Source organism: Taurulus bubalis (assembly GCF_910589615.1).
Source record: "Taurulus bubalis genome assembly, chromosome: 15".
Lineage (NCBI taxonomy): Eukaryota > Metazoa > Chordata > Actinopteri > Perciformes > Cottidae > Taurulus > Taurulus bubalis.
The window spans coordinates 12,845,898-12,917,986 of record NC_136603.1 but is presented as its reverse complement, the minus strand read 5'-3'; the positions used below and the strand labels follow the sequence as shown (position 1 = coordinate 12,917,986).

General features: G+C 40.1%; 2 protein-coding genes across 2 annotated transcripts; both read right to left on the bottom strand.

Moving 5' to 3' along the window:
• Positions 1-11,765: 11,765 nt before the first annotated feature.
• sp5a (Sp5 transcription factor a) lies at positions 11,766-13,231 on the bottom strand (the record flags this gene model as incomplete). Its single annotated transcript, XM_079230721.1, has 2 exons — positions 11,766-12,845; positions 13,181-13,231. 2 exons carry the CDS (start codon positions 13,229-13,231, stop codon positions 11,766-11,768), a joined length of 1,131 nt encoding a protein of 376 aa, XP_079086847.1.
• Positions 13,232-16,695: 3,464 nt separating this feature from the next.
• Positions 16,696-71,344, bottom strand: myo3b (myosin IIIB). The gene is made up of 36 exons (XM_079231144.1): positions 71,162-71,344; positions 69,874-69,894; positions 69,088-69,222; positions 68,445-68,549; positions 68,080-68,179; positions 67,360-67,436; positions 66,593-66,738; positions 60,570-60,635; positions 58,251-58,406; positions 56,041-56,125; positions 55,831-55,947; positions 54,664-54,768; positions 54,359-54,442; positions 54,036-54,238; positions 53,861-53,959; positions 53,642-53,756; positions 53,425-53,551; positions 52,709-52,919; positions 51,770-51,917; positions 50,335-50,488; positions 50,034-50,122; positions 49,736-49,865; positions 43,104-43,183; positions 42,317-42,337; positions 41,150-41,227; positions 40,365-40,570; positions 38,208-38,319; positions 37,878-38,040; positions 37,348-37,428; positions 35,891-35,978; positions 34,474-34,519; positions 33,458-33,572; positions 23,711-23,811; positions 23,287-23,333; positions 22,814-22,971; positions 16,696-16,788 (listed from the first exon to the last, which is right to left on the bottom strand). Exons 1-35 carry the CDS (start codon positions 71,306-71,308, stop codon positions 22,860-22,862), a joined length of 3,870 nt encoding a protein of 1,289 aa, XP_079087270.1. The 5' UTR covers positions 71,309-71,344; the 3' UTR covers positions 16,696-16,788; positions 22,814-22,859.
• Positions 71,345-72,089: the final 745 nt, after the last annotated feature.

The window sequence follows — 72,089 nt, the reverse complement described above, 5'->3', positions numbered from 1 at the left end:
TCACTTAACTATATTATTTTTCTGGGGAGTAAACCGTATTAAACACCTGTTAGAGCATCTCCAATGACAATTAAGAAGTTCGTTTAGTTTGGACTTGTTAGAAAAGACAAATGAATAAAGCCACATACCGTGATGATGTGGTCCAGGTGAACAGGTGCAGTCCCCCCCAAAAAGTGAATTTCCTCTGTCCTGGAGGAGAGACTATACTGCTGTTACTCTTTGAAACACTCCGATAAGAAGGAAGAGAGCAAACAGAGCCGAGCTTCAGTTCCCTGTTGGACCCCGCACAAGGTGACCTTGCTTTTGTTTGCCGGTCGGTTTGATTTGCTGACATTTAAAGCAAAGCCTTGTCTGTTTATTGTCGTTGCGCACGAATGAGTCACTGCAAGCACCTCCACCGGTGCTGCATATTTGTGGATCGGATTCGTCTGCAGGCAAGTCTGCAGGTTTGACACTGAACGGCCCCTTAAGTGTGACTTTCTTTGGAAGTGTTGCTTGTCTTCGGATCTACAGTTCTGGTTTGAATCCTGGTCACGGACGTGGACTTGAAGTTTGATGATATGAGCAACACAGTACGTGAGGAGGGATCAGGATCGAAGAGGGGAGGGGGAAAGGGAGAGGGTCGCGGGGATTTGTTCTTTGTGGAAAAAAACAAGAGGACAACCGTAAAGACATAATCACGTGCCTCAATACGCATTTAACTGCTTTTATTTATTTATTCCCCGCACCCCAATAATATGAACGAATTCCATCTCGACATTATGAACTGAGATCGAACCCAAAAAAATAAAAAAAAACGTTTGAAAATTAACGCGTTGTCATTACATCTAGAATATGCACCTGCCATAAACATCTTCCTTTACCACTTCTTTTTTTTTGTGCAAGACAGGAAGGTTTTTGAACGGTGAAGATGTAACTATACGACATGACACGCTGAAAGGACGAAAAACCCCACATCCACAAGGTGGCAGTGAGAAACCAAGAATGACTCCTACAGGGGCAGAGACACAAATGGGCCACTCCAGATATACATCATGAAGCTAATTATAAACCGACCCATTAATCTGGAACACGTCACCATCATACACGCTGGGACACGTGTGGACATACAAGAGACAAGCCAATCACAAGCAATCATCCATCTGTTGTGAGATCTGTTATCTTGTATCATGAATCTGATTAAAGGTCATTTTGTCATTGTGATTGTTGAAAGGAAATGCATACACAGCTGTGCATTATGTATAGGACAGTATTAAGTGTGTTCAGCACTGGAAAGCTTCTCAGTCTGCTCCCATGCTTCTGAAGGGGCAACATTCAGTTTGGGCCCATTTGACTTCCTGCTTTCTTCTTCAGAATTGCTGCGTGTCTGTTAGGATTTGGTGATTAAACTAAACATAAATCAATTTGGCAATATACACAATATGAAATGCATTACAATGCATACAAATACAGATTTTGAGCAGGCTGGAACAAGAAGAAATGCAGGATCTGCCTGAAAGATTAGTTTTACATCTCTTAAATCGATCATATAGAAATACTCACATGTGCTTTGAAACAGTTATGAGCTGCAACTGTTCCTCCTGTTTAAAAAGATCCTTCTATCCCTTTTTGTTAGGCTACGATCAGCAGCTCAGCACAGAGATATTGTCTGTAGAAACACAAATAGGGAATGTCATAATCAAAATACTGTAAGTTTAAAAGATACTTGATTTCACATGACACAATTACAATGCATGCAATTATTGTATTTAAATAGAAAAAAGGGAACCTAACCTTAAAGGCCATTATCATTACAGTTTTAGCAAATTTGCATTTAATGAAATAACCACAAATTAACTGAGACAGTGAACCTGCTTTTTTTGGACCCAGTTTCATAGCCCAGCTCTAAATACAATTAATGCTCTTTACAACAAATTAATTTTTCCTTTTCACAAATCTATTGTGTACCTGTCTCCAGACAATATATTTCATGAAGCCTTTATAAAGAGGCCACCCTGCAGTGGTAATGACTCACAAGGTTTTTTTGGTCTTTTTGTTTTTTAGCTGCAAGGGAGTGGTGTAAAAAACAACAACCAAAGATGTAAAACCCAGAAGGAAAAGGGGTGGGGTTGTTTTTCACTAGCTGTATGAAACTGTCCACGAGATGGAGCATAATCCAAATGTAGAGAGTGAGAATGAGAGTGGAGAGGAGGGGTGTCAGTGAGAAAAGACTATTCCTGTATTTGTTTGTCATTAGTTTCCCTGCTATCTGTGAGCAGAATCTGACTTAAACAAGTATAGATGTCTGAATTGTGGCTGAACATAAACCAGTAAAAATAAATAAAATCTCCTTGGAAAGACACACTTTGCCTGGTCCTGTTCTTGTTTCTTTCTGAGCCTGCAGCTGTCTATGAATTTCCCTCAACTGTCACATGGTCTCTCCCTCGTCTTGGAAACTTCACCTCTTTTCAGTCCACTCTTCTATTCAATAAGCACCCATGCACCCATTTTACTTTTTGGGTTTGCCCTGAATACATAGATAACTAAAACACTCAAATAAAGTTCCACTATAAAATGGTAACCTGTCTGTGTCAGAGTTTGTTTTTAGGTCTATGACTATGCCATGAAAATACAGGACATTTTGTAAAAATAGAGTGCCCTGAAGTTTTCTTTAGTATTTATTGTCTCCATTTATCCTTATCCAAAGAAAAGAAAAAGAAAAAACTTGAACAAACTCATAAAACTATAAGTTTGATAAAAGTTTTATTTCATCAATCAGTCTGAAGACAACTATTCTAAAACTCAGCCTCAAGCCAACAGACCCCTGCTGAGAGAAGACACATGCTGGTGACGTTCAACTCTTAACCCAGAGCTCAGCACTGTGGATCAAGGATGAAATTGTCTAACGCTGCACTGAGTGAAAAGCCATGTTTGATCTTGTTGAAGCAGGTGAAGCTGTGATTCCATCAGCAGTCAACATGTTGGACAGTTTCAGGGCTGTAACCAGAATGTTAGAAGTCCATTACATTACAAAAAAGCACATTTACTCAAGTACTTGTACTCACATGAGTTTTTTCTACTACATTTCAGGGACACATATTACACTTTTTTACTCCACAATTATTTGTTATAATTCCATAAATTTAGCATAAAAATTATTTAATAATCTTCTAAAATACAACCCATTCTTTGATATTTTACTCCTTTACAAAAAACTTTTCCAGGACATTTTCAGTGATGAGCGTCGTACACTAATATATTTCTCTGTGTGGGAGTCTGATTTAAACAACGTCCTGTAAAGGACTTCTATGAAATCATCCCTTGCGTGCTTAGAAATGATGACAAATTATATCAAAGTTAGAGTTGAGTTTACTAGGATTGTTTACCGCCACCTACTTATCAGTTAATCACACCATACTTTAGCCCTGCTAGTAATATCAAGAGGAGTCTTCAACAAGGCTCATCCCATCCACTGTGTGGTACAAAAGTTTAACCTGAATTTGAAAATTGCAACTATTTGTCTGTGTGGTAACCCTGCACATCTAGTTGAGGCTCCTTGTTATGTTTCAGATGTCTCATAGTTTGAAAAAAATATTCCCCCTTGTTGTGTCGTAGAAGTAAACTCTCCTATATTTTACCAAAGGGTTTAAAATATAGAAATATTAATCAGAATTGATGTACAATAATCTAGTTTTTTCTTTGTTCCAGCATCATTAATTATCTCATGACCTCTCAGATTTATTTTATTGTTCCTTGGAGGCGACTCGACCCCTAGTTTGGGACCAAATGGACTAAACCATCCAACTGCATTTGAAGACATTTTAAAATGTATTGTCTAAGTGTACTTGTAATACAAAAAAAACAAATAAATCTACCATCTCTGTAAATGAACTAATAGTAAATTAAGACTTAAAACATGATTTACTTAGTGTACTCAAATCACATTTGAAATAACAATTACATTCTGCACATGTAACATATTTCAAAGTATAGCAGATTATACAACATTTATTTGTTGAGCGCTATCTAAGTACTGAAAATAGTCCTATTTGAGTCCAGTCCACTTAGTTAGCACTAAACCTACTTAAAGTTGAGCATTTGTGTTGCTCTAGTACAACTTAAGTATAATATGATCAACAATAATTGTTCCAGTTTAACACCCTTTCATAATACTAATTGTTAATCACATTAATGTGATTAAAGTAATGTGATTTGGAGTCATTTTTTCCCCTGAATAGTGTCCTCAACCCTAACTGTGCTTTGACCATCTTTCACTAACTTTACAGACAGGCGGTCTTTTATAAACTCATGCAATTGTTAGGAAACTGAAAATAGAAACACAAACAAAGTCTTTCCCAATGAGGTTACATTTAAAAAAGGTGGTAAGAAAACATTGAACAGATGAGCTTATTTCTATACAAACTCAGAAAATGTACATATTTTACACAAAAAACCTTAAGAAAAATAGGTATGATGAAGATAAACCGATACATACAGAGGATGGGGCCACAGGACTGAGGATGCACGCAGGAACCGATAGATTGTTGTGGCTGAAAAGCAGTTTGATTCTGGACACTTACTTCCTGTACAAGTCACATGACAGTGTCACATGGCAGTGGTGAGAGAAAGCTGTAACCTGACTGATCTGAAAAGAAGTTTTGTAGAAAAAGTATTATTAGAATGTTTTATTTTTTAGGGGACACAGCAATGTAATGTGAATGTGATGCCAGTGGTGGAATATAACTTAATACAATTACTAAAGTATGGTACTTAAGTATAATTTGCTTATTTATATGTCCCGTCACTTTATACTTCAAATATTGTGCTTTTGAACTCACAATATTTATATGACAGATATTGTTTGTTTTGTAAGACTCAAAATATTGAAATAACGTGTTTATTAGTGAGCTTTAGATTGACTTGTAAGTGGGTTTTCTCACTTGAGCCGGAGCCAGTGAGGCTCGAGAGAGGGACATGGATATATAAGAGGTTATTGTAATACATGAATGCATGTCCATGTTCTTTTAAGACAGGGATGTTACCACTTCATTTGACCAAGGTTTAAGCTCAAAGAGATCAAGGACAGACAGTAAACAAGGGATCCTGATTGCTCGAGATAAAGACACTCGTCTGCAGGGAGTAGCTACTTGTTCTGCGTTGTATTGTTGGGCATATTGTGAAGCGATGTAAGTGCTTATCTGCATCTAAAAATATTTATGTATTCAATAAAGAGATGGAAACCAGCTATGAAAAAAATAACACATTTTAATTACATTTTGATCACTTACAGCTTCCATTCAAGAGTCCCCATTTAAAATCAGAACTGGCATGAAATGTTCTCTCACAACAATGTCTAGGTATAACATGTCAAAGTTAGAATCTAATTTAACAATTCTTCATGGTTTAAATACCCAATACCCCCTTTCTCCTTAAAATCCAATTAAAATATGCAAGTACAATCCTTTAATTTTCTCATAAAAATGTAAATGACTCAAAATTGCTACTTACAATCAGAGGAATTATTTAACAATGGAAAATAAATCTTCATGTCTCCATGGAATTATAAAACAATGACATCTCTAAAGTAAAGTAACACGTGTAGCCTAAATTAAATGAACCAAGACACCACTGTTTTTTTTTTTACTGGTTCATTCTCCTGCTGTTGTGCTTTGCAGATGGGATTCAGCATGAGGTCATCTTGCTACAAAACAAGGTTTATTGCCTCTGACAGAAGGAGTCTGTTGTGTTGTCCGAACCATTGGTTGCAGTTTAAACTGGTCTCCTGTGAGACATGAAAACCTCCCATCACCTTCTCACAGCGAGAGACTATTAAAGCTCCCGTGTGAACTCACAGAAGAGCTGAGTTTGAATCTCTCACATGAATTCCCCTTTAAAGAGTGGGTTGTCTGACAGAAGCTACCTGATAACTCCTCAGTCCAGGGCACAGATGGAAATTATGAATCACTTCTCTGAACCAAATTGTTTCGTTCACTCAGATTCTTCGTTACTGACTATCTATTTTGTTTTTCAAAGCCCAAACATTTAGTAATCAATCATACATATAACTTAAAGGTAAACATATGTTGTTTTGGGGCACTTGCTGCGGAAACAATGTGTATTAATGGCATCACATCATTACTAGCCGTGACAATGTGTGGCTGGTGTTGTTTTCACCTGGTTAGTCTCTGTGAGTCATCATGGCCCATTGTTGTCCTGGAGACGTCTCATGTAGCGACTACTTTACAAGGTGTTTGTTTTTCTGTCTGTTGACAGGTTTGTTAACGTGATAGTGTCACAGCCATGGAAGACGCAGTGGCACAACTTTACAGATGTGTAGTTGAGATCAAAATGAAGGCCACGTTTGAAGTGTGGGGTCGGGGGAAGTGGGGTGTGTGCCGTGGGGTTTTTTCCCCAGAATTTCACAAAGCTTTCATTGAGGAGGTAACGTACTACATCACAGCTCTCAGTTACCAGTGAGTGGAGCTCTCCTGCTAAAAGCTACCGATTCAGTACCAGTGGTGATTTGTTGTAGTCAGACCAGCTTCAAGATTCTGTGTTCAAGATGTGTTCGTCCATGTTCTGAACATCTCTTGTCCCACCTGTTAGAGAGACAGTTCCCCGATTAAAAGGTTCCTTTTTTGGCTCAAAGGGAAAACAATATTTCTAGCAAACATGCAGGTTTATTTAAGGCTGCTTTTTTTAAGGCTATTTATTTAACTGCATCAGGTTTGTTACAAGTAATAATACAAAATCAATCAAGTGGTGCGCCGGAAACTGAGCTACTACGTATACTTTTGGCATAGTTTAGAAGCAAATTTAGATGAATATAAAGTTTACTCCATGATTGAACTGTAACTGATGTTACATTGTATTCTTCAGTAAGTCTGTCCATCATGTATGAATGTGTGCCGAGGTTTTATTATTGACCATGGGAAATAAAATATCAACTAAGTGTTTGGTTCTGTTTCTGTTATGACTTTAGACTCTCGCCAAAACTAATACCATCTGCCTTTTGTCAGTCAATTTCTGAAAGGAAAAGCTTATTCTAAATATTTGATTATTTTATATTTCTATTCACAATGAACAGATATTAACTTGTGCAATATTTCTGTTTCAATTGGCCATTTGGTTAATTGGTTGACTCACCTTTATGCCATATATCACACACATTTCCTGAAAAGCCAAAATATTGTCTTGTAACTGAATCTTTAATGTTTCATGACTCTTGACTTTTATCTTATTTCTGTGCACCAATCAGAGCCTTTGCACTGTTCACATCTTAACAAGCATACATAAGGTTTGTTTTGAATGTTTGTTTCTGAACTTTAACATTAATTATTGCCAATTTAGTGATGCACATTCAAATACTAAAGATGTAATACTGAAATACTTCAGTGGCTTTCAGTGGCTTTAAACTGAGGCATTTACAGTCCAGCTTTACTCACAGATTTAATCATTATTTATCCAAACGTCCAGACAAACCTTTTCCACTTGCCATACTTAAAGTAACATCAGCAGCAAATTCTTTCAGCAGTACATAACCATCTTCCACAGAGAGAAGAAGCACAGCTGTTGACATCAGGGATTTGATTCATGCCACTGCTTGGCAGTCATTTTATTTTGAACAGCCACTGCAGAGCCAATGACACAGTGAAGTGGGATCACGTCTGATGAAAGAGTTTGTCCCTCTGCTGACTGAACCTGATCCCCAAAGCTCACCTGACTGCAACCAATTGTTCAATTTTACATTTGAGGCTGTAAGTCATCTGTATGATTCCTAAAAATGTCCGTTAACATCCAAAAATGAAAGTGAAATAATGCAGCAATCCTGAAAGTTCAAATACATTGGCAAAAAAAGTACTGACACAAGGTTCACTTATTGGATACCGGATGCTTTAAGTCGCATCCAATGGCCTTCATCACCAGATGGTGTTTGTGAAGGGGAGAGAGAGAAAACATTTATAAATAAACACATACTCAATCAATAGATATAATGAGTAAACATTTTACATGATAAACATTATCATGTAATTTGTATAGATATAAATACATATATTTTATGACTGTTATATAATATTCTCTATATGGTCTATTGAATATCTGTTTAGAAATGGTTGCTTTAGAGATTGACCCAGTTTGAGTTAATAGCACAGATTCTAAACCACATTTTAGTTTACATTACCAAACTGGATATGACCAGTGTTGGACACAACACGCTCATACTTTACCCGAAAACCATCATTAATGAATTGTACAAAATGATATGCATGTGACATTTAAAAATGCGAAGGATACACATATACTAACGGATAGTGATATATAAGTCTAAAACGAGCTGGACTAGACCATAATGGTTCACAACCATACCACATGTTCTATTTCAACATAGTTGTCATGTAATTGTTTATATATGTGTGTATATGTATGCATGTATGCATGTATGTATGTATGTATGTTTTTATATGATTTATTTGCTTCTCCATATGTGCGTTAATTACTGTCTATTTCTCTGATATATGTTGTTTTTAACCTTTAATTAAAACCATACCATGTTTTAGTTTGGGTAAATAACCCAACAGAAATATTAAGTATAACACTATTACTATTACCATTGTCAGCCCATGGTACTGGCCATTGAGTTGGCGCTATGGATACTATTAGTGTGTAAAAACAAGTTAAATATGCCTCACAGGAATTATAGTTGAGGACATTTTAAAGTATATAACACTTTAAAATGCATCTGCTTACATCTAAAATGTAGTTTATACACATGTAACCCTGAAGGGAATGACAAACATATTGAGATAATTAGGAATGATCCTTTAAGCTACAATTATTATATAATATTAATGACGCTTTTCTTTCTGTTTGACGGTAGACATGAAATAATTTAAAATCATACATGGACAGGCATTTGTAATGTGATTATTTGAAGTTATCAAATCTTTTTCATTTAAAGAAAATAAACCTATAAGCCACGACATACGGTGTCCTTTCTATTCCTAATTAAGCATTATAGCCTCCTACGGTGCTAAAGTATAGTGACTGCATCTTGGACAATGAAGCCAAATCAGAGATGAACAATGCTTTTGTGTGGAGCCAGTCGGCTGCATTCAACGTATCCATCCACAGCCATCATTTTATAATAGGATCATACAAATTGCAGATAAAGACTTTACAGTTCAAATGGTCACATCTCATCATACTACTGTAGGGGTTCCTTCATATCCTCCTCTTTTTGTGATGAATGCTAATATTCGTGAAGATTATCCGTTCTTGGGATTTGGTCAAACTGGATCCAACGCTCACTTTTGCATCTACAAGGATGTACATACAAAATAGTATAGTATACAGTTCAGCATGATATAACAAATTGTGCCCCAAAACTATAGTTGATAAATAATTGCAGCGCACAACATTTGATTTGTTTTGAAGGCCCAATGACTCATTTTTGACCATATAAATTACGAGTGCATTAATTATATTTTATATAATTAACTTATAGATAAAATAAACTCTACATTGTCTTTATAATTGAATTATCATTAAAAAGTTAGGTCTGACAAACATTAACACCTGCAAACCTAACTTGCATTTGATTGTTGTCTAGTATTACTCCTCGTATTAATTATGTTTGAAATAGTTATATATTAGTTGTATTTTTCTGAATACTAATGGACCGATATGGTAGTCGCTTATATTTGTCACAATAATGTTCTTCTCTGATGAATCACTGAGGCTACTTACGATAGGGGGCGCTGTTGAGGCAGATAACCGACAGTTCAAACTATCAAAGAATGGCAGCGGTTGTTCTCTTCATTGTGACATGTTCCCTGATCCCTCAGAGGACAGACAGGAACCCAACAGAGTCCCTGCTGACAGGCAGCAACACTACTCTCTAAGAACTGCGTTCCTGAATTGGATGTTTGTATCATTGATCAGATCTATTAGTTACTGAAAAGTTGCCCACTTTTCTGTGCCGATTAGTTATATGGAAGAGGTTGCCTCAATGTTTGAAAATCAAGTTATTTTGTCCCCTGCAGGTTACTTTAAATCCAAAGTCGCCATGAGAACATCTGGGTGGAGGAAGACACAATACAATAATGATCTTCAAGTAGTAGTTAGTTTACTTCACTTTAAGACACTTAATATGTATAGTCAGTGTGCAACCTGCCCTATAAATGCAATTATTTCTCCACTCTTTTGGACAAAAAAAAAAAGACTGAGTTCTTTGCCAATTAGTTTGGTCAAAAAACTGGAGTGATATTAACTGTCCGTTAAGGCTTGGAGTGACTCAGTCAGACAGGAGAGATATTAAACATGCTGCACATTCTGTGTGTAACATGAATCCAGTGATTTTCCAGCTAAAAGTGTTTCTCTGCTAATGGGTCTCACCTCAGCCTACGATGTCACTGCAAAGTCCTCAGAGGTAAAAGTAAAATGCAAAAATAGAGGCACAGAACAAATACCACATCTATTAGAGTGCATTAAGACGTTAGAGCTGTCCCACAGTTGAGTTTAATGGTAGAACAATTAACATCAACTGTGAAGAAAAGATGCGATATTCTCCGAAGAGCTTAATGTAAAATTGTATTTATTTTGAGGGTTGTTTGCATTTTTATCTCTGTAAAGTATTTTTTTTTGTTTGTTGAGTTTGGGGTTTAATTAATTTATGTTCCAAGATATTAGCATCTGCATGCACCTTTAAAGCGCTCAGGTTACGGTTGATGGATTTCTTTCACGCTTTATGTCAGTTTTTACTCAGTTGGCGGCCAAATTTCAAGGCTTGCATGCTATATTTCACGGTTTAACATTGTTCTGTACATTTTTAAACAGCTATGTACATTTCTCATGATTTTCGTGAAGATGTTCAAATACAGTCAAGACTCACTGTATCGTGTTGCTTCTGTTAAATGTTGAACAACAACAACAACAACAGCAGCAGAAGGTCAAAGTTTGGATTTTTAAAAAAATCATTTATTTTCAGACTAGACAATAAGTATTGTTTTATCTTGGTTGAATTACTCCATTTTTTTTCTATTACCAACAGCTGGAAACTAAATATTAGCACATTTTTCCTCAGAAGTCCTCAAATCACTTAAGTGTTACTAAACAAAATAGTTGGAAATGAATAGCTGGGTTTTACAATTCACAAGGCACACTAATCCAGGTAATACTGAATCCATTTCTTTACACATAAAACCTGATTGTCTCATCGCCCCACATCAGGGATATCAAATGACTTATTCGAGTTTAGAGTTGAGGAAAACGTTATAATCTTTATTCTCACACAGTATTTGGGTCATATCAACAATAGCAGATCTTTTCAAGAGCATGCTTAAAACACCCCATATGGAGCAAAAAACCGACACTTTCATTCAACAAAAGCTATTAAATATAATTTACAGCGGAGTGAGATCTTCCACCGAAGACAATGATCACAACACAAGTTGAAAACTTGTCTTCCTTGACATGATATAGACAGTGAATTCAAACTCATGAGCTATAACTTCTCCATGGTCCCAAATTAACTTATGAAACTATATATATATATATATATATATATATATATATATATATATATATATATATATATATATATATATATATATACAAAAATGGGCTACACAGACCAGCAATGATAGAGACTATTCTCAGGATGTAAGAAACCAACAAATTAAAGAAAAATACCCTATAAAAACGCAGCTCACTGAGTACTTAAACTAACGTGGGACTGACTGTATTGCACTCGTGATTTCTGCTGTTTAACCAGACTACACGGTGTGTTACAACATACTCCTCGTGTCCTCCCGTTTCACGTGCTGCTCGAGTGTCTTGTCGTGGCACTTGTTTTTTTTGTTCTGGTGAGTTTTGACATGTTTCGCCAAGTGGTCACTCCTCATGAACCTCTTGCAGCAGTCCGGGCAAACAAAGCGCTTCTCCCCCGTGTGAGTCCTCAGGTGTCTCTGCAGCTCGTCCGACCTGGTGAAACTCTTGCCACAGAACAGCCAGTTGCACACAAACGGCCGCTCCCCAGAGTGCCACCGCAGGTGCGCTTTGAGGTGAGAAGTTTTCCCGTAAACTTTCCCGCAGCCCGGTATGTGACAAATGTGTTGTTTCTTCTTCCCGGGCTCGTCGCTGGACGTGGAGGACTGGCAGTTCGGGCACCTGCACCTCCTGCACCGCCGCGCGGTAGCGAGAGGAGACTTCGTGTGCAGCAGAGCCGCGATTTGCGTCTGATATTGCGCAAAGTCCGTATGTCCCAGCACTAAGCCCCTCTGCAGCTGGAAGCGATGGGGACCGAGGGAGGACGAGTGAGTGACGTGGTTCGCCTGCTGGAGGCTCCACCACGGGATATCCTCTCCAGGGTTTGGGGACAACTGTCTCTGCTGCTGGTGCACAAGGCCGGAGGGTCCCGTGACAAAAGTTGGCATTGCGGGCGGGATGGGAGTTGGGGCCGCGTAACTGACGGCGGGGACGTAGGTGGGTGGACAGGAGGACTGCAGAGACTGCATGGAGCATGGCAGCATCTTCACGGGGGAGAAGTCATAGGGGTACGAGGGGTCCGCCGGAGGGGTGAGGGGCAGCTCGTGGTGCGAGCTGAAGGAGCTCTGGATGTGCGCAGTCAGCTGCGGCTTGGAGGATAGTCCGAAAGTTGAGTTGCAGCCCAGGCTGCTCTGAGGTAGTCCCTCGTTAGTCCACGGGTGAAATAAACGCGAAGGGGAGCCAAGAGTTGGGTCGTAAGGGACCTGGAGGAAATCTGTGTGGTTTGATCCGTGGTGGTGCCCGATTCGGTTACAAGTGGCAGCCAGGAGAGCCAGCGGAGAGTGCTTGCAGTTCTCTGGAGAGGAGTTTGGGGTGCGATCCTGGATAACCGAGACACACATTTTCTATATTACAATCATTATTCAAAACACTTCACGAAGTAACAGAAACAACACACACACATAAGCTACGTTTTGATATTCAACTAAGAGATGAAATGATGTGTCTACATCTGCACTACATCGATCCTGAATGTCGCCTGAATCGTGACGATGTGACTCAAAAGTTGTATTTATGTTGCAGAAGAAGTCATCCAGAGGCGAACAATAAGCGCGAGGAATAAAATTATACGACACGATACAATTAAAAAAGACGTAAATGAGTAAGTTTACGAGTTACCAAAGTCGTCAAAGTAAACAGAAACTTGCGCACAAACCTGGAGAAAAGCCTGGAGTGTTTCATTCCGCAGTACAGCCACTGCTGCCATGGTAAACGTCCTCCTCCCGCGATGAAAACAAATACAAATAAAATCGCTAATTTAGGTAAATGTGTGCATTCGCAGTGAAATATGTCGCGTCGAGCAGGTCTCCACTCTCCAGTGCTTCCTCTCTCCGAGATATCCTTGGTCTATCTGAAGAGTGAGGGATCACTTCTTAGAATTTGATAAGGACTTTGGTGGGCCGCCAGCCAGTCAGAAATAAGATTTATTACTTTGAAGTTTGCCGCTGCCCAATCATCAAAGAATAGCGGCTCTTTGAGAGGGGAAAGCAAATCCTTTGAATCCACAAAGCTCCTATGGTGTGTTTGTTGGTCTGGATAAAGGAGCTGATTATTAGGGGGGATGGGAAGGGAGGAGATAAAGGCGGGACAATTAATGAAGTAATCACTATGTGGGAAATGTATATACACAAATAATTGGATTTTCTTGATCAAAGACCCCCATGCCGCCTGGAGACCCCGGTATTGGATGCTGTAGTCATCTGATCCTCTTTTTGTAATTAAGGATTTGTAGCAGAACCCTATGTGACAATGTGACATTGTTATCTCTGGAGATCTCTAAGAGCGTTGCCTGACTGTTTGATGGAGGAAAGAGACCAAATCAAGTGACTCAACACAAAGTTCTCATCTCTCAAGAATCTGCGTCTCTTTTACATTTATAATTTGAATTACATTTTCTTTGTTGTTCCTTTGAACTACAACACAGCATTAAACACTTAATTATACCCTCTCTGAATTATTTAAAAACTTAATTCTCCTTCACTCATTTTAATCATGTGTTCTATCAGAACCTTATTCCTAATTTAGTTTCTCTCTCTCTCTCTCTCTCTCTCTCTCTCTCTCTCTTTGTTGAGCATCCAAATGTAAGCTGAGAGCCTTAGGGTAAATTCCCATCAGCTAATTCAAATTATAACATGTTACTTAACATGAGACAAAAGGGAAACCTCTGTTTTAAATCAGGTGACAAAAGCAGCACTTGAAATGGGGATGTCTCAATTATGTTTCCTTATATACTCGTCGTTTCGTTGGGTCGGGGGAGGAAGTTCAACAGAGGGTCTCGTGCACTGAAGCATCCAATCGAAACAGATGTATTCAAAATGTATATATGGGAACTTTAACACAAAGGCTAAACTGGAATACAATATCATATTTTGTCCTGTTATTGTTTTACGGAACATTTCATGTTGGCAAAAGTATGCAGTTTTCTTAAGATAATATTCAAACTTTTGTGGCAGAGCAGTTGAAATGGAAGTTGTAGTTTTCTATATCAACTCTCTGATCTTTATCTGGCTTCCCTGAAGAAACAATCACTGTCCTCTCAACTAGTTTGGAGCGGCAGATTTTGAATTAGATCTGTTCCTTTGAAGGGATTAATGTTCCCAGTCCTCTCCCACGGCTTTACACACAGTCATGAGGGAAAGGGGGAGTCCTGCTGTGCTGCACTGGAGCCATGTTAAACTACACAACCGGCTACAGGAGTGGTGTACTCACACTGTTGACTGATTAAAAATAAGAAATAGTGGAGATTAACCTTGTTTACATCAAGTTATGGCAGCAGTGGGTGAAGTTTATTGTGCTTAACATATACAAATATGCAGGAAACAGAAAGGTCACTACACTTTGAATCCTGAGCCACGTTGTATTAAATCTGCTTTTTACCAGAGCGTGTGAATACTTTTATAAGATACACCTGACAATTCATCTTATAGGTCACATTCTAAATGTTGAATGGAAGTTTTTTCATGATCATGAAATATGTGTACCACCTTTCAATAAGGCACCCTTTATACACAGTTTATAACTTAATGCTTTACTCATGGTTAATACATAATTTACTAATGCTTTACAAATCAGTTTGAAGCAACTAAGAAGAACAACTTTGAGGTTGCCAAGTTGTGAAAAAAACATTTTGCTGATGTTTATCCTCCTCCAGCACGAAAAAAAAGATGAGCCTGTATTAATATTATAACTACATTATTACCAAACAAAGGATAAGCAACCGCCAGTGGGATCTTCACAACTTGGCAACCCAACACTTGATCATATTAAGGGATCCTGAATGATCTATAAAGCAATCGTAGGTTATTTATTAAGTATTTATATAGCCATTGCTTGGCAATTCTACTATTCACTTTGTGCATTTTAGTATTTAAGGATTTGACCAAAAATTATAATTATAAAACGACCAAATGGTTTTTGAACAAGTTGTAGGTTGCCAGGTTGTGGAAATTCCTCTGACTGGAGTTCATCCAATGAGTTAGTAATACATACTCCTAAGGTTTTTGACATCGTGGAGCTCAGAACAGGTGAAGAGAGGTCTATAAAATGACTGAATGCTGAATGCTGTGTACTCAGTTAACCAGCTTTTTAAGTTTGTATTTTTTGCAAAAAAGTGCTGTCAGTTGTTTTTTACTTCCAGGTTTAAATGTCAGATAAATGTCAAATTTTGTAATCTGCTCTCTAATGTCAAACCAAACAACTGTTAAAGTAAAGGGGAAATCCACCTAAAACACAAGTAAGATTTACTATGATCCTGAACAGCAGCACTCATGTGAGGACATTGAAATAGCAGATATTAATTCAGATTTAGATTTAGGGTGGATTTTCACTTAAATCAGCTTTACATGTGAGCTGTCATGCTCTGCAAAGGCACATTTCAGACATATGTGACAACTGCATGAATTTTGTAAACCATCAGAATTACCAAATTATTGATATCTTCCTTTGAGATACTCGGTTCAGCCCTAAATGCAAGTTCTTACATTTTAATGCATCTCAATAGGACTTCAGCTGAGGGATGGATTTGGCTGAGCAGGACTTTGATATAGTTTGTAAGAAATTCATGACTGTGTGCTTGACACAATGTCCAGTCCCTGAGGTAATTTACTTGCTCCAAACCGTACCGTCTCATGGCCATGCCTCACGTTTTACAGGGTCACCTCAGCAGTGGTTTGGCTAAAAGAAATTTCTCCTGCGGTATTTGATGGAAAAATTAAGTTGGAGGAACCCCCACAGAAATAGTTTCTGCCTCAAAGGTTTGAACATGGTATCAGTCTGTACCATCCGTGTATTTCATACAGTACACTAAAGCATAAAGCAGAGAGTCGATCAACAGAAATACAGTTAAGAGGAGATGTGTATGAGGCTGCTTTTAGGGATTAGCAGAATATTAAAAAAACAAGATACAGCCTTGCAGTGGTTACAGGAAACAAAGCTCACACAGTTGTGGCATCTATAGAGCAGCACGGTGAAGCAGGTATTTTTCTACATCTATGAAAGCCAGAGAAAGCCATATGTCAGTTTCTGGTGGCTCATATTTATATTTGGATCAGAAATCTGAATTTGCTGCAAAACAAAATGAAACATTTACTAAAAGGTCAACAGGTGAAGAAGAAAAATACACAATGCTCAAAAGTCAGCGGTTTAAACACATTTATTTGACTCATAGAAAATGTCAGTTTATTAGAAATAAATATACATTTACAATAGATATCAAATGTGCTGCTGAGTTTTGTTTAGATCCGGTTCGAAGTTGACGAAGGCAATCTGCAGAAGAGAGAGAAAAACTGCATTGTCAATCCTGAATATGCAGAACACTCTAAACACTTTTTCACTATCGTTCAATTGAAATCATTTTATTTGAGTGATATACCACTTGATATAATTGTATTGACCGCAAATGGATCTGAGAAAACAGAGCTGCTTGTGATCTCGACACTTTGAACATTTTGACCGGCCTGACAGTGAGAACGGTGGACTTGACAGAGTCAGGGGGCAACGCCACAATACAAGCCCTTTTTAAAACTTTCCATATTCTCTGGACAGATGGAGAGCAAACAGGTTCCACATCTGTCTCATACAAGAGACATCAGAAAAGATGGGGATGGGATGGGGGGAGACATGTGTGAGAGTGTGAGAGTGAGAGTGAGTTTGAGTGTGTGGGAGAGAGAGGGAGAAATGCTCGAGGCTACTGGGTACTTGAGCCGCTATAATGGTGTCTCGTATGAGAAAACATCTGTGAATTTCCTCAGTGATCTACAACAATGTATAACTCAGAGCAGTCACTCAGCAGACCTTTGAAGTTGCTGTCTGACAGAAAGCTGCCATTGTTCGCAGCCCCCAACACACAGAAACTCCAACTTTGGTCTCACTAATTTTCCCTGCAATGCGATACAACTCCCCCCCCCTCTCTCTCTTTCTCTCTTCCGAGCCTATGAAGCTGGGGATTTCTGCATATTCAAGAGCAAAGAGCAAAGCCTTGGCAATGTGCAGGATTGGCCTGGGGTCACGAAAGGCGGGACAGGTCATTTTACCTTCTCTCAGCCCACCCTGGATGCGCTAATCCCGCCCTAAAGAGGGAAACTCTCCCCCTCTATGATGATGTTCAAGGTTACAGCCTGCAGTGCTCTCCCAGGAATTATTACAATAAGAAGACCCCCAATATATTGAGTTGGCATGAACCAAATGATCCTCAGATATTTAGAGGTTGTCAGCATTAAAGAACAAGTAGTTCCAGGTTTTATGTTTTATTATATATTCTTTCACTTTTGCAGTAAGTATTGTTCAGATTTGTAACATTAATATTGATTATTTAGCCCACTACAACATGTAATGTTAACAGAAAGTGTTAATTTAAGTAATGCAAGATTTTACTTGACATAAAATTGCCTATAAGATCAACCCATTACATCTGTCGGTAAAGGACCCTGTTCCTCTACAAGTGCATGGTTGCTCATGTCAATCCACTCATTTAGCCTAAAAATATCAATACAAATAAAGTTGAAAAAAGGGAAAGGTCATTGAGCAGGTGACCTTAGGAGCATGGCGGTCTCCATGGACAACTACACAAATAAGAAACTTTTTTATTACAGTTGTACTGGACATTACTTTATTCTGACCTCAATAAAAAGGTTGGTTGGTGATATGTCCGTGCTCCTGGCAGTGGTAAAAAGACAAGCTTTTTGTAACGCCTCCCAAACTGAAACAAGGCCGTGGTAATTCTCACACTGTTACCCATCCAGCGTTTATTCAATGGCAGCTGGTCCCACCATCTGGGAAAGCACCACCGGGGCAAAACATAACAGGTTACACCTTTGGCCATGCCAAGTCTGCTCGTGCCCCACTCCTTCTACAAACTGAGAGAGGCTAATCACAATTTCACGCTCTGATTTGTCGAATCCCATTCCAGCACCGGAGGCACCGAGAAAACTTTAATGTCAGTATCTTCTATGTCGAAGAGGATAACAGCTTTTCACTTCTGTTTTTATTGTTCTACGTGAACATTCTTCTAGTTTTATATTTGCTTTTACACAAGGAAGCAACTGAATGGTTACATTTCTTTTATGCAAATGTAAAGGAAGCTCTTTCTGACCAAAACATTTGGTCACCACAAAGATTAGCAGCCGGGAACAAACTCTTATCTCCTCATGCATGCAGTTTATACTCATGCAAATGTTAACAACAAAACAGTGCATAAAGTGCCCTCAACAAACTGCAGGTGTGAGGAAGCTGAAACAAAAGCCACTGTAACCCTAATGGCATCCCTTGTCATTAAGAGACCTTTGATGTATGCAGCCTACTCAACAGACTCTTTTATCTCCTCCTTCCTCTATGCCGCTCTCTCTGTCTCTACCCGGCTCAACCAGTTTCTTTATTAATGCCGTCTTTAGGGAATGTTCTTTTGCTCAGAGCCCTCAACACACATCTGACATCTGGTTGACGCTCATGTATGTCGCTTTCTTTGGCACCAATCATTAGCCGGTAAAGAGCTTCACAATGCTAGGTTTGTAGCTATAGATGTATGTGTGTCCCCTGTCGTTGAAGTTGGTGGGAACAAAAACTATGATGTGGCATTCAATCTTTACTTAAAGAAACTGTGGTATGCAATTATACTTTAGTGTGATATATTCTACTGACACATCTGGATATATCAAAAGCACGTAAACTGCATTAAAACAGTATTTGAAAAGGCTGCACATGAAATACTGGTATTCAAACTCTCCCTTTGAACTCAACGGATATAGAAACAGGACAATGTTGGCCTAATCGTGCTCTCTCTTTGAAGTGAGACATCACTATTAGGTGAAGAGGTAAGTATGCTTCTTTAGAAAATAAAAGCTTTTCATCATTTGTTAAGGCTGCGGCTCGAGCGATTTTCATAAAGGTGGTTTAAAACTTTGGATAACAGTGTTTGGGGCTACCATGGATGTTGCTTTAATGAAAGTGCGGTGCATGAAGCAAATAGCTAAAATGGCAAGAATAACACCAGCAGTAACGTTAGCCACATTAAAGGAGTCCTCTCTCGCACACCAGATGTTGTCAGATTTAATGAGGAAAAACAAGAGGGAGCTGGATTTACGCAGACATATTAAAGAAAACACAGGTGTCAGGCCTCCGACACTGACTCGACACAGCGTCTGTCCCGCCTGCAGACCAACTAGAAGACCAGGAGTCCAAGCAAACGCAGAAGCTTCAGTTCATAAGGTCAGAACATCTTTCGCGAGAGTGAGGACAGTATTTCATAACATTTGCCTTTTGCAACACATAATCAGCTAACCAAGGTAATTACGCACACACCTCCGCTCACCTCCTCTCATATGCTAAAGAAGGCAATCAGCCAGGGAGTTAATTTGGCAGAGAAAAACAGGGGAAGAAACACCCACTCTCCAACCATTTGTCACCACAGTCCAACCTTGTTATTCAAGCTAGTGAGCCTATTTGAAATTCCTCTCCGTGGCAAAACAGGGCCAAAATAATCAAGGGAGCATGATCACACTTAATTGATTCAGTGTACTTTTAAGATGCACTACAGGGTGCTGGGGTGACCTATTTCAGACTGCTCTTCAGAGGAACCAACTATCCCAGCAAGGGAGTAATGCACAACGAGGATTTTAATTATTGCAGGATCCTTGGCTACAACCGGAGGTGAAACGCTTCTGAAAGAACTGTGACACCACATTATACCACTGCCAGTGGTCTGGGGTATTATTCTTAGATTTTCTTTTAGTTATAAATGACAATGATTTGAAGAGACTATGCATTTTTGATTGATGCAGCTTAATTAGGTGATTGTAAAAACAGCTGATTTCGTCTTTATCTTTTTTGAGGGACAGTGGTCCACAGATCTCAAACAACCACAGGATTCATTGATATGAAAAAATGACAAACACAATTTTTAGATAATGCAATGACGGATTGTAACAAGGTATATTTACTCAAGTGTTGTACCTAAGTCAATTTTTTTGAATATTTCTATTTTATACAACATGATACTTGAGTAATACTCAATTAACTGCTACATAAAGTGCTGTTTACACATGAATGCATCAGTTATAATACACCAATAATGTATAATAATATAACGATAGCAGGAGTAATTTTCTGCATAAATATGTGTATATTTTTCTTGTACATGTTAGACCATCATTGTAACATGAATGCAAGACTTGTACTTGTAATACATTAACATTGTAAATGATTATCATTGTTGAACTTTTAAATAAAGTATCCATACTTCCTCAGAGTCTGACCCTCGCAGTACTGAGCAGTGAGATTTGATGAACACTTTGGGACTCTTTAAACCAACCAGAATTCGCATGAACCTGGACCTAAGTGAGCCGCTATCTCTGTCTCGCTATCTAGGCAGAGCTCTAATGTTTTCCCCGCTGAGTGTAAGGAGGATGAGATCCTCAGTCATACCACCCTACTCTTCCTATTAAGATCAAAATCTCCTCTCAGGCCCTCGGGTGTCAACAAAGGGAGATGCAGTAAATGATATGCAAATTGAAAAGAAAAAAAAAAGCTCTACAAATCAACTCGCCAGCCCTGTATTTCCGACACTTCACATCTTAAAAGAAAATTCCTGTATTTAGGGTGAAATTCAAAGTGAGGTCTAGCTCTGCCTCTGTGAGGCTATATGTGGTGATTCCAGCACCCAGACAGCACAAAGCCCCTCTAACTACAGGCAGCTCGCTCTGGGAGAACTCAGAGGGAGAGTTTGGGGTTTCAGAAGGATTTGTTTCTGGATCCGTTTTAGACAATAGACATGATGCGCAGAAATAGGTAGATTTTATCAAGTCAGGTTAACAACACTGAATTTGAAAGGAGGCGCGTTGCCTCCAATATGAAGTGCTCCTTAGAGTAAATGTGGAACAATGCTGAAACAATAATAGATGGTAAACTAAAATAACTGATGATCCATATAATTAAAGGTTATTGTTGCCATTTATTGAGATAATACAAAAGCATGAAACATCTAGTGATTTGTTCTCTTTTGCTTAGCTTATATAATTATAAATGTAATCAAACTATAAAGCTAGGAATCATTGTATGTACGTTTGTGTGTCTGTCTGTGTCGCATATCTTGGGAACTGTTCAGCCGATCTACTTCACACTCGGCAGGTGTATTGATTGGGACTCAAAGACATGTAGTGTCGAAGTTGCCGCAATTTGGACACACAACAAATTCACTTCCAATGAGCAATGGCCGGTTTTTAACAACTGTGAGCTGCACAATGCTGCAAGATTTATTTTTTCCTCGGATAGCAAAGGCATGACTCAAGCTACTCTGACTCTGATTGTCTTCCCCTGATATTCTTTCACTCCGCCTAACCTATCTCACTCTTCATGCCTATACAACCCAACCAACGACTTAGCTAATCAGAGGCAGAGTATGGCAGGTTATGACTTCGCCATCAGGAGACATTTTTACATACTGGCAACAGAGCAACCCGCCAGTTCCTAACAGCCACACCCGAACAGGCACGGGATTTTTTTTTGACTGATGGTCCTATACGGTCAAAAGAAACCATTTGTAGACATTTCTTTTGTTTCTGGTATTTGTCATTATTTTCAACATTTAAGAGAGAAGAATCAAACAATAAATACAGTCAGCAGATACATGAATAATAAGAGTCGGTTAAATTTTGTCTTGCAACCCTGGCATAGAGATAAAACATTTGACATTAAAACTGCAAGTGGATACTCAGCATTTAAGTGTTTCTTTGTGACTTTGCAAAATGCTTTTCATTATAAACCTCCCCTCCCAGTGCACCACGTGATGATGTATTCTTTGTGTTACGTGTATTGTCATTCCTTCATTTACTGATGCAACATCTGTACCATTTCACAGCAGTTTGTAAACTGAATGATAATTTCTCATGAAGGGCATAAGGCCTCTGACAAAAAAATGACAAACACCATAATATTATTACACATTTTTACCACATTGAGAGGCGCAACAGCAGCAAGTCAAGCACAGGACTAGAACCAAGTTTGGTGTCTTTTTCCCCTTTTCTTGCAGATTTGAACATCTCTAACTAAAGTCAGGCATTATGGCTATATAACTATGGTGGCTTACTAAACAGAAAATAGCTCAATGCTGTTGTAATCATTTCATGATGAAGTCGTTCCTGTAAAGACTTTACGACCATTTTGGTTTACCAGCTGAGGGCATCTCCTGTACAGGTCGCTTATTCTGGCCGGCTGCTACTTGCTCCACATAGCACAGCACTTCTAACACTACGGATGTTCTTTGGAGTGTCTGTCTACATGTCTGGTGCGTCTGTCTTACCGGTTGACATGGTTGTAAGGCTCAGCTCTGACTGACGAGAAGCCCACTAGAAAGGGTGGGAGAGGGGGCGGTTGGTCGCGTACTCTTCCTCAGGGATCGACTCCACAGTTGACAGTAATTTGTAGTACTCATCTTCTCCATCCAGCAGTTTGATTTGACTGTGATGGGAAAGAACACGAGAAAGTAGAGAAAAGTAACTGTGATGTGAAACTGCAAGTATACTAAGCTGAACCTGGATGTAATTTATAGTACAAATATAAGTTAGACCTTCAACAATTAAAATTAGCATGCTGACAAAGCCTTAATATGTAACCCCCTCTCCAATGACGCAGAGCAACTGCTCATAAAAAAAAACCTGTTATTTTTGGCTCTCCATTTACATTATAAGAAAACAACTCCATTTCTGGATTCTCCTATTCCACAAAGGGCCTGCTCTGTTTAGAGTTGCTGTAAGTAGGAAAGCAGTTATTTACCCAAGTTTTCTCGGCTTCCTCTTGCTCCCCTGGTAATCCAGAGTTCTCTGAGGAAAGGGCCAAGAGCACACAGTCAAAAGATGAGCAGAGAGTCATTAATTTTTAATTCAAAGTGATTTTGTGTTGAATGCGAGCAGATGCTGATAATATCAGAAGTCACAGCATAATTTTTTCTGATCAAAGGGCTCAAGTGAGTCTGATGAAGCATGCATCTTGCTCAGCTTTGATAAACCACATCAATTATTCACCGTGAAGGCAGACATCCTGACATGAAAGCAACAGATAAAGAGCATAAGCACATGTTCAAGACAAGAGGCAGAGAAGCGTGGGGGTGGGGCTCCAGGGTCTGGCACAGGTAGGTTTAATTGTATTATCATGTGGAACCAAAGTCAGACAAAGGGCTTTATCGGCACTTTGAACTCACATTTAGCTGGTTGTAGTACAGGCTGTCTTCAGGGCTGTTGAGCAGCTTGGGCTGCTGGCCCCGCCGGCGAGGAGTTCTTTGCTGCAGCTTCATCACTGGACCTGCAACAGAGGAAAAATGAGGGCAGTGATCCAACCAAGCAAAACAACAACAAGCACCGACATGATACTGATGGTGATGACAGCAGCAGTAAACAGTTTCTGCCCTCCACTCTGTAAATCTGCACCCGTGTGTGACAAAGTAGCAGAATCGATTTTAAATTTACATTGGTTGAGGTTGAAGATTATGTAATTCCATCGATGGGCTGACTCAATAAGAGCTTAACATTACATAAATCCACACATATAAACATCTGATTATATGTTTCCTCACAGGTGCTAGAGTTCAATTTGCTGTATAGCTACAATGAAGGAGGCAGAGGGGAGACTGTGGTGCGAGGTACTCAAGAATTTTCACTTTCCATGTGACCAAAACCCACAAAAAAAGAGAAACGTAGTAGTTGAACGTGTTTACACTGAGCTCAGATGAGATCTTAGCATTCCTTCACACTGAAACCAGGAGGCAACCTACAGGTCTGACAAGCCAATGTGGAAGTGCTTTAAACTAAAGCATTTGTTCAATAGGCAACTTCTCTGGTTGCAAAAAGAAGTCTGTTTGTATAGAAGTCTGTGAGAAAATGACCCTACTTTTCACTTGATTTAACATTGTAATAATGAGTCAATTGCTAGTTTCTTCAACACAGCTTTTCTTCAATACAGCATGATTTCCATTTAGTAAAGTATGGTTCCATTTAGATGGTATCCTTCAGAGCGTGGCTACCTTGTGATTGACAGGTCACTACCACGACGATGTCTGATGTGGGAGTTGTCTTCAGTTGTTGTTATTAGTTCATGAAAGTTAATGCTCACATTTTGGTTTTCTACAAATGTCTCATTCAGCATTCAGAGAGCTCCACCCTCTTGTGTCACTTCTAGTCGCAAAGAAATCAAGATGATGACGGACAAAAACCAAGACGACTACTAATGTACTAGTAGGTAGTTAATATAAACATAACAGCTGTGACCATCTCGAAAGTTGCTTTAATCACAGTCCCGGAAAATTAACACTGTGACTACAGAGTAGTTGACTGAAAAAGTGCGGCAACGTTAAAGTGCTGATAATCCTATTTATTTACAGTATTTCAGTCAATATGTATTAGTTATAATGAGTTATAATAATATTGCGTATATGTGTAAACAATTTTTTTTCAGAGATAATTAAGTGTTTTAGTCACACTTAATAATAGGTGGGACTATTTAATACATTTAGTTTGAGTAGAGGATTTCTTTTCAATGCATTGAACATTTGTCTCAGTGAGGAGTGAAACATTGATTTATCAAGTATTTGAAGGAGTTCGTTAGTGCTGCATCAGCCGGGAGGCTTTAATTAGAAAGGTTGTAGGGAGTTTTTGAGATTGTCTGTTTTGTCTTTTAAAAGTTGCAATTTTTCTGCTGAAGTTTTCTGTAATACATGAACTAAAGAAGAAGTTAGTTAGTAATTCATGAGAGAAATAGAAGCAGTGCACAGCAGTAAAGTGCAGCCAGGTCTGGTCAAACACAGACATGTAAAATAATCCAATGTGCTGGTATCTGGCTTTTGTTATTTTTGGACAGAGCCCGGCTAGCTATTTCCTCCTGTTTCCAGTCTTTATGCTAAGCTATGCTAATGGCTGTAGGTTCATACTTAGTGTATACAAATGAGTGGTATCAATTTTCTTTTCTAACTGTCCGCAAAACAAGTGAATATGAGTATTCACCAATATGTTGAACTATTCCTTTAAAGGCATCAACGTGACGTTATTTCACGAAGGCCTTGTGGGGTCAAGCATCAATTTGGTTTTAATTGTTGAGGTTAAAGGAGGTCTAAGGAGTTTGCTGCCGCACCAACACAATTCAAGTGTTGTGGTGATTTGGATGAAAGTTAAAGTGAAGAATCAGCCATTAGCAGTTCAAACAATCCTACACTGACTCAGCAGATCTACAATAATCTAGATGTAGATGTTCACCCTCCTACTTCCTCCTGAGACCAATGACACAATTGCGAGCTGTGGCTTTTTTGTTAATAGTCAGAGAAAGAAGTCATTTATGATTTCCATTCAGGGAACTCTCTGCTGCTTCCATTCAAGCAGATGACCAAATCTTTGCCAGCGTAGCTTTGTTTTCCCTGATTGTTCAAAACAGTGCACTGAATAATTAATTATTCATTGCACCACAGAAAGGATATTGACATACTAAAGATAACGAGCTACGTGATTATTCAAACATAACACAATTATGAAGGCTTATTACATTCTCCTACTACAGCACTCCCAGGGTTTCAACATTTATAGGTTACAAAAGTGTGTTTTAAAGCCGAGACACCTTTACAAGGAAGCATCTATATTTAATGTCAGATAACGTTTCATCTTCTTTGCCTACGTTTCGGGTGAGACAGGACATTTCTTCATCATCTCTTGCTACCTCGGCTTCTCTACCTTGACTAAAGCTGCATTTGCTTTTTCCATCTTAACACTACTTTGTACTCACTTTGAACAGACCTCATCACATCTCAATCCTATACATCAAAGAGGAAGCTCCCCTTCCACCCCCCATATTTCCTCAGCTTTCTTGATGTTATTCAAACCGGTGCAGGTTTACTAAAGTCACACTTTGTAAATGCCCAGAAAGTTCCTGTCAGTTCTGAGATATTAGCTAACTTTTACCGTGAATCTTATCTATCCGTGCCTCAGAGGTGCGAACCGTCCACTGTGTGAGTCCGTGTCACCCCCTGAGTATTAGAAGATATTTGGATAAATCTCATGTGCTGAAGAAAAATAGTTGTGAAAAAAAGGCTGTGCGTATATCTTCTAAACAAGAAGTGTAATTTGGCTGGATCAAAAGCACTTAGGTTCAAATATTACATTGAGATAAATTGTACAACGTAGCTGCTTTGCTTTGTGAGACCTAAAAGAGCCACATGACATGTTGTGATTAAACTAACATAAAATGTTTGCACCTTACATTTAATTTAAGCAACGTCTGTATGTAGGACAATGTTCTGCTAATGATGCAGTAATGGATTTGATAAGCAAATGTTTTATTCCCCTGAAATTTCATCAAAGCACTCAATCACAAATAATTAATCCTAATGTCCTTGAACAAAGTTTCGAAATTTAATCAGATTGGAAACTAGTCTCCATAGTCCATGCTATCAACAAAGATATGATTTGTTTATCTTAAAAAACAGCAAAAAAAGGTGACGCACACTCTGCATTCAGTGTACACAGGCCAGTATCTCAGTCCCTGTTGGCTGAAGACTCTCCGCTGTACCAACTGTGTCTTAAAAGATCTCACCAGTTATCGAACATGAATTATGTTAGCTGGCCAAAAATAAGTTATTTCTGCTTCCAGATAAACATGCTCTCTGCATGTTGGTGTGGACTAGAAAAGCTGTTTGACATTTAAGTTTAAAAAAAGTCGCAGGCCGCTGTACAGTGAACAATATTCAAACGTTAAATCATATTTTAAAATTGAAATGCAATACAAACAATGTCGCTGGCATGTAAACAGTATTTTGCAATTCATTTTCAAAGACTTGAAAGACCAATATTCACCAATATTCAAATGCATAAGTAAAACAGAGCCCCTCCCCCATCGAATACATTTACATTAACATGTCACCACGCGCTTTGCAATCTGTCAGGCTTTATTTATATGGCGCAAGCCTCCACAGATGGCACGCAACCTCTGAGCATGCACAAAGGCGTTTAAGCTCATCAAGCTGTTGGGTGCAGTATAAACAGTAAAAACTAAATGTACTGTGAGGAAGAAAGAAGAACTAATGTTACCAGTAGCCCTAGATTTGAGAAACTCTGACGAGATGGTTGAGATTTCGCTAATCTAGGGTTATCCAGACACGACTGCACTTTTGTATGAGGATACGTTGTCCCTATGATGAACCGTAGCAACCTTTCCTCTCGCACCAACATGAGATTGATAGTAGTTGTGGTTTTGGATGGTCTCAACAACTATTGGATGGATTGTCATGAAATATTCATGGTCCCCTTAGGACGAATTATAATTCCTTTGATGATCCCCTGACATCGAGCGTCATCGTCGGGTAAAACATTCATTTGGTACTTTGGTTTATGACCCAACACATAACATTTCCATCGGCTGTGCTTTGTGTTGAGCGCTTAATTAGCAAATGTTAGCATAACATTTAGAGATAAACTAAGACGGTGAACATTGTGCAATGTTTAACAATGGCGTGTTCATCGTCAGTGTGAGCATACTTAGCATTAACACCATTGTGCTGCATTATTTTATTTATATTATTATAAACACAAGACCAATTTGTTATTGAGATTGGTTCAATCATATTTTGTTTAATAATACAAAATACTGCATCATTAAAAAAGAATGGCTTTAATTACGTTTACAAAAAGAAGATTGCATTTTCAATCACTACTGCAATATTGGTTGAAAAGATCCCAATAAGATGTTTTCCTAAAATGGACCTTTGCAGATCTGGAGCCCGAAACACGACACATGAGGGTTGAGCATCAGCATTTATCCATTTTGACCTGCAGCCATTAGAGCGTGTAGCAGATCAGAGGATGGGTCAGAACTCCCATCTCTGTGCCTCTGTTTGGGAAATCACTGCCATTTGATCCAGGCCAGCCCCAGAGGAATGCTGCTCCTGCAGATATATTACAGGCAACAGGGCTGCCAGACTGGCCTCCAGCAGCGGAGCGTGGCTTGGACGTGGGCAGACAGCGCTGGGAAGGGGTCAGTCAGTTGCTCACACCAGGGGTTTGTTAAATGATCGTGGGTAATGTCTGCTGTTTGGGGTGGGGAGGAATAACGGTCTACTGGGAATACAAAGCCAGTTCATACAATATTGATTTCTCCATATCAAAAGAAAGCAGAGCAGAGTTTGCTCTTCTCGGTGAGACACTTACATATTGTTCATGTTTGCTTTTTGAGATAAAGGGGGCTGGAATTCTTTTGAGATAGGTATTTCTTTCATTTTCAAAGAGCAGCAGATGACTCGTTTTATATCTCTAAATACCACTTTGAAATCCCTTGAAAATCAAAATGCTACCTCAGAAACAACATAAAAGAGCTGCTAAAAGGGATTTTTAGTGGAATACATTAGAGATGTATCGATTTGCTTCCCAAATCACGTGCTGCAATCACCTGACTTCTTCCCAGACCACAGAGAACCACTTGGGCTTTGTTTATTCAGATGGAGGGAGCAGAGGCACCAAAAGGCATGGATTATAAGGAAAAATCATCAGCTGGGGCCTTTGATGTCTAAATGAGGCATGTGCAACCCAGACACACACACACACACACACACGCACACACACACACACACACACACACACACACACACACACACACACACACACACACACACACACACACACACACACACACACACACACACACACACACACACAATTTATCGGTTGCATACAAAGACTCCAACCAGATATCTGAAGTTAAAAAGGATTTCAAGAACTTTTCAGGACTGCTGAGATTTATTGCCGCTCTCGTCATTTTGGACATTCAGCAACTCATGTGCTTTAAATTAGAAGACAAACTGGTACTACAGATAATGTTGGAAAAGAGTAGTTCCTGCATCTGTTTTCACTAATAGAACAGAGGATGTTGTTACTTATAACCAATTTTTCACACTGAAATCAATCATTTCCCCTGACAACAGATTTGGAACTTTGACTTTGGAAAAAATCTGAACTTTGTGGAGGTCAATCATTTGTCACAGACATAATACATGTTATTTATAACCGTAACCTAGCAGGATAAGTCAAAAGTAAGTAGCAAGGAGGGAGATGTGAATGACAAGAAAACCAGGCCAAAAATAGATTAAATATGCAAACCAGTGGTATTAAGTTTCCCTTGTAATTTAATTTCAATAAAAATGTATAAAAAACTACATAAAACTGTATTTTGTCCACAGAAATAACAAACTAATATGGCTTTGTGTTTTGAAAAAGTTTGTCAAATGAGTCAATCCTTGTGCGAAATTACAGAGAACTTGGAGTATCATTTTCCAGCTAGATTTTACGTCTGAGGAGATTATTCTGTTGGAATTGTGATGATGAGTAGTTTGGAAGTACATCCTGTTAACTACTCCCACTGACATTAAGAGGATTACGTAGGTAGCGTCAGACAGAGGCAACTCCTTCCGTTAAGTTGAGTCTTTCCTATCCCTTCCAAATCTCTGCTGCCGCTATGTCGAGCCTGTAATTTGCCTAAAACTGAAGGCATCCGGTTGAGACACTGTGATATGTAGAGACAGACAGATCAATCAAAAGACCGAGAGACAGCGAGAGGGTGGGAGCGTATTTGTCTAGAGAACATGGAGAGGGTGGATCATTTGTCTAGCAGATGCATGTTGATATGGTGATGCTGATGCTCCTTTGAAAGTGGTGGTGGTGGTGGTTTGTGGAGCAGCACCTGGTGGCTGCAAATCTTGTGGGAGGAAATGTGGGAAGACGTTTAAGGGCTGAGGGAGGGAGCGAGAAAAGAGGAAAGTGAGATGTTTTAGTGAGTGTGGGTTTGACCTCAGTGTGGGTAAAACAGCATCCACATTTCCAATGAACTCTCCCAGCTGCAGCTATAAAGCCCAGAGAGAGCTCAGGGCTACAAACAAAATCAATTCTTATTGACTGTACCGTGTTATGCACCGAGGGGAGATAACTATAGCCAATAAGTCAACATGAACTTCAACTATTCTCCGCACCCTTTTCATTTTTCTCTTTTCTCATCCCTTCAAACGACCAGGTTAACTATCTTCCAAGGCTCAGAGGTAATTGGTCTCTGTGTTGTGGCTCCACTTTATCACTGCCTCTCTCTTGACATGTATGTTTACCACAACTATAATCTTCAAAAAGCCTGTTAACATAAGTAGCTCAGCTTTCATAAACCATAAAGTCAGCTCTGACTGATCCTCAGCACCATCCTGTTTACCACGCTGAGGAGCATAAGCAGCACTCTGATCATATCTGCTGTTTGCTAGCAAAGGCTTTCTTTTTGCACACGCCTCTGTGACTCATTTCCAAACATGTTGTATTAATATTCAGGTTTGGGAGACAGGTGACAAGAGGTGACATCGTCTTGGGTGTGCAGCTTACATGACTTCACTGTGTCTGTTTAACTTTTTCTCTGACAAAACATGGGAAATCAAAGGTTGGTGCTGCAGACATCTGAGTGCGCCTGGAGTACAGAGTTCTTTAATGCTCTATTTCCACCAGAAAATGCAACACTGCAGGGATTTTGCTAAAGAGTGAGAATAGCTGCCTTCCTTGATGTCGGCTATATAGTGAAACAGCCACAACCAAATCATCTCACTCCCTAATCTGCTTTGTTTCACACATGAGAGCAGTGGGCTGAGCGCAACACTAGGCTTTGTTAAATCACTCCCAACGTCCGTCAAACACATTGAGAGTTTCCAGGTCACGCCCCGGTGTTTTGGCATTAATGGGAGCCGAGTGTGTACGAGTGTGCGTGTGTCTGCAGGGGTGGGGTAATTCGATTTCCATGGTTAATTTTCTGTTTTTCTCCACTGGTGTCCTGAAACACTCCAGGTCGAGCTCCAGCCCGAGAGAACCGATGCGATCACCAGAGGCGACAGCAGGAGGAGACACAGGAAGGAGCCTGGTCTCCAAACATCTGGCGGGGCAAGGCTTCCATGACTCGCTCAACCTCGGGATGAAAAAAAAGACTCTCAGATCTGCAGGGATCAAAGTGTGCCCCGGGTGCCTGAGCCACCGTGGCCTCCCTTAACATATTCAAATGGGGTTTCCTGAAAGAAGTCGGAGCCACAAGCAGACCTTGCAACATAAACGAGGCAGGAAAAGGGGCGACTATGAATACCTGAAAATCTCTGTGCCCTCCACATAAAGTAAGCCCATGGCAGAAGAGGAAGAGGATTTTCTTTTTGTCAGGGTATTTAAATAGAATATAACTCAACTGTCAGATATTAAATGTTATTCATGTGCCCAAGGCTAATTTACTCAGTACAGAGGCCCTTTCAATTAACCTAATAACAAAAAGAAGTCTGTGAGTGTTTGACTTACTGCAATAAATGATGCCAATGCGACTAAACTAGAAAGGTTTTTGGTTTCAGGTGGTTCTCAACCTGGAGGTGTGAATCCCCCAGTGGGTCCCCAAGATAACTCATTGCAACAACCTTCCTCTTACCAACTTGAGTCCTTAAATTATTCTTATTCTAAAAAGTTAAACTATTTTCTGGCGCAAATTCATTTGTAAATTACACTTTTAGTTTAATTTGTGTTAAACAGCAACCTGTATTATTTTGTCGCGATAAAGACACTACTTTCTTGAAGATTCCTGTAAAAACAAGTTGATTTCTCTTTGAAAGGTTGAAATGATCTTGAATTTTAGACTGAAATGACTTTAGGTTGGATTGATTTCTAGTTATAATTCAGAATTTCATATTCTCGCTATTCCCGTTCGTCTAAAAATCAGAAAAAATCAGAACAAGCAGAATAAAAGGCATTCCCACACTGGCCACAGCCCATAAAGAGAGGTTTCAAGTACACATCGCTTCATGTTAAAAAGATGGAGATCAGTGTGCTACATTTCATGGTTCAAAAGTTCCACCTTTACTATGATACAGCAAAGAAATCATCTACACACTGTATATTTGAGAGGGATCCTAAGTGCAAAGGAATGGGACTTTTACACATCAAATGAAACACGCTCCTCTTAGGGAGCTGGGTGTCAAACTACAAAGACATAATAAAGAAAAGAAAGTAATTTGTTAGTTCAAAACTCTGTTTTAGAAAATGACTGGAAGCTACGAAGACACGGGACAGACATACGTTTGAGCAAAGTGCCCTCACACTGGCATTCACTGCAACATTTCCCTCCATAATTACTCTGACATTATAAATTCATCAAACACTGCTTCCCGTCAGCAGCGGTGATGCCTGGGAGCGGGGGTCACCTGTATGCAGCATTACCGAATTAGCCGCTATCTAACCCAGACCTGCTGTGGCGTGCTGACACTAATCCCAGGCCTGCTGGAGAGCCCTGTCTGTGTTACATTATCATGTCTAATCCCCGTAATCTCTCAGCCGCGCGGCTAAACGCTATTTCACCTCCGTCTCTTACCTCATACCCCTCTAATAACATTAATGAAGGGCCGGGCTCCTATTACCCAGGCTACCCCAGTGGTGGGCTGGGTGACGGCTGTAATCGGAGGCCCCCTGCGCAGCCACCCACTCAGCCTTCTAGGCAGCAGGAATTAATGTAATTCATCGCCTGGGGCAAAAAGCAGACCAAACATATGTTCAACAAATCAGGGTTTGTGTATTTTCTTGTCACCGTTACTGTGCAGGTCTATTAGAGTCATTGATGAGATCCTTAGTGAAGGCCTCGCTGTGTGGGAGAATGAAGCTTTGAAGTGATCGTGCCACTTCCAAAGCCCCTCCCCCCACTTGCCATGAGGCATTTATGATGAGCTGACCTGCGTTATTAAAATACCGGAGAAATGATCACCTATAATGCTTCTCTCTTTTTGCTGTCAACAAAGAATGGCAGCAGAGGATTGGCTGGGATGAAAGGTTGAAAGGGGCCCCGTATTAAAAATGGCACTTTATCCATTAAGGCGGGATTTCTCCTGTCTCTTTGTGTAATTACCTGCACCCGCCAGCTCTGTGCTCGGGCTTACCTTGTTTACACTGCATGTCTCGCAGTCTAGCTGTCTCCCTGCAAGGCTTCGTTACACTGTCTTCTGCTCTGCCTTTGTCTCTCTTGATGTCTTTCACTTGTCTGTCGAGGCCAACCTTGAGAGGGGAGGCGTAAACACACCCAGAAGAGCAATGTCAATGAAAGCAGCAGATAAATAGACACAAGTTAAAGCAAGCTCCGTAATGTGTGTATATTTTCTTCTTCTTCAATTTAGTCATGAAGACACTGTATTCATTTATTTACAATTTGGCACTCATATAACTCAAACCCATTAATGTGCTTTGCAATGTTAATCAAATGCTAATGCAATTGCATATCCCCCTTTACGAGCTCTACCTCCTAGCAAACAGCACCACACTGACTTAATTGTGAGGGTAAAAAAACAGCTCATACAGACTTCCTCTCATATTTAATTTTATCTTTGAATAAAAGAGCTATAGGAAAGTATTAATCTGCTTAACATTTCTAAGTACATCCTCCAAAGGATTTTGCTTTTTTAATCTTACATATGCTCAGCAGAGTTACTGGCAAAAACTGTACATTTTCCTCATTTCATCCTTTCAACATCAAATGGTGAGCAGCAAAAATTGGATCAGACTTCAAAGACTGTGATGTGCTCCAAGTCACGGAGTGGCTCTTCTATTTCACATATTGAATCCGAGCAGGATATCAAAGTGCTACCAAAGAACCTCAGGTCTTTACTAAAAAAAGGGGTCTAACATCTGTAGAAAGAGGAGCGCAAAGACAAATCACCTCAGGGAAGAGCGAGCATTTATTCTCAGCCGTGAATTTCCAGCCTTTTGATTCTCTCGTTCCCGTACCACCCTGTCTTCTCCGCTGAGATGAAGGTTGGAGCAAGAAAACTCTTTTGTCTCAAGGACTCAAAAAATTCCCAAAGAATAATCTGGGTTAAAGCTGCTTTGTAGAGGAGCAGCATTTTACATACACAGCTAAAGCCAAGCAAAAGAAAATGCTCATTGATATTCTGTTACTTACATTTCCTCTATGTATGTGATCCGTGTGTTCCTCGTTGCACTTAGACCTGTGAAAGTAAGACACGTTTTTAACTGACACGAACATAAACTGTCACACAAAAACACATAGTCTTAATAACGGTTTACTACATACATGCAGTAAGAGCTGCGGGTGAATTGTATTCATCTCCTTGTTTAATAGACAAAAAACAACTCTGGTTTATGATGCAATTTGCAGAGAGCGAGACAAGAGACATGTTTCTGTGTGTGATCACTCGCTGTTGCATTATTTAAAAAAACCAACACCAAATAAGACAACAACTCAATGCTGCATGCCAGTCGCATTCATGCTTCGAGAATAGAAAAACAAAATCTCATCCAGTTTGGACTTGGTGATGCAACTGGAGGCTGTTATTTGGATGCAATCACAGAATTCATGCGTGGCAGAGTAAGGATATCAAAAGGGAAAAGAACAGCATGTAGGTGAGAACATAGATCTTACAGGATAAAAATGGGCTAGATCATGTCAAAATAAATCTATATGGAGAGATTCCAACACTGATTAAACAGAATTGTTAAGTGGAGGTTTGAAGTTTTTCTCACCAAGGAATATGATTGTAAACACGGAGAGAAAAATCCCAGATGAGGCTCCGCTTGGTTTGAGTATACAACAAGCAGAACATTTTCAGATCTAGTATTTTGAGTTTGAGTCTGGAGAGAGTTGCACAGCGTTGACCAAAAGTCACCCGAGGTTTGAATAAGGTTTATACACATGACTTGGTTTAACATGAACACTGATAGGCAGTGAAATTCATATTTGTCATTATCGGAATGTTCTAGCTTTCTTTTTTGGAGCCCCTGCACATAAAGAAAAAACTTCAGAATTTTCCTCTTAGATACATTTTTATGTGACCTCAAATCTAACATTAAGGGATTTGTAATAACTGATTTGTGAGAGTTGTGGTGCAGAGAAAAGCTAAGCACAGAGCTACACCACGTGTGCTGCTGTTCAGTCGGTGGCTGCCCTCCTGCTTAGCACATATTTTCTTAATGACTGGCCTACCCACATGCTGAATAAACACAAAGTCTTCAGCTCGTACATCTGGAGACCAGTGCAGCGCCCAACCCCATTTGCGGTCAGACAAGTGTGCTATCTTGGTGGAAAGATATTTATTACGTTTATAAAACTGAAAGAGGTGGTGCTTAAGGGAGGAGTTTTCTCTTCTGCTTGAAACAACAGCGCATTACAGGGCATGAGGAGCCCATCCAGCAGACCTAAGAGTATGAGTGACGGGTACGTAATAGGCCGTCTTTAATGTTGGCCCTATTTAAAACGTTTTGTCTGTGCCGTAAGAAGAAACAATAAGGTCAAAACAAAAATCTAATCAGAGGAAGTCAATCTTTCAATGAGAACAGACCCTGAAGGTCAAGAAGCTCACCCCATATGCTCCTCCTTGGTGGTCTTTCCTCCAGCCTCAGGGTGTCTTTGGGGTCCATGGTGCCGACGCACCCAATGGCCTCTGTAAACTGCGCACAATGTTCATTTCAGACATGCTCCTACATGGTCAGAAAACCATATTCCTCCCCGTCTATCATCTAAACAACATGCATATAGTCCACTGAGGCAGTTATCAAATGTAATTGTTGCAATTAACACAATTCCCAACAATTTATCGAAGCCCTACACTCCATACAAGGAGTGTAGTGTCGGAGTGGGAAAACATTGTGTGATTATTGAGACAAACTGGGTTCAGATGGATGGTAAACGGAGCCTGCTGACTGACTCCGTCAACGGGCTTTTGTGTTTTTCTTGTAAAATTATATGCGCAGGAAAATGAAGCTGAAGTACATTGTGTAGCCATGGTTCTATTTTGCATGGTCTAATCTGATCGATGGTGAGCATGTCCCCCAGGCCCCGCTGAGATCTGAGAAGCCACCAGGCTCATACATTTGAAAGGCATCTGTTTATTTTCAGAATGCAAATGCAGCCCACCTCAAAGGCTATAAGCTGCAGAGAACATACAATGTGAATGTGCTGGAGTGCTCCGCCGGGGGGCTGAGGCCCCACTTATGTCAGGTTCAGGTCCCCCCCCCCCCCCCATCCTGAACCCCAGCGGCCACACACAAACACACTACTCTAAGGAGGAAGACAGCAGCGACGGAAAGGCTTTTCTCACACCAAAAGCATGTTTACCCATTATGCATCGTTATATACAAGGGCTTTAATGGAGAACATTTACACAAGGTGTGCAGGCGACTGAGATGCTCCATGTGCCAGATGAGGGCAGCCCTTAGGAGAGCCGGGGGAAACAATGCCAACTCTCCTCCCCCTGCCCTCCTCTCTCCTGCCCCTTTTGGCACCCTTCTTGTCCTCCAGTGAGAGGCTCCAAGGAGGGGGGTCGGGTGGGGGGACCCGGGAAGGTTAATGTGCCCACTTTGATCTTCGTCAAGGCACACTGAGTAAGAATTAATTTACATTTCAGATGAAAAGGTTGACAGTATAAAAAGGCATCTTGTTTCTGGTATGTGAGAGCTGTGTAATAGGCCAGGAATTTGAGAGAGGAAGTCGTGAGGAAACAGAAGGGATAAGCCCCTCTCTTGCTTTTACTGGGAAAGAGATGAAAGGAAAAAGGATCTCAGTATGCACTGTTCTTCTGAAACATGGGGACCAAATGCTGCACAAACTTTCAAAAGCTTTTCTGTATGCATTATTAATTAATTATTACTGTTTCGTAGGCCACTCATTGAGATCAAAAAGGTGTTTCACAAAGAAGTACGGTTTTCAGGCCTTTATCCCTTTTTCCCTTTTGAAAATGCAGGAAAAAGTGGCGTGTATTTCAACTGGACACTTGAATATATGAAGAACTTCAGTAGAATAATGTAAACATTTCTTTACCTGACTGAATGCGGACTGCGGCCTCTTGCCGCTCTTTTTTTATCTGCTTGAGGTTCTGCCGAGCAACATGGCCCCTCCAGGCTAGGGGAAGAGAAAGAGGCAGTGTGTGTGTGTATGTGCGTGTGTCTGTGTGTGTGTGTGTGTCTGTGTGCACGAGATTGCTGACCTGCCTCTGTGAAACAAAATAGACTGCACATACTACACAAGATCCCACTTCAAAACACTGCTAAACCAGGTGGCAGAGGGAAGGATCACTTTGAACTGTCTGAGGTCTTATTGTCTGCTCTGAAGCATTGCTCTTAACCTTTGTAGGTCAAGCTGTGGTTATCAAACTCATCTTTTTTTATGAAGACTCACCGGCACACAATAGACCAGAGGTCATTAAGAAACCAGCGGTAAGATTCACATTACATTTGCACCTGTTTCATCATAACAGGATAAAAGAATACATCAGGATTTTTTTATTTATTTTTTACTTAAGTTTGAACCATTCTTCTCATTTGTTTAATGTTTAAGTAAGACCAGTGTACCTGACTGGATGATGATGGCCCCGCGGTTCCTCTTCTGCTTCTCCTTTCGGTAACGTCGGGCACCAAGCCAGCCTTTAGTGAAAGCTTGCATCACCACCACCCGAGCTATCACCTCCCTCAGCAGCAGGTTCAGCTGCTCCACATGGTAGTACCTCAGGAAAACCTGACCAGACGTTAAGGTGAGCACATCCCAGCATCTCAGTCTAGATCTCTCTACTGACATTTCTACACATGTTTTTTGGTACATGCTGTACTGCTTATAGGTCAAATGTATAATACAAACACAGATTTCTTTATTGTTTTATTTTTTGGGTGTAATAATCACATTACCTTTGTCTTCCCGAGCATCCAGGATTCCAGTTTGGCACGCTCCAGTATTGCAACAACGTTCTCTTTGTTGGTCTTTGGCATCTGGTGAGCCCGAAACGCCAGATAGTAATATCTACGAGAGCAGACAGAGGGGAAAGCAATTCAATATTTGATTGGATGTAGTTATAGCACCTAAAGAGCAGAGTCGATATGAGCCAATATGATGTAAAGACGATTTTGTGGTCCGAAAATGAAAGCAAAACGACTAAGGCGTTAGCCCTACCCGAGTGGTAATGTTAGTTTTTTGTCATCTTCTCGGACAGCATTCTAGTGGAAATTGAGCCGTAAAACACAAAGACGATGTGTCGAGAAAAATAGAGCACATTGTGAAAAAGAACAGCTAGACATCAATATCAATAATGGATTACTGCTTGTTGTCAATAAAATACATGTTTTTCATCTAACTCAAAGCAAGAAAGTGATAGTTAGTTTTATTCTACTTCTACTTTTGTATCCAATAAGAATTTACAAATATTTGGTCACACAGTCGTTGCATAACTGATGACAAACATGCAGATCCTCTTTACTAAATGCCAACATTTTAAAGTAATTTAATCCAACATTGGTGAAGAAGAGAGAATAGAAATCTTAGCATCTTTTTTAACACAGCTACTATCAGCATCATCACAGCGCTAAAACGGCCGGCTCAGTCAGAGCAGAAAAGTGAGTCTGCCTGAGACATGAGTCTTCAACAGAGGCCCTTTGTTGGAGCTTTTTTGAATGGCTCGTCGTCTCTTATTTCAATGGCCACAGAAGATGCCCATCAGCCCGGGCCTATCAGTGTTCATCACCTCAACTGCATGTTTATCGCTCATATTGTCCAGATCCATCCACTGATCCTCTTGTTGTAGTTTACAAAATACCAGTATATGACAAAGTGACTCTGACTGTTTGCCCAGAGACATTGAGGCTCCACAACGACTGGTTCATCTCTTGTGTTCTGGCGTTGGTCAAAAAGAAGAACAACAAGAAGAAAAACTTCTTTGAACTCCCCTCCCCGGCTCAGTCTACAGCCTTTCATTCTAATTCCTGTTGATACCTGTTATTTCTTTGATGGTAAATACAAAGCACTGCTTGGCAACATCAGACGAGCCTTTGATATGAGAGCACAAATTTAAATCAGTTTTCAGTAAAGGTGCAGTTTAGCAGTTCAGGTCCGTCTGTATGATTTCAGCCTGGCTCAGGTAGGATCATATGGAATCAATAGCAAGGTTAAAATGTAGTCTGAAGTGGTAACACACCCGCTCATTCACACACACTTAGTGCACAGGTGCTGTAGCTTAGGTTTTTGATGATTTGTAATAGTCAAACACTATTTAATATTGGGACCAAACTAGGACAAAAAAACATGCCAAAATTAAGCAACATTTTTTAAAACTTCCCTAAAGCAGTGAGACTAACCAGTCATCTCAAACTTACTTTCCCCTACAGGCCACAAGCCCAAGTTAATTACATTTATATCATCAAGTCTTCACATTAGGAATATTTTTCAAAGGAAAGTTGATCAAACATAAGTGTCCTTGCATTTTACATTTTTTTTCCCTGAACAGGGCTGAGGCTGATGTCTACACTGTGTAAATGTGGAGTTGGACATTTGAACAGGAGAGTGTATAACTTTTTAACAGTTATCATGTCCTGTCCCACATTTTTTTAAACAAAAACAACACCCTTACGTAAAGTCCCCCTAATGATGAATTCCTGTTTTAATTGTGTTCCAATGTAATACCAATGGGACACGACACACAGACTATTCAAGTTTTTCCAGTACACTGAGTTTGAGAACAAACTCTTTATGAATAGTAAAAGGAGAACCATTAAAATGCATCACCCCTTATAATCACAGTTCCTCCCTGTTTGAATTTCATCCATATTTTTCAGCCTAGAATATCCACCCAGTTAAAAGAGCTGTAGGATTTTGTCTTGCACTATCACTAATGAATGCCAATTAGTCAGCCTCTTGCTCTGCTTAACTTGTACCCCTACCTAATTAAAGAACCCGTGTTTCTGTGTGATGCAGAGCACGGCTCACTTGTTCTGCACTATCTCTGGGGTTGTGCCGGCGCTCCACGTGTGCCTGCTGCAGAGTGTAGGAGCTGCCTGTCTTGACAGCGCCCTTACCTGTTGACGAACTCTTCAAACAGGATGCGGTGAGAGTAGCCTTGCCGACGGATGTTCACTGTCTCCAGGATGCCGGTGTAGCGCAGCTGCACCATCACCCTCTCCTTGCAGAAGCGCAGCGCCTGCCTGTCATCGTTGGGTTTGATGCAGCGCACAAAGTGTGGCTGACCCACCACCATCTTAGACAGCAAGTCCATCAGGGAGTACTGCAGACAGACAATGAGAAAGGCTAAACAAGGCAAGAAAAAAGAACAGTTATCATATGAATTAACATTACCACAGTCCGTAGTAAGTTCCATTATGAAGATTTTCACTTAAATGTCAAGAATCAACATTTTCCAGGTGTAGATGTGTTTAAAAACAGAATACAAGGTGAATAGTAATCTGCATAATCAATTCCAACAGCACCTGGCAGTCATTGTTAATTAATAAATAGGTTAAAGTAAGTCTAATTTATTTGAATGTGACTCCAAAAAGTCACAACCTGTTTGTGAATTATTTCTTACGTTCCGGTTTTGAGTCGGTTTTTTTAAAGCAAGCAAAAATGTTTGAATATTTCATTTCATACATCTCCCAGAGTGGTACATACATAAAAAGGTTCAAATTTAAAACTCAAAGAGAAATAGAGACATACAGTATGATTCAACCAACATCAATGGATGCAGGCTAGTATGATCTAACAATGTTATTGTTTTCTATTGAGGTCACGATATTGACTACATTTAAATGTCGATACCAATACCAGTGAATTCCACAACTCTCTGTCCCAAAATCAAAACACCTACACGGAAATAGGAGGCTACAGTCTGTCTCCTCATGTTGGTGGTTTCTTCTGGGTGACGCATCATTTCCATGGTGTCCACCTGAACACAAACATTCACAATTAACACGCCGGGTTTACAAACAGGCCAAACTCAGGCCAACAGCATCACTGCAAAAGCAGCCTGACATCCTTGGCGGGCCCTGTAGAGATAAAGGTATTATTGCAGCAGGTCTCCTTCCTCCAAATGGGCCAGTTGGGGATACACAGCTGTACTAACTGTCCCGTCTGTATAACATAGCCCCATAAACACTTAAAGCTAACAATCTAGAGAATAAGTCTGCACTGCTGTGGGGCACGGGTAAACTGCAGAGCATTCTGAGTAATGAGACCAGCCGTCACCAAGCAGACAGTCATCCCGACGACGGATTAACGAGGACACAATATAAGCTTTTTAATGGTCTTCGCAGTTCATGGATTCATCAAAATTAATGATGCAATAGATATTTTATGGTAAGTCTACGTAGCAAAGTGCATATCTTTAATTCTTTATTCCACCGTAGTGCAGAGAAAGAAAGGTACGTCAAACGTAAACTGAGTTACATGGAATGAGGAACCAGATGCCTGACACTTTGCTTTTTTGAAAGCAGATCACACAGAAGTACAAACGGTTATCTTACTTCCACTCGGCTAACAACCGTCACACTGCTTTAATCTGGTCGCACTGGTAACTTTTTGTAAGTATCAGCTTCTGTCAACTTTCCCCAACTCTGATTGAGAGCCTGACGGCGGCATACATATTACATCAATCACACTGATTTGTTAAAAGAAGCCCCTTCTTGTTCAAAAAATAACCAAGAAGGTACTTATAAGCAAAGTTCACCAAAGTTTCTCCACAGTTATCTCGGCCTGTGTTTCTAGTATTTCTATAATCTAAGAAGACACATCGCAGAGCATTTGTTTACATTAATGACGCAGAATTGTGGCTGCGTGAAAAAATGTTTAAAAGAAATGATTTACATTTTCCAAAGCCAGACTGTGATTGATGTCAGAGAAGTGAAGCTGCACACAATCCAAAAATAGTGAAACATAGTTAAACGTTTTGAATTTGGATTACAATCATGATTACCGTAACTTGGGACTGGTCTATGATTTATACACATATTTAGATTGGTTTCAACATACGTCTTACCTTCAATAGGTATTTGGGAGACTTTGAGAACGGCACACGTTGGCGAATTACATGGAAATAAAGGAAGAGAGAGAAGAGGAAAGACAAGAAGCTGAAATCCACCTTTCAGGGTTTTCCACTGTAAATCATAATGTGAATTATTTGTATTCCTTTTTTTTAAAACAGAGAATAATCACAAATAATTCCACAAAGAAAAAAAAAAGAAGAAGAAAAAAAAGTCATATCTTTCAGACAATATGAAATAGACACAATGAAATTAAACATGTTTGAATCCAAGAGTGAGAAAAGTTGAAAGTCTTTGCTATCAATACACTTTCTGGTGCTAAAACACATTGTAGTGTGTGTGACACCATAAAAAGGCGCTCGAAGAAACTCTGCATCTAGAGCCTCCGTAAAAACACGATTAATAAACAATATTGGGAGCAAACATGTTCAGTGTGCTTCTTAGTGAGCCTTTGTGTTTACTGTGGAATATTAGACTCATGAAACTGTTGATGCAGTTATTCCAGATGATTTTAGAAGACCTATAGTTACTTTAGTGCCCATTAACAACAAAACAATAATAGCTGATGAGTTTGAAAACTACTTCCATGCCGTAGACACCAAATGCCAGATGGCGATGCTGCATCACCACAAGCAAGACAGCAAACATAACAGGGTAGTCAATTAATATGGATATGCTTCACAGCACACGTTTTACTGGGTTTCTTATGGGGCAGTGCCTGTGAGCAACAAATAAAAAAACATGATGTTCTCAGATGTGATGATTTGTGCTACAGGAGCTCACCTTGGTGCGTCCTGAACCGAGCTGCGGTGGCAGAGATCTGGAGGCAGCAGTGATCCGGGCTCTGGAAGTCGCCAGATTTCCTGTTCAAAACCAACCCGTGAAAGCAGTCATAAGTCGTCGCGTCAGGTCTTATTTAAAGCTTAGAAGAAGTCTGAACAGCTGGGTGAGACACAGAGAATACATTGTTATTTAGAGTGAATATCAAACATGGAAACAGTCAACATTCTGGGACGATATTATTTTTCAACAAAGGTAGAAGGAAAACAAAAACTATGTTAACAGTAATGTTCATACTGCAGCACAATATAAAAGACAGTTCAGAGGGAGCCTAAATCTGAGCTGAATCCATGGACTCAGGAGTGCAGCTGCGTGCACAGCAGTCCAACAGCCCCACACACAGCGGAAAGGATATGAACATAGCATATGCAAGACAGTCTGAACATTTCAAAGTTTCTGCACAAGATGTCCAAATGTTTTCTCTGGCTATATCTTCAGAGGCTAAACTGTGATTAATAGCAGTGAAAGAAGCCTTTGAAGCCGGATTGGTGACATCAAAGTCCTAATCCATGGGTGGCAGGATTTTTATAATGAGTGGGAAGTATCTTAACACATTTCAAAGGGTTTACTCCATGAATAAACAATAGCTGCACAGATGTGCCACACACACCTTTAGAAAAATACGTCTGCAGACACAGGAGGCAGCATTACCCAAGCAGCCGTGTATGGCAAGGAGGAAAACCTTTGTAAGTTTTTTAAGATAAAGCTGAAGTGACAGGCCAACAATTGTTCTAGATTTTCTACCGCACACCGACGAACTCCTAAAATGCAAATATGTAGTCAGCTTCTGCTATATACTTTCAAGACTCATGTCAGTTGTTGAGGACATGGTCTGACAACAAGCCAAAAACTTAAACACTGGATCAGCGCCTGCCTTTCTCAGATGACTGCAATATCACGTGTGTATTAGAAGCATCAATCAAGCATTGAAGAGATCAAAATCAATTTATGAAGGATTAATTAACAACCAGACCACTTCTAACTTTAGACAAAGAACGCCATACTTGTGCCAAAGGTTTTAAAGTGATCCAAAGCAATGTGTGTCTCATGGGGGCGCACACACACACACACAGAGACACACACACACACACACACACACACACACACACACACACACACAGAGACACACACACACACACAGCTGTAGTCAAAACAGGCCAAAACATATGATGTGAGAGAACTTCAAAGGGACTCAAAAAAGTCTTTTAAGCTAGTGATGACACTGCTTTTAGCATTTGACAGTTATCTGCTAATTTTTATTTATTTATCTACTCATTTATTCTGCCATTAACACATTTTGGTAAACAAACTAAAAACAAGATATTCTGTCACATTAAAATATACACTTTTATGTTTGTTAATAATGTGCTTGAAAGAGTATACACAGGTTCTGAATCTCAACCTAAAAATAGAAGAAAGGAAAGTGTAAAATATGATATCATGGAAATATGAGCAGTTAATTGCTCATTATGAACACATGTTTGTGAGAGGGCCTTGTGTTTATGATCACAGGGACAGATTTTACATCCTCAAACGCCCCTTCGGCACAATCAACAAAAAAACACACAAAAAAAAAAAACACACAAAAAAGTATGATCTTTGAGAACAGGAGCTGTTAAACTGTGTCGGGTATATTACCAGCACACAGGCAGGCAGGGCCCCGCTCCAATTAGCCCAGAGTAAAGCTGGATGGATTAATTGGAGTGGGTCTTGTGCAAATGAAGTGCGCTCTCTCCTCTCCCCATTAGTGCTGCTGGGCCAGATCATCTGAGCACATTTGTCATGATGAATTAGCGGCTGCGAGTGGAACGAGCTCATGGAGTGTCACTGCGCTTTCACGCCTCTCACTTCCATGACACCATCAAGGGGAGATGAAGGGGCTGCGCCGTGATGAGAGAAACTATGACAGTTGTACCTAAGCCTTGCAAATGGACACTCGCTGCTTTCTTCATGTATTCCTTGGCGGGTTGTATTAATTCATTCTTCTGGCGGGTTTCATTCCCCCTCCTGACTAGATGATTAGAGCATGGGTTAATAGTCAGCATCCTCAAAGATTTCCGTCTCCTGAGACATGAAACCAAGGGAACACCTGTGATGTCCAGCCTGAAAGAAGACCTTCTAATTTAGATACAGTGGGGAACTTGTCTAATGATGTGAATTATAATTATTCAAACACATAGACGAGCAAGAAAAGGGAAGACTTGTTCTTTGACAGTAAATTCAGTTAAAAAAAGAAGGCCGCATATGTTTTGAGTTCCAGCTTGAGGCAGTTTTAAATAGACACATGATAAAAATAAAATCATAGAGAAAAATAGTTTTATGTTAAAACTTAATAATTACAAGAGGAGCAGGTGAGGGGGATATTTCCCATCAGGTCATTCAGTCTTGAGAAACAGGCGGTGGAGGGAAGTCCCACTGATCGTTTCTGCTTCACGCATGTTGCTCTTGGCACGGAGTTCCAGGACAAACACAGAGTGAGGCAGAGCAGTGTGTGTGGTGGGCAAAAAGAGAAAAAGCCTTCCTTGGCATCTGTGCGTTCACTTTGAAAATTAAGCCCAGCAAGAATCCTGTAGAAAAAAAAAAAAAAACTCAAGCTGGCAGTTGTATTGGGGTTCTATTGACAAGAATAGTCAATGTGCTTGGGATTAAAAAGCAATCCCGCGTTCAATATGACACCTCCCTACACGCTTTTATGAGTGCCAGTGTGTGTCTTGTACTTCAGAAGCTGTGGATCGAGCTGTCGACACGGGGGACAATCAAAGTTGTAAGAGAGAGCAGCCTTACTGAGCTGAGTGAGCAGAGGCTTGCTAGATATCTCCGGTGCTCTCCCGCTCTCTTTTTGAAAACATGTGATCTAGAAACTCAACTCAGCAACCAAGCAAATGAGATTAAAGCACCCATAACCCCCGCCACCCTCCTCACCCTCCATAACCACCACCGTTTATGCCTAGAGATGGCTGCGGGGGCTGTTGATTTAAATGCCATCCACTACTGTCAGAGCAGATCAATCATAAAAAGCATGGTGTAATTGGCTTTTAGTGACACAACACAGTGTTGCATTTATCAAAGGATGTTGTACCATGTGACTTAGGAAAACTGGCTCCTCGCTATTGATGTGCAGGGCCGTCAAAAACCCCACTGCTGACTCAAAACATTCTCCAATTCCACGATTACGGGAGAAATTGAACAAAAGTACGACTTGGTGAGTGTCTCTTTTGGTAGCGGGAGTGTGTGGAAGTCTAGTGAAAGACTGTGGTGTCTGCCCACTGGGATGAAAAAGGCTTCCACTGGGAGAGAACAAAGAGCCAAATGTGTCATATCGCTGGGAGAAGCCTGTCATTTCTACACAGGAGGATCTCCTCACATGAAGGTAGACAGACGGAGCTGCAGAGGACGGCAGAACTGCAACTGTGGCTTCATGTGAAGATGTAAAAGCAATGAAAATTGTTCAGTAGAAAGGATGGACTTGAACTTTTAACCCCTGATGTCTCACAGGAGAATGTTGTGGAACTTGCTTTGTTAACCCAGTGTTAACATTGTAATATATGAGCAACCATCATGTTACATTATTATTATTACTGATGCATTACTACATTATTGGTAGCAGATCATGGCAAATCTGATTTCACCACTTAAATCATTTAACTACATCTAAAAAAAACAAGCACCTCCAAAGTACAGTATTTGAGTAAATCTACCCCTGCAAGCGAATGGTAGCGCCGCATATACATTCACAATATTCAGCTTTCCTCCTTAATGAGACAGCTTTAAGTCATGGTTGTCTGCACACAGATTAACTATTAAAAAAAAGTATAAATTCATAACATTTCAAAGAACATATTTCTGCCTGATAAAATTTTTTTCTTCTAAAGCAGCTGGAAATATGTCAAATTAAGTCACATAGATTCATTTTAAATTAGGAGAACTACTATATTCCAGGTGTAAAATCTTTGATGCTTCATGCAAATCAGACTTAGTAAAATACATCAGCATCTACAGCTTGTAAGTTAAATCACATGAATATTTAAAATGCTCAGCTGGCCTGCATACTAATAATTCAACATGACAACAAATTGCATGAGTGAAGTGCAGGTCTTGCTCAAACAGTACCAGTATTTTTGAATTTCTACGTATAGCACACATCATAAATAGTTAAAAACCCTGCCATAGATAAAATATTCCGATCCACTGTCTGTGAACTTTTCACAAAACACACATCACTCTGCACATCCTCCATTTTCATCGTGTTCTGACAAAGGACTGGCTGTCTTGAGGTGCTGTGTGTATGTGTCCGTCTGTGTGTGCGTCTGTGTGTGCAGATGTGCCAGGCCGCCCTGTGGCTACACACACACACACACACACACACACACACACACACACACACACACACACACACACACACACACACACACACACACACACACACACACACACACACACACACACACACACACACACACCAAAAGAGACCCATACTGTGACTGCAGGCTGCCCAGGCACCGGTAGGCCCTACTGAGCTCAGCCAATTCAAACACTGTGATCCCCCTGATCTGGGAAAGGCCCTGGCTCTGATGAATTTGTCCATGCAAATACATCCCATTTCCTCTGACAAAACACCACCATATGTCCAAGTCTCAAGGACCCACATTCTGCCGGGCTCAAGTGGCCTTGCTATTCACTGCCTGGGAGCTTTTTACTTTCTGGGGCCCTCTTAGTTTCCTACTGTTCTCCAAACATGAACTGCATCGATACGCAGATGTGTATTTCCTAATGTGACCTAATTCACATATTTCTTATTTAAATAATCTTGTTTTCTCAGTTTGTTGCAAAATCTCATTTCCACATAACATAGCTCATCACTGTGATGCTTTTTCAGCATTCACATTCTCAATCTGATGTGTGGAATGAATGAGTGGTCTACTGAAATATTGCATAAATGTGGAATGTTTAAACATGTTTAACATAGCAGAAACATGACCATTCTCTGCCTGTTAGTGTGTAGTTTGACATCCCAGATCAATTATTTTACTTCCATCCCAGTGTCAGGCTGCAGATCTACGAGGGTGTCCCCTAGTGGTGACACTGGGAGGAGGTGACCTAGAGTGTGGAACCACCCTGGTGTAAAACAGATTTCCATCAGATCCTCCAGATAATGGTAATTTCACAGATTAACAGTGAATCTATAATGTGAAGTAAAATGCAAATTAAATCCCCCCACAAATTTTACCCTGAAGAATAGATTTATAATTTTCTCATGCTATACTGTATCTCACTTTAAACAGCGCTCCATCTTTTCCAGAATGATAAGCCGGAGTAGAGCGTTTCATAGCTTTTATCTAATGAGATGATCTGCAGTTTCACAAACTGCAATAAGAAAATTGGACCTCTAACTCCAAAGAAATAACTGCGAGCATATTGCAGTCATGCTGCCTTTACGTGAACATGCAAAAGAATATAATTACTGTGAGCTACTATGCTAGAGATTTTTGGGGATAAAAAGTCTCAAACTGCCCAACACAGTTTGTTTCTGCCACAAATCATCACATTAACTTGATTCACTGGTCGGAATGACAGGACGGAGAAAGTTCAGGAGAACAAAAAGGAAATGAAGAAGCTTTTAGATCCAACTGACACTATGTTAGCAGCAGTAAACATTATAGCACATCTTAGTATCTATTCACTGCCTTTGTGCACTGAAATGAAGTGTGCACTAAATTTGTTTTTATAGGGTGTATTCCTCTGAAGCCGTTAATTGCAGAAGGGAAGTGGCTGAAGGCTCCCTTGTGCACAACCTGCAATTGAAGTTTACAGACACATCACAAAGATTTCTACTGGAGTCTCAGCTAAGGTGCCTTTTGTAAATTGAAGCTCCTTTTAATGCCACTGGGACTCAAAGCAGGCATTTACAGGTCCCTAAAAAGGAAGTGAATCACATAATGTGGCTTAGCTGAAATAAAGTAGGAAGTGGGAATCTCATAATTGAACACATCCATTAGCATTTCCGCTAAATCAAGTGACCAGGAGGCCTCAGCCACGGCTAATGACGAGCACATTACTCTACCTTCATTTTACCAACAGAAAAGAGGTGGGAAGAGTAGCTTTTGTATTCTCTAAATACTGTTTCTTCATCCCCTGGGTATTTAGAAACCTTATCATAAAAATATCCCACTGCACCCACAATCTGTAGATAGCATTCAGACGTGGGAAACCAAGAGGGACAGCTTAGTGAAAATAAAAACAGAGCGCCGTGCAGAGCGCTGAGCCTCTCAAGAGATAATGGAGACTGCAGATTTATTCGAGCACGGCACACAGAGGCTTGAAATGAAGGGGAAGTAGGAGATGCCTGGGAGCCGCATCTTTAAGAAACCCACTTACCTGAACATTTATGGAAGCAGTAGACACCAGCACAATTCAAAGAGTAATACAGTCAGAACCCTGCATTGTTAACAATAGTTTGTCTCAAAGAAAAGTTACCATTACCATTTCCATTGTGGTTAGTGGTAGAATAATGCCCGTTAGTGGCTTAGATGTTCTACATTGTTATATATTTCACTGAGGCCTGTATCATAGCATACCTGTTTTAGTTAAAGGGCTTGAGAACAGCTGCTGCAGAAGTTTGTTCTCTGATGTTCTCAGAACTACAACGATGTCTGCAGGAAGAGTGTCTCTGTTCTTCTCCAAAAAACCATCCACGTTGTACATTACCTGTCGAGCATAAGACACAAACTGTGACTCTCTCTCTCTCTGATTTGTCATTACCTCTTGTATAGGCCCTGGCAATATCGGTAGTATAATTATTGTTAATGATATTGTTAATACATTTTCCTTGTTGTTCATATAACCAATGATGTATTGCACAGACTCATTTGCTACCTTTCCTGCGTAATGCTGAATCCCAAAACAAAGCTCCACACGTTTCGGTATCCAGAAGTACTTGCAGCGCAAATTGTCCTCAAATTTATCTGTTGGCAACAAATGAGAAAGGAGAACAAATGTAAAGGTAAAAAATATGCTTTAAGCAGCACAGGTAGGAACTTTTTAAAATACATAAGTATAGTGGCGAGAGCTGGAGCTACATTCACAGAAGCAGTGAGCTCTGTCCTCTGATGTTCATGTTTGGTGATTGTTGTTTGTTTGTTGTCCGAGCATGTGGAAGGTGTAGCTCCAGTCTTACCCACTAAGGTCTGGTCAGTGGCCTGAGGGAAGCGGCTCTCCTCGTCCATTAAGGACAGCAGACCCATGGGCTTCTGCAGGAACATGTCCAGGATGGGCCTGTTGTCCTCGTACTCCACCAGGCTGGCATCCACCCCCTCGCTCTGGTATTCCATCTAATTAGAACCAGTGAATGTAGAACAATCTAGTTGATGATTTCTCTAAATGACCCAATTAAACAATCTGGGCTAAATATGATTTGTGCATGTGTGGGGGAAAAGAGTTTCCAGTCAACAAAACCAAATAGCTGCAGCCGGCTGTGTGTGTGTGTGTGTGTGTGTGTGTGTGTGTGTGTGTGTGTGTGTGTGTGTGTGTGTGTGTGTCTATTGCTGAAGTTCACAGCATAATAGAGTCTTTTACTGAATGCATAAAACCGAGCAGCTCTGAACTAACAAATAGAGCCACTTACTTATTCATAATTTATTTCACTTTGCAAATAACCCAGAGTCAAATCATATTATTGCATCTATTTAATTTCGGATCAAAAAGTTGTTTTAAATATATATTTTACTAATAAAGTGGAACCAATGGATCTAAACCGTCTTCATGTTTAAGTCATTAACTCAGAATAATCAGTTTCTGCGTACAGCGAGACTGAAGACACCAAATAAAAATCCCTTTTCCACAGAGCACCAGCCCTTCATCAGGGGCAGCTTGCACTTGTTTTCTGTAGAGGAACTTTTCCACGGACTCAAAGACCTTATTTTCAATGATCACTGCTGTAATTAATGTGTAAATGGTGATTGTCGCTTCCAGTTCTGGTGCTGGAGAGGGCTTTGATAAATAAATAAATGAGCTGGGTGTATTATCAGATTTCATGTGCAAAATCCTGCCTCAATAAATTACCTTATTTGTATTATATATTGTGTTTTCTTCAGTACATGTGTTGCTGTATGAATATAAATATAAAACAGTTAGTATTTAGTATTAAAATGAATAAAATGTCCCTTCCGTACTTAGTTTTTTTATATTTAGAAGGTCTGTTGCAAAGTTAAAACAGAAATAAAAGGCATTATTGCAGAATGGTTCTTGATTAATGTCTATTCATTTCCATCAAGGAGAATAAAGACGTATAGCACTTCAGGGAAAACAACTTCAGTAAATCAATTAAGAGTGAAATTTGGTGGTGCGTAACAGTATAAACACTCCTTTATGCATCACAGCCTGGCTAAAAGCAAAATGCTCACGTTGAGAGCATCTCTGCCCTGATGGATGTGATAAACACAAACAATATTAAAATGACTGTAAGTGTTTTAAAGGTAAATACGTATATAGAGTGTTATTGTTGTGAGTGTTGTGTGGATGCATTAATTTCAAGCACATTAAATGACATTCATAAGCATATTGAATATGCACAGACATTCTATATCAATAACCTCCCTGTGTGTCAAACTCACCTGTTCGAGGGCAAATATGTGCTGGTTGAAGTAAAACTGAATCTGCTCGTTTGCGATGTTGATGCACAATTGCTCAAACGAATTCTTCTTGAAGTTTTCAAATCCAAAGATGTCCAGGATTCCCACATTCATGCCGCTCTCTGCGGCACTTCAAAGGAGGAAAAGGGGACAAACAAATGTATTCTTCTATTTTACGGAACAAGCTAATCCCCAGCAGGCATATTGATTGATAAAACTTTAATGACAATCGGAGTTCAACCCAAAAACAGAGTCTGGTCTGGACGGCGTAGTCGTCAGATGAGAAATCATAAACGTCGGCTTTCAAATCAGAGCTTTTTAAATGGTTTTATTTCAGCCTCTATTGATTTAACCTCTAGTCATCTTTAATATTGGCACAAACAAAACGTATTTCTTCAGCACAGAATGAAGACTAAACACCCTGCATTTCATATTCAGTGCTTCAAGCTGCTACTTTTCATGATCAGTCATTACCCGCTGTATGTAGAGGTCACCTTTAGCCTGTGCTCGAGGGTTGTTAATGGCAATAAGGAAACGGCAAAGATGACTGGAATGCTCTGGCATTTGTACATCTCTGAGAGACGACTTCTTGACAGGAGACGCTCATATTTATGAAGGAATTCTTTTGGATCAATGAAAAGCCTCTTTGCAGTCTCTCTGAAGTCTTTTTAATCATCTGAACATTATTTTCTCTGCACGCAACTCTGTATCAAAAATTTATTAAAACTGTTTTTGCTCTCCTTTTGCTTGTCTTGTGCCGGCCCATTGATATTCTCCTCTGCATGTTTGCATCTACCTCTACCGACTTCCATAAAGGTCATCAGAGCTTCACAGAAACTCTGTGCGATCGCTCAAGATTATCGAAGAGGAGAGATTTACAAAAAACGTCCACACAGATCTTTATCACCAGCAAACACTCACCAGATATTCATGTCAGGCTGCAGCAGGGTGTTGATGCGGTTGACTATCCAGCTGAAGAGGCGTCCGTACAAGGCCTTGGACATGGCGTCTCGGACGTCGGCGGCTTTGTCCACGGTGTTGGTGCGGATGATGGTCTCGCCCCTGGTGACCACACACTGAGAGGTCAGCGCCTCCTGGAGTTCCTCAGGGCCGATGCAGAGGAGGGAAGCAGCTGAGAGAAAAGACATTAGTTTGATAATCAAGAGCTCATCAGCCTTTATCATTAGCATAACAATAGGTACCAGTCATCTCTTATTGTCAATGTCTACGCTACTTTTTTTAAATGTAAATTGAAAGGGATTCTGGGCTTTGAATGTATCATGATTAGAACTGCTTACAGAGAACTGACCACTGTTTTCTGGGGAACAAGATGTGATGGATTTATTGTTTTTTTTATGTGAAATGCACATAAAAATGTCCACAAAGGTTAATATGACATCCAATGTTGCCATAGTCATAGTGAAACAATGTGTGTCACACAATAACTATTAACACAAAACATAAATCATAACACAACATAAAAACCATCACATTTCTTAAAAAACAACTGAAGTCTTCTCTTTCCTCGTTTGTGCAAACATTCCTGGCAATAAACGGTTTCTGATTCTGATTCTGATTCTTTGGCTAAAAGAATAAAAAAGTATCGCTTCACACATGGATAATATTCTGTATCTCACCGTTCTCTAAGGACTCTGAATTAGGCACTTCGCTTTTATCAGTCTGGTGTTGGGATGTGATGGAAGCAAATTCAATATTGCCGGTGTTCAACACAGCTGAGAGAATTCTGTACACAGAGTTGACCTCCTAAACAAAAAGGAGAAAAAAAAGACAAACATTATAGCATGTAATTGATCTGCCACCAAGTACTATACATTTGATACAGTATTAAAGTACCTCTTCAGTAAAGCCAATATTTCTGAAGCACTCCTGAATGGCGTCAAACTGCTCCGTATACAGTTTGCTAGAGACAATGTCTTGCATTACTTTGCAGTGCTGGCTGTCAATATACCTGCAAATGCACAATCAACTATCAATATTGATGCTTCGACATGATGAGAAGGGAAAGATGGCAGGATTACTATGAACATGTCAAAGTCAAACTGCCGTGCTAACCTGGGAGGTGTTCTGTTTGGCAGCCTGTAAGTCTTCAGCTTGTCTTGGTGGTAAAGCCCAGCATATATGTAATAGAATATGTGGAAGTTCTTCTCCCCCCTGAAAGGAAACAAACAGAGCAGTTAGAAGCGTGACAAAGGGATCTCCAGTCAGACCCAGCCTGAGCAGCACATACATAGCCTGTTTGATGACCCTCGACTTCTCCAGCAGGTACTCCGATATCTTGGCCCCGATAACCGCTCCAGTGGGTGTGAACTTCATCTCCAGGTATTTGCCGAAGCGGCTGGAGTTGTCATTTATGGCTGTGCAGGCGTTTCCGAAGGCCTCTACAAGGGGGTTCACCTGCAAGATCTTCTCACGCAGCGTCCGATTGTTTGCCTAAGAGCAGCAACATGCTTCTTTGAACTATAATTATCATACAACTGTTATGTTCAGATTTGTGCAGTATTCAGCACAAGTATACAAGTACACGAAAAGATGGCCACACTGCTACTATACCTTTCCCAAGAAGGTAAGATGTTGGACAATCAAATGAGCGCTCTCTGTTTTCCCGGCACCGCTCTCCCCACTGATTATGATACACTACAACAAAAGGAAACAAAAATGTAGTGATTAAAACATTAATAAAGGAATATTTATATTATTTAAACATGGCAAAAGACTTCACCACATGACGGACACTCCAAAAGTGGCTACATCCTTCCCAAACATTTGAAAAAAATATGTTTACATAATTTTCATCTTTATTTTATCAATTTTACAATCCGAGTCTTCCCTGATCAACTTATTTTTCTGTAGTGTACCTGGTCTTTGCAGAAAGTCACCATGCCTCGGTAGGCTGCATCTGCCGTAGCAAAGATGTGTGGAGGGTTGTCAGCCCGCTTCACACCATGGTACAGTTTAGAAAACTAAGAAAAACACATTAATACACAAAGGCACCATATTTTCATTTTTAATTATTTCTAAAAAAAATTGTTCACCTTTTTTTTTATATTTGTATTAAACAGCCATAGTCTACAGCCATGCTCACAGTGGCTGTACTTCAACAAAGCGGTGTTTTTAGCTGAATGCTAACATCAGCATGCTAGCATGCTCACAATGACAAAGATGCTGGATATACAAAGATGCCACATTTCAAGCAACACCAGTGGTTTGAAATGGTATGCACTTCCTGTCTCCTAAGGTGTGGTCATGATGTGTTCACCTCACCCTCCCCACCCCCCAATCCCTCTAGTGAACGTCGTCGATAGAAGCATGTTGGGCTATAATTTCATAATATATAAATATTTTCTTTTGCTAACATTAGATATTTACTGAGCTAAAAGACATTATTTAGCATTACAAAAATGTGTTAGCGAGGGCGTTCGCAAACGTGAGATTGCCAGATCTCTGTTTATTAGACAAAGAAAGGTCGCTAACGTAGTTAATTTGCTCTGAATGTGTCTGAAACATGCAGCTTTAGTGTCAAAATGTTTGGACGATATGTAGCTTGTGAGAAACAGGTCCAATGTTTACTTTGGTGATTATCAGGCCAAAGAATCGCCATAACCTGTGCTAACGTTCATTTCTTGCATTGGAGGTAATAGACTCAGGACCTGCCACTGTTCTCCTGAAGGGGATCACAAAAGTAAATGAAATTCATCCTCTGGAGACCAAGGAGGTTTGTAGAATATGTTTTGGTGATCTATCCAACAGATAGATCACTGTCTGTAGACATATGCTGCGAGCATACTTTTGTGTGGTATTTTAACATCAGATCAGTACTGTCATTTATTTTTATCAGGTATTATAATAAACACTGATTCATATACAGACTTTAAAAACAAAACAATAAACAAGCCCCTAAACATAATAATAATAATATATCCAATAGGGCTGGACCAGTGGCATGACTCATGAGAAATCATTCATTGCTTTCATTGAGACTCGGAAACGACTGGGAACATTTGTGTAACTGGTCCATAACCAACCTGGGGAGAGTAGATGCTAAGATTCTGGAAAGGATTGAGTGCAATGAGGATGTCGCCAACATAAGTGTACACCTGCAGGTCATCATATCTCTTCTGGAGATGGCTGATTATTGTCTCCTATAGAAAATAAAAATGAAAACACACACAGCATCAAGAACATTATGCGTTGGACTGATCAATACAAAATGAGATAAACATATTCAATCTTACCTCATCTAAGAACTCCAAGTTTACCAGGTCATCATCGGGACAGCTCTCTATTATGAGGGTTTTACGAGTATTGATCCGCTCGTGCCTGTATGAAGCCAAGGACACGATAATGCCTCAGAAAGCTGTAAAGTGACCACCAAAGGAGAAACAGTAGGTTGACTGCTGGATGCAAGACTCAGTCACTTCCACGGTTTGTTTGAAGCCCTTAAAGCTCTCCCGGGGGACACATCTCCCATTATCACAAGCTGTGATTGCGCTTCATCTGTGTTTTGACCTATCACTCTCCAATGAGCCCCAGTGGGCAGAGGTCAGCACAGAGCCAGCTGCCTCCAAGGGGCTGTGGAAAACCTCAGGGGACACCAGAGTGTGTGTGAAAGAGAGCAAAAGAGAGCTGTGTCTGTGAGTGCCAACTGCTTTGTGTGTCTATATGCGTGTGTACATATGCATTATATACTCCAGTGTGTAGTGGATCAGACATTTCTAGGATATGGTTGGTGATATTCTTGTCTTGAAATCCGAAGAAAAACGCCAAACCAACACTAATTTGATCCTAACAACATGTACTGTCAGTGTAGACAATGTCTGACGTATCGTATTCCTTTATAGAGCTCTATTGTTGTCAAAACCACACCAATGAGCCTCACAACTGCACTTAGTGTCATTACGTTGAATATTGCTAAAAAAATGACACAGATGTCTTGTTACAATGGTGGAAAAAAACAATAACTACATTTAGTGTTTAACCAAAGGAATTGTCTTCAGTAACACCAGCCTTCCCCTTGAATAAAAGCTGAAGAAAAAAACATTGAAAACACTTCTACTTCTCAATCCTCAAAACAATGAAATATATATTTTAAACTAGATGTATCCATATTCTATTATAATAAATAATCAATCAAACCATGAATAAAAATATTCAGGCTTCAGGTTAGGAATTGTTTCCTCCTCTGCCTTTGTATTCTGAATAAATTCAACAGCACAGAAATAAAGTCTCATGCTCAATATGTGGTCCCCCTCAAGTGAAGACTCGTCATCGTGTCCCTTTGGAGAGGGACTTGAGACCTCTAGCCTCTACCTCGCTCCTGCTTTGAAGTAAATCACACTATTCCACCTACGGCAGCTACTTTTAAGTTCTCTATGTCTTTATTCTTATCTGGAGTCATTGTGAGCTGATCTGTGGCATGAGAGACTGAACTAGGCGAGCCCAGTTCTCGCCCTACAAGCTCCTAATCCCATTATCCACTTTTACTGTGGACAGGAATTCGGGATCAGGCTCAGGCACCGACTCTGCACACTCTCGGGAGTAAACAGAGCTGGCACAACATCAAGACTCTCAGTCAAGGGTAGGTTCAGCAAACTCCTTTATAATGAAGATTAAGCAGTGCCAAAGTCAGTATTCCTCCAGTAAATAACAGGAGACTTCTGCTCTGTTATTTGCTACCCTGACAGTGTCTGGGTGAACTATTCATCATCACACATTTTAGGACAAAAGATCATGAAATCACGCCCTGCCCCTTCATATCTATATCTTTATACTGTTTATACTGTCTTTGTTATATTATCCACTACATTGCACTGCACCTTAACTGCTTCTCTTTTGCACTCTGGACAGATGCAAACTCCATTTTGTTATCACAGTACTTGTACTATGTGCAATGACAATAAAGTTGAATCTGAATCGGATATCTATTTATCGAAGAATTTGTACAGTAGCTGCCATTTTAATCTGCAAAGAAAATATCTCTCAATGTGTAATTCAAAACCAAGAAAAAAGAAATAGAGTTGAAATGTCACTTATTTTCTGAGGTAAATCAATCTTGAAATGAATATTTACTCCATGATTGGTTTAATCACACGGAAGTGCTTTGTGCAAAGGACTTCCCATCAGACGGTTGCTACATTGACTGGCCTAAATGGCGTTTATTAATCTAAGGTTAGTCAGCACAATCACTCCCTCTGAATTAGTCACACTCCCCTAACTTCTCTTTAATCAGACACTGTAATGTCCATTACTGGGGCTCATCCTCATTTCTGAGTGTAAGAAGATGAGACCCTGCCCCCTACTGGACAGAAAGTATATCTCCACTCAGTCAGTGCCCATCAGCTGCAACAAATTCTCTTAATGACAGCACACAAATGAAGCGACCAGCTTTGTCACAGCAGTGTGTTATTTCTTCAGCAATTGCAGAATGTAAAATCAAGTGACTTACTTTGTCCGGGTTATGCAGCCAAGTTCGTGCTGCTCCTGGATGAGAGCAGCTAACTGCTGCCGTAGTGCCATATCCTTGCCGTGGGCCTGCTTGATAAAGGGATGCTCCAGGAGGTGGGTCACAGATGGACGTGCTTCAAAATCTTTTATCAGACACCTTACAATCACAAAAATAGAGGCGAGGCTTTGAGCACGTTCAAACAGACAAAGCCTCCAACATTATCTATGTTTTTATTTTTAATCTTCAAATCAGAGTGAAGTAAACGGCTGAGGATAAACTGTGCGATCACCTGAACATTGTAGGAAGCTGGTTTGCTGAGATCAGACAGACCCTCACACCCAGCAGAGAGCTGCTTGTGTTTTTATGTCTGGGGTCACTAATCTGTCGTTCTCTGTCCAAGTACCACAAGGTAACAATCACCATGGCTCCTGAGTCCAAACAAGCATGGCTGTGGCACAGCAGTAAGTCCTATCTGTGATGTGCAGTGTTTGCCCTTAGGGGATGTCACTTTGTGTCATGGCCACAATTCTGCATCAGTTAGCTGCTGATACAAATGGTTTCAAAATATTGACACACCCACCCAGGGGAACACTGCCTTACCTCTTTGGCAATTTTATATATTCTGAAACAAAAACTATGAAATTAAAATACTTGAAATCCCCACCTGTACTCAACGATGTATCCAACAACAATCCACATTTGTACTGTTCAATTACTTGTTCAGCTAAAGACTGAGCGTGTGTGCGTGTGTGTGTGTGTGTGTGTGTGTGCTAGGAGATAGGAGAAAAACACCAATCTAATTCCTGCTACCTAATCTAGACTGGAATTCTGTTTCTTTTATCAGTTTGTTCAGCTCTGAAAGTTAATTCCATGAATTCATTAGCGTCAGGACATTAAGCAGAGGTTGCTGCTATTAGCAGGGCTGTGCTGCCGGGATGCTGAACGGCAGGCCACTTTGTCACAGAAGTCAGCTCTCTGGCTGCACAAGCCAGAGACAGACGCTGGTGATGGATTTATTATCGCTGAATCCCCCCCCACCACCTCAGTTTCCTCTACACACGTGCACACACACTTACACACACACACAGGGGTGACCGGGCTGAAAAGGCTTCACAAACAGCCTGCAAAGGTTGATAACATTGTCAAGCCCCCCCAAATTGAGCTCTGCTGGGCTTTGTGCGGGGGAGATTATTTCTGATATGATATCACACAATCCATTACCACAGATTACAGAGTTGCAATCCAAAAATGAAAACCATTGCAATTATATTCTTGTAAAAACTACTATTAGACTACAAAGAACTAATATCACTACAAAGTGTGTTGACTGGTTTATGCCTGGATTGGGTCCTGACCAGTCAATATTAGAGTAACACATACAAAAGCCAACAGGCCTTCAAGGCAGATGGTCTGGGGGTTTTTTTCAATTACTTTTTTTCTTCTTTTTTTACAGTTAATGCATGTCAATGCAAACTTCCAACATAAATGTTAGCCACACGAATAGTTCTCAACACAAATTGAATTTTATTTTCTCATTAGGTGTCAGCCTCACACACCTCTGCTCTGCGCGCTGGATATTAAGGTTGTATATTCCGAGCACCCATTTACCAGCCACCCCTGACATTATTAGCTTTGCACTGAGGAGGAAATGATAAGTTATCTGGGCCGCAGATAGAACTGATAACTCAGGTGAATTAGTTTGTTCCTCTGCGGCAGATTTATACAAATGAAAGTCAATGAACAGGACACGAGGGTTGATATAATATGGCTATAAAATATCAATTTTAATTTCCTCCATGTTTACATGCACATTCCCACCCGCTGACAATGTATTAAAGCTAATGTTCAGTTGTTCCTGATTAAAAAAATCATTTAATCGTTTTATCATTTCATTCTGAACAAATGCTACATAAACATTTATTTTTTAAATTGGCTTATGTTATTTTCAAGAGTAGCAGCTCAGTAAAATGAATGTGTATCATCTTAAGTATTATATGCAGCATCAACAGTGTTCAACATTACTTTCAGCCACAGATTTGAACGTCTTGCTAACCGCTTTAACAATAAATGGATATTCTAAATGATTTACAGGCTGCTTTCATGCACATTTGATGTTATTTCTGTTAAATGAATAAATAAATATCTACCGATATATCATTATTCTTAAAGAAATCTGAAACCGCCTCATTAACCTCATGTTCCTCAGAATAGTGTTGGGCTGTGTGTTGCTGTGTGCTTTCACTGCCATTTATTTTTTATTTTTTATTTTTTTCAAATAACTGGAGGACAAAGGTTGAAAGGTTAAAGTAAGACACTTACTGGCCGATGAAATGGCAAAAACTTCTGCACCACTGCTCTGGATTTCGTAATGTAGGGGAAGGGTTTCTGAAACAAAATCACACATACAAAAGTCAACTGAGCTGAACATTTAAATGTCATCATGATCATCTCTGAAAACTAAAGACTTTGAGTTAGTCTCCAGAGTTAGCTGACAAATGATCGCTGGCAGGCAGAGTGTGACCGTCAGACTCCTGTGAGAGTTCTTGGTCCGAGGACAAGCTGGTCGGGGTCCAGGTCTGTGGCAGCCACAGAAAAAGTGACAAATGATAACAGCTCCTCCACTGTCTGGCAGCAAGCATCTGCCATTGGGAGCCAAAAGTTATGGGAGCTAGTTATACCTCTGTCAGCAGCATTTACGGAGGCCATCTATAATGAGGCTAATACTTTTCAAGTGTGCAAGATGACAGGAGGCAGGTCTGTATGCGGAGCCAAGGCTGGACCGGCCTGAGTACAGTCATCTTCACAGGGAGCTGCAGGTCTGACAGCTGGAGGCTGAGTCTTTTGTCACTGTCAGGCAAACAGTGACAGACCTGGTGGAGACATTTATTAACTGGACTAATTAGTTCAAAAGTGTTGTTCCACAAAGCTGACAGACAGGTAGGAAATTAAATCTCAAGCGTGGAAAGGAAAAGAAGAAAAAAACTGCATGAATTTTGTTTATCACATTCAAACCAGAGGTAGATGCAGCTACACGTTGAATGACAACATATTTAACATCTTCTTCTTTTTTGGAAGAGGAGAGGATGTTGGGGTACAAAATCTGTCATTTTTCCGCAGCACTAAGTTAGTCGAGTCTTTGATAAGGATTCAGACAGGCAATCCTTTCCAAAGTGCAGATCAAAGCCAGTAACTGACTGCTTCAATGCAACCTCTAATATGAGCCTGCAGACACGTTCTCGCCTTGATGTTGTACCATACTGCTTATACATTAGAAAGTCAATATAGCAGCACACTGCTGATAACACTGTCAAGTGTGCTCATTGTGCTTAGCAAATTCAGGCATTTATTTCTTTCTGTATTTGTGAGAGTGCTGGCTCATATTGTAAACACAAATGGCTTATTCAAATCTAGGTCCAGGCAGAGCTTGTACTGTCAGACGTTACTCAGAGTGGATTGAGGCAAAATCACAGAGGTGTCAACAGCACTTGACGGCTGTAACTAAGCCATGAAGGAAGACAAAAATCAGGCCAACGTAATATTTTAATATTTCATATGCAGAATTTATAATTCCCCCATTTCCCATATGAACTGTGACGCTTTATTCAATATTGTCAGTGCTAACTTAACATCTGTTCATGCAGCTCGCATGAATCAAACCCAGAAAAGGTTTTGAATCACTATCGGTATTGAGATAAAAAATAAAATAAAAATCTTTCTTTTCCAGACCTCTACAGTCTCCAAAGTCCACTATGCCAGACAACATGAAGGTGATTGAATAACCAAAACAAGGCAGCAATGTTGAGTTGTAATGCAGGTTAATTAAAACATAGAAATATATTGTAAATGTATCTTAAAGTGACCTTGCATCACCTTCTTGGTGGTGGGCAGTGCTGTACTTCAAATCTTACAAACAAAACAAAACAGCACTCAAGATAAATAATAACTGGTGAAAAATTCATGTATTTGGTTGTTTGCCTGTTTTCAGCAAAATGAGAGAATTGGTGTGAAAGCAGAAACCCATGCATTTATTCAGACTGAACAGAGAATGACTACAGAGTCTAAAATAAAGACTTATTCAGCGAATGGACCACCTGCTTAAAATTTCCTCTCATCCATCACTGCAGCCAGAGCAGCAGCACTTCTTTGTGCATATATGCATGATCACGCAGAGCTACTGCTACATTTATCATGTATTTGGTGGCCACATTCCCAAATGCTGCAGTCCTGGACACCACACAGAGCAGTAAAATAACATCATCAAAAACAGAGATGTTAGAGCCTCTAGTCATGATTGGAAAACCATCCAACCAGTCAATGGGTCAAGACTGCACTGTGACATTATGGTGTGGTTATGTCACTCTATTCAAACTTCATAGAAACTTTTAAACATAGACTGGAAATGTAGTAAATCAACGCCCAAAAAAATGACACTTTTTTTTCACCATCACAGCGAGCATTGTGTTGAGAGAAACCCCGGCAGGCTTCACACAGTTTCCACATGAGCATTATTTCTGATATTCTTGTGTGACAGACTGAAAAGCCAACAAGTTATCAATCGTAATCATCGAGAATTGTTTCATTGTTGTTGAGGGAAATGTTTGGTGCCCAAGGCTCTCAGAGAAAGGATCCAAAAATACATGCAAAGCAAATGCACACTAATCGGAAATTATTAGCCCCACTAGTGGCATTAGACTACATTTAGCTGACGCTTTTATCCAAAGTGACTTAAATTTTTGCTCTATACACAGCAACGGGGAGCACTTAAGTTAAGTGCCTTGCTCAAGGACACATCGACGTGGACTAGCAGAGCTGGGGCTCGGACCACTGGTCCTCTGATTGAAAGACGGGCATGCTAACCACTGAGCCACAGTCGCATGGCTCTAGGGTTGGCATTGTCAGTTGGTCGGTCCACCACCGATAATAGTCTTTCACTGAAATATCTCAAAAAATGTCTGTCCAAAATGTCTTCACTATAATTGTATCAGATATTTGTGTGGAATTGTCATAATTAGCATATGGATTCTTGAAATATGGCCCAAAACGTGTTTGAGAGGCCACAGTGACCTTGACCAAATTCTAATTGGTTCATCTTTAAATTCATGCAGAGGTTTGTGCCAAATTTGAAGAAAGTCTTTCCAGGCGTTCCTGAGATGTTGCATTCACGGGAATGGACGAAGGGACAACCCAAAGACATAATCAAATCATAACAATCATTTCGTCAATACTTTGGTTTATGACTAAATACCTGCAGAACTGATGATAGCCTCAGCTGTAGTTTGAGTTCAGTGCTGATTAGTAAGAGTTAGCAAGCCAACACTCTAAACATACATGGTGAACAGAGTAAACAATATACATCCCAAACATCAGTTAGAATGGTCATTGTGCGCATGTTAGCATGCTAACATATTGACCTAAACCTACAAGCTGCTGGCTGTTGACTCATAGTATTGTCATATATTGTTTATGAATAATAGTTTTGCCAAGAGAGGATTTAAAAATACATGTCAAGTAAAATGCAAACAAATGTGCAATTATCATACATCTTCTTAGTTCAGTAATGCACAGTTTTAACATATCATTCAACACACAAGGAAGACATGTCTTTAGTTCACCCCAGACTTGATTTTTCACCTCTTTGAAAATATTTCATTTCAAGAAACCGAACGGATATTCTCACCCTTGGCTGTTCAGCTGCACAGATTGTAACTCTTTTTCCATGAAGAGCTGTCTCTTATCAGCACGCTGGTGTGGATTTCTCTCCTCGAGTCTCATCGTTTGATTACCCTTTGTTGCCTCAGACAGGCCATCATTTACTACTGTCTTCAATCTCGTTCGTTCCGGTCTCCACTCAGACAGATACATGTACTGTTAAATATGTGGCTAATACCTACAGGGATCTGGCCGAATAAACACACCCTTGGACGTCGTTGCCAATTGCCTCTGACCTTTACAACACATTTTACACACACTTTGGTTTGACTTTACATGGACACTCAAGGCATGCACAGCAAAGAGACAACCTGCTTAAGCAATTAACCTTCCTGTACATTAAATACCACAGACCATCTTTGAGTATCTGTCTGTAATTAATTTTGCAGTTGATGATTTTACAACTTTACCCTCTGCTATGCTCCGTTACCTTCATTCATGGTCACCGTGGACATCCCATGTCTGTCATATGCACTGTAACACACTCAATTAATTTTAATCATAACAAAAGGGCAAGTTCACAAAAGCCTTGGATTCAACTTAAATTAAAACAACTGAAACTACAACAAAATTGAGTAATGATCGACCTGAGATTTAAACAAAGGCACGGATCAGCCGTATGTCACAGCTCATCAAATATCAGATATTTCTGTAGCACAAACAGACGACGCACCAAGGTGACCCTAATTCATGGAGCTCATCAGCGTCCCATCTGACAGATATCATAGCTCCTCGCATCCTTTATAGCCTGCTGGGATATAAGCATTTCCACCTGTGCAGGTTTCCCGGAGCAAAAACAAAACTGTGACATGCTGGCTATCTGCTGCTGGCCCCTGTAGTCAAAGAGGTGATTACACCGAGCGTTTATTTGGTCCTCATCAGGAAATATTTAGCTTGGCAAGAACCCATATCCACCGAAAGCTTACATTGTTTTTGTTTTTCAGAAAAAGAAAGAAAAGAAGGATTAACAAACAGCATCATGGAGAAGTAGTACCATGACTTGAACGTATAAGAAAATGTATAACAGGAATCACACTAGGGTGAATTTGTCTTGTACATGGAATATTCTCTTGATTTTATATCTTGTATATTTCTTTGACTCTTGTTTACTATCTAGACGTGTTTCAGAGAGGAGGAATGAAAAGGTGGATGATGCATACAAGATTTAACTACATGACAGTGAACCCTTTAAAGTCTGGAAACACATTACTGTGTGCAACGTTAAAATATGAGAATAATGAAAATACTTATTGCATGTTTAAGTGCTTGTATGGTTTCATAAAGCATGAACTATCCAAGGACAATACTTCAGAAAGGCCACATTGGTAAGGGTTCATGACGTATTAAATAGAGAGAAAAAAATGTTGCAGTGATCAAAACCTGTAAAGATGAATCTCTCTGATATCATCATAAATCTCTCTCACCGCCGCTAAAAGCCCAAAAGGTGAAACACATTTCCCTATTTAGAAAGTAATTCATACAGGAGTCATCATTTACACCACGTTTCCTTGTGATTTTGTCTACCGAGCAGCAATGATGGGAAAATATATTTGAGATAAATGACATGTTAACAGAATCATTTCATGGTTCAACACATTCGCTGTGATTTATACCACAACCACCAAGCCTTTAAGGTCCCAATTCATACCAAAAGGGCAAAATATATATTTTGATTGGAACAGAGACGGAGAAACGTCAGTTCAAGATATACGTCCAATTCTATTAACATCCTAGTTATCCCCAGAGCCAAAGAGTCGAAGAGATCTGCAGTAATGAAATAGGATTGGACATTGATAATGGAAATGCATATGCCCCCTCTGATTATGGCTGCTATTTGACAGAAACCACTTATCCTGTTCCAGGTAGCTCTTTTCCTTAACAAACAACCCCCAAAGCTACATCTACTCCACCGAAAAGGTGACGCGTTATAAGGTGAATATCTAAGAAAAGCCTAACTCTGAATTAGCAGCATTCATTTTTCCACGCCGTCCTTACTCTTGTAATTATCTTAAATTCTGGTTGAATTTGGTGCTGATGAAATGCTGCGTTAGCTCCATAATTCCTGCCACACAAACCTTCCGTGTTCCTCTTCTGGCTTGCCAGGGTGGAGATAACATTGTGACGGGGAGGAGGTGACAGCCTCATCTCAATGTGAATGGAGCTAATCACCAATGCAAATTGCAATCAGAAGGGCATATCTCTACCTAACTGAGAGATAATTGCGCGATTGTGCTGATAACAAAAGGTCAACCGCGTGTAGCCACTAAGCTCTCAAATGATCATCAGACACAGCAGTCTCCAGCAGTGAATATTTTTACAGATTGAATCACTGCATTAATTTTAAGGCCAAACACTACAACATTTTGTTGATGATGAAGATTTTAAACACTGATTATTCAGCAGATGCATCCTTTCAGATAAGACAATGGCAACAAGAAACATGGCTCAAAACCAAAAATACGCGGTTTAATGCTTCATTTTCAATTGTCAAGAAAGTCACGTATTCTTTTCATCACCTCTACTGTCAATTTCAGTTTGCCATTGTCCTCCTGTCATAATAGAAAGCCGTCTTTGAGTGTCCTTGTGTGTGCAGCCTCCTGTTGTGTGGTAGGAGCGCCCTCTAGTGGACTCACCGTGGGATCTTGAAGAGGGCTTTAACTGGATGCATCTCAGCCAGCGGGGGATCTCCATCTGCCAGCTCGATGGCTGTAATGCCGAGCGACCACACATCACAGCGGGCATCGTACGAGTAGTCATACTGCTGTTCACAGGCTATGACCTGGCAATAAAACACGACTGTGACAATCTGAACAACTCATTTAAACTGTTAAGAAGTCCTAAAAAGCTGTTTCCCCTCAAATTCTTGAAATAAAGCACTATCAATATCACCCTAGATATATTAAGTAATAAGTTAAAGAAAATAATGTTCAAGCGGATCATAAAGCTGAATATAACTTCCTTATTATGGCACTATCTAAAACCTGGCAGAGTTACAAATATCTATTTTTATGGACTGTTTAAATACTAAAAGGTAGGTCAGTTCAGTTGCCCGTGGTATGAGCCCCTCTTTTCCACAGTCAATAATTATAACTGACACTACATTTTACAGCTGAGTTTATTCTAATTGCCCCTGAGGTCCCTCCCTCGCAGCCCAATCACTGCACCTCATTTCTGCTAAAGAGTAAGCCGAGGGGCCACAGACTCCCAGCTATTAACCTTGGGGCAACCTCAAGCGCTGCACCCATGGAGGGGAATACACAATGACACAGGGGAGTCACACAGAAATAACTCAGCCTCTCTACCTCTCTCTTTGGGGCACGTATAAGAGATTTTGCACATTTAAAATGTTCAATTAGGCATTAAAACATGTGTGTGTTAACTGAAGCGTACAGACTCTGACCTCAGGAGCCATCCAAAATGGAGTCCCGACTGATGTGTTCCTCCGCAGTCGTGCACTGGTCAGTTGAGCTGAAACACCTATAAAAAAAAAATAATGACAATAATACTACTTCTTATACGAATCAAGATTGGTATGTTTGTTTGTGGTAATCTTCTAAGAATAAAATACAATTAATGACTAAATGTTTGAATGAATCAATAAATCCTGGCATATAATTTAGTGTGGCAGCCTGCCAAGCGGTAATAATAATGGGCTATAATCATTTCAAATTATGTAGGACAGATTTTTATCAGCATGAGTCCACTTCATCTCCATGACACAGAGGACATAAACATGCCTAGGGGTGACTCAAAGTCATTTACCATAACAGCTTCCTTTTAATATGCAAAGGATCAAATAATGCAATTTAAATGAGCAATAATAGCCTCAGGTTAAGGCTACGGTCCATGAAATAAAAAGACGTTATGGTGAGCAAGGGACTAAAGTGTACAGCACATACAATGATTCATCCTGTGCTTGTGTTTGACTTCACAAACAACATTGCAGGGACGTGCTACTGACCATTCTCAAGGATCAGTCAAACACCAAAAACACTTAATTTATCTGACAATGCACTTTAGTGCAAAGATAAAGCTGAGAGACATTTTTCAGACCTTGATGCATTTTTCTCTTTCCAGCAGAACCTGAATTGATGAAATTGCCTCTTTCAAAGACCATTACCAAAGTCAACCAGTTTGACTCCTCCCTCAGTTGTCAGGAGAATGTTGTTGCCTTTGACGTCACGATGGATAATTCGGTTGTTGTGCAAATGCTGGAGACCCTTTTAAGTTAGAGGACAGAAAACACAAGGTGCTCAGCATGAATCACCAACCCATAATTCGTCATTTGTCATTAGTATAAATTTGAATATGATGCATCTAAAGGTTATGCAGAACAAAGTATGTAAAAGAAGTCCCACAGCTGTTCAGAGTGAGACACATTCATTACCGACTGCCACACTTCCCCTGCTGAAAATAAATCCTCAGCACGCTCTCTGCATGTTTGCATGCCACCTCCTCCGTAACATTCGCAGCGGGCCACCTTACCAAGAGGGCACTGCATAAGATGTGTGCGATAACAGGCTCCTGCAGACTCTGGCCTCGCATGAGCAGGCCTTTGATGAGTTCTGTGACAGAGCCGCCGTTGCACAGCTGGGAGGGAGACAGAAAAACTCTGGTTACTCGTATATCACTCAACACTCTAGATTAGGATTCATGGGGGGAGAGAGAGAGAGAGAGAGAGAGAGAGAGAGAGAGAGAGAGAGAGAGAGAGCCCACACACACAAGTCAAAGGAACCAATGCAGAATCACATGGCAGCATGATAGCATCAACATTCATGGAGGTGGGTTGCTGTGACAAACTGTGGCCCATTGTGTAACGACTAAAGTATTACGGTGTTTCAAATAAGCAACCAAGTTTTAAATAGTTTTGGGAGGGGGTTGTCATGTAAACAAGTACAGGAATGTCTACAGTCGGTGGTGAAGCAGTTTCACAGTTGTGCAAAGCGGATTTTTCCGCTTTGCTTTGATCATTTACATCCACATACATTGGCTAGCATTCTCCTTTCCTGCCATTTAACACATTGATATCTTGCTTTTGATACAAAAATACAAAGATTATTTTTGGAATTCATTTGCAAATATTGTTAAATAGAGGGAATGTGATCCTAAATGGTTAAGAAGAGCTCACCTCAAGGATCAGCCAAAGTTGTCCCCCTGATAAGTGGTCTGACTTGTAGAACATGCCGTAAAACTTCACCACATTAGGGTGGTTGGACAGGGACCTCAGGATGTTGTATTCTGCCTCAATTTCCTCGTCCACATCCTTTAAACAGCAAAAGAAAACGGGCAGCAACGCAAGTATGAAGCAAATAACATGTTGAAATGTAATGAAAACAGGATTTCTGCCTACATGTTTCAGGTAACTATAATTGGACTATAATTAGACTTCCACAGACAGGGTTATAAAGTCAGTAACAAAGGAAGGAACGGGCCCGGGTGTTAAACTATTTCTTTTCTGGCAATTCTTTTCCATCAAAGTAAATCTCAGAGGAAGGGAAGAGCACCAGTCAGAGAGGCAGAATTTCTCCTCCTGGATGTCTGAGTGATAGTGTCAGCAGTCTAATCAGGGAGAGGAATGAGAGGGGAGGCAGCTTCATCTTCATGGCCATCAGGGGAGCCCCATGGTGGATAGCACTGCCAGGATGGGGATTGTTCCATTGACACAATCACAGGCTGCCTAAGACCAAGTCTCACTAGTACAATACGTTGCCAATGCAGAGGCTACAGCGTCTTATCACACAGACAAATTAACGGATATACAGAGAGGATACAGACAACGCAGCGGCTTTCTGGTGAGGGTTTGTTAAATTTAACATGACAGGAAATAAATAAAAAGAGGAGACATTGAAATATATCACTAGAGCAAGCACAAGTACAACTGCATCAAGAGGAGGAGAAAGTACTGGCAACTTACTCTGTTTGAATGGCTCGCATGCTGAACCAAGTCACATAGTTATAAAGAAAGACACAAAGGTTTTAGTTTTGCTTTTGTTTTTTCTTCTGTCACAATATTATGAATTCTTGCAGTCATACAAAACTGTCAAAATGATGGTTTTGGGGTACTCAAACTAACACGGTGGGGAGGCACAGTCAGATTAATGTGAATTATCTAGTTTAGCCAGCAAAACAATACACACTCAGTCTTACAACTGCACATCAAATTTTCAATTAAAATGAATTCTCAGTTGTATTATTATATATAATTGTTGTCTTTAATACCTGACTTATTTATATAGTCTTTGTGACTGTATAAATATGTTGTCTAAAAAGAGGCTGACTCATAAAGACAACATAATGTTAGGCAATATACAAGGCCAATGCTCAATTGTATCAGTTACAGATAAGTAAACAGGAACAGTCACAGATGTTACAGAGTAGGTGTTTTGATTTTCAGGTTACTTTGCATTAGCCAAAAAACTGTCTTTCCCAAAATCTTGTTGCCTTAACACTAAGACATAACCAGTGCTGCTCACTTTACACATTGTCATGTCACATGCAGCTAAAAACTAATTATGCAGCTAAATGAAGTAGACACAACATATACAGTAGGCAAAAGTATGACAATAATGCACCTTAAATGAAATCAGTGGTTCCCAACCCGTGGATCAGGACCCTCTACAAAATATAACCAGTTGTTCACGAAACAATTAACAAGATAGTAAAGCAGGAAACAAGACTAAGAGTATCCTGCCACGCAGGCCGCTGCGTGGATGACTGCACCAAATTCCATGACAAACTGACTGATCTAGACATTGATGGACGACATATGTGCGATTATAAATTTTCAGACATCCCTCGAATGTTTGGTTGGTCTTAAACAATGTATCAAATAAAATGAGGGAAGAAAATCTTTTTTCATCGTTTTGGTCTTAACCCATAATCCTTGATAATGGTCCGCAACTAATCAATTCAAAGGGCTACAAGTCAAAAAGGTTGGAAACCACTGCATTCAATTATTAAATAAATGAGTTTCTGGATACTCTAGTGGATTTTACAAGTACTTTAGATTAATACAATATTTAATGAAGCCCTCGATGGTTCTGCAGCTTTGGAGTTAATTAAAACAGCTTTTGATGTCTGCAAGGTGACAGTTATTATGTTGTCAAAGTGTAACTCAACTGCAGGAAATGGAAAATAGACAACATTCAGTAGCCACAGCGGTTTTGAATTCTGCAAAAGGTTCCACAGTAATAGGGACTTACATTGATCGGGTCCAGGACTTTCACTGCTGCCTGAGTCCCATCCTTCTTGTTGGTCACTCTGTAGACTTTCCCATAGGTTCCTTTACCAATGGTCTCCACTATATCCCAGTTACTTGATGGATCACCCAGGTTCTCCATGCCTATCATGCTGGACTTATACGGATACAGTCCATACAGTGACCTCCTAGAGGATAAACAACCCCAACATATAGAATATTTAACATATAAAGCCAAAATGAAAAAAAACATTATTTGTTGAAATTATTCTGTAGGGATGTGGAAACTTACAGTAATAGAACATAAGAGAAATGTAAATACAAGTCTACCGAATACTTTGTCCTACAAAAACAGAGCTTTTTGTGAATAACTTCACAGTAGAGCCTCAACAGACCAAACACCGTCTCAGCAAGACAGAAAAACACCTACAAATTACATCACAGAGAAGCAGGTAAGTTAAAAAAAAAGAAAAAAGAACTGTGGAGAGCTGTGTATGTATGGCACAAAGCAGTACATTTATTCCCAAGGGCCTACTCATCAGCTCAGTGAAACGACTATTTGCCAAGGGAGCCACTTCACAGGTTTAAAGCAGGAGAAATCCAAGCAAAAAAAAAGCAGACAGCTGTAGGTGGAGAGGACTGTACTGTACTTACATGGCAAGTGTTATTTTCTTCTGACTCATGAGGGCTGAGAAATTACAACTAAAGAGTCTCTTGTGATCATGATATAACAGCACCAATAGCAACAGCAATTGATTCCTCAAGAGGACGGGCAACAAGTGTCATTTCACAGAGACACTGAATTAGCCTTCTCCACAGGACCTCGTCACTGCCCACTAAGAAGTGCAATCTCCTCAAGATCAATTGGATTGGATAAAGATTAACTTGACAAGTGTCATCCTGAATGTGCGGTGAACAGGCGGCACACTGTT

Bases quoted from the DNA above. Each gene is read 5' to 3' on its own strand.
- myo3b (XM_079231144.1), bottom strand. From the start codon at position 71,308: ATGATAGGCATGGAGAACCTGGGTGATCCATCAAGTAACTGGGATATA. The intron at 50,489-51,769 runs GTGAGTTTGACA...GGTTCTAATTAG, and splicing joins ACATATTTGCCCTCGAACAG to ATGGAATACCAGAGCGAGGG. The intron at 34,520-35,890 runs GTGAGCTTCTTG...TTACTTTCACAG, and splicing joins ACCAAGGAGGAGCATATGGG to GTCTAAGTGCAACGAGGAAC.